Source organism: Physella acuta, unplaced genomic scaffold, assembly GCF_028476545.2.
Source record: "Physella acuta isolate Inbredline_101_S28 unplaced genomic scaffold, ASM2847654v3 ptg002651l, whole genome shotgun sequence".
NCBI classification, from domain to species: domain Eukaryota; kingdom Metazoa; phylum Mollusca; class Gastropoda; family Physidae; genus Physella; species Physella acuta.
The window spans coordinates 1-54470 of record NW_026734098.1 but is presented as its reverse complement, the minus strand read 5'-3'; the positions used below and the strand labels follow the sequence as shown (position 1 = coordinate 54470).

The window sequence follows — 54470 nt, the reverse complement described above, 5'->3', positions numbered from 1 at the left end:
TTTGCTTAAGCACCGCCACTAGTGATCTATTTCTGATGTCTAGACATTTAAATGTTAAGTTTAAACGAACGCTTTGGGTTGTGGTTAAGGATGGGGTTAGGGTTAGGCAGTGGCGTAGCGAGGTCGGGTGTCACCCGGTGCGGCACTTAATGGTGTCCACCCCCCCCCCCCAGAGGCGTAGCGGACCCTCCGGGGACAAACTTTCGATTTGCACCCCCCCCCCTCAAGTTTTCGATTTGCACCCCCCCCCTCAAGTTTTCGATTTGCACCCCCCCCCCCCCTCAAGTTTCGATTTGCACCCCCCCCCCCCCTCAAGTTTTCGATTTGCACCCCCCCCCCCCTCAAGTTTTCGATTTGCAACCCCCCTCCCCTCAAACTTTTGATTTGCAACCCCTCCCTCAAGTTTTTCTCTATATATTTTGCTATTTTTTTGCCTTGGTGTCACCCCCCCCTAAATGGTGTCACCCGGTGCGGTCCGCACCCCCCGCCCCCCCCCCCTCGCTACGCCCTTGGGGTTAAGTTACCAAAATACGGACAGTTTTCATGCAATTATTTAATGATATATCCCAATTTATACTCTTCGCTAAAAGCTACAAGTACAAGTCTTATATCCTCTTTTTTATAATATTTTTTTTTAGTTGCGGGGGTTAACTTTTTTAGCGGGGCTTATCTGGACAAGATCCAGCATTTTAATGGCCCCTCTTTTTGTTTACATCGTAGAACTCGAAAACTAAAGAGGTTGTTGTTTTATGGTGTAATCAAGCGGGAGATAAAAAGGTAAAATAAAGACGGGTAACGTCACGTGACAAGGCAGGCTATTAAATATTTAACTGCTGTGAATGTTACAACCCACTGGTTTTGTTTTTAGACCGAACCATTCAACCAAAGCATAATTTACACCAGGGGCGTAGCGAGGGGGGGGGGCGGGGGGTGCAGACCGCACCGGGTGGACACCATTTAGGGGGGTGACACAAAGGCAAAAAATGGCAAAATATATAGAGAAAAACTTGAGGGGGGGGGGTGCAAATCGAAAACTTGAGGGGGGGGGGGTGCAAATCGAAAGTTTGAGGGGGGGGGGGTGCAAATCGAAAACTTGAAAGTTTGTCCCCGGTAAGGGTCGCAACCGCCTCTGGGGGGGGGTGGTGACACCATTAAGTGCCGCACCGGGTAAAACCCGACCTCGCTACGCCACTGATTTACACCACGATATAGATCAAGCCTAGTAGAGACTAGAACTATGAAATAGCCTCTGCCTGTGAGAATAGCATTGGTATTTGTTTAACTTAGGTTAAGGCGACATGCATGATTTGTACGAAAATAAATTGAGATATTGTGTGTAGTTAGGGACAAGTCGTCTAGAGGGTGGTGGGGGAGGGGATGACTGATGCTCCTTACGTACTGTGCAATGAAAAAGTTACGCCACCATCGCGCACGAGTAGGTCTTATTACGATTTTATTTAATTTTTTTATTAATTTTAATATTTCAATTTACAACTCTGCATCAAATAGAAAGTCACAACCGCAAGGTTCAATTTGGAGTCCACTCAGCTCTAATCAGTACCTAACTTGAGATGGTAATATAATGAGGTGGGGCCAGTGGCGTAGCGAGGTCGGGTGTCACCCGGTGCGGGCACTTAATGGTGTCACCCCCCTAGAGGCATAGAGACCCTTCCCAGGGACAAACTTTCAAATTTTCGATTTGCACCCCCCCCCTCAAACTTTCGATTTGCACCCCCCCCCTCAAGTTTTCGATTTGCAACCCCCCCCCTCAAGTTTTCGATTTGCACCCCCCCCCCTCAAACTTTCGATTTGCACCCCCCCCCTCGAGTTTTTCTCTATATATTTTGCTATTTTTTGCCTTGGTGTCACCCCCCTAAATGGTGTCACCCGGTGCGGTCCGCACCCCCCGCCCCCCCCCTCGCTACGCCCCTGGGTGGGGCAAATTTAATTTTTAAGACATCATCGCATACCAGTATCCGTAGCAGTAGCAGGGGCGGAACTACAGTGCCGCCAGACCCCGCAATGCGGGGGGGGGGGGGGGAGGGCACGCCATTTAGGGCCCTAGAGCCGACCATAAAAAAATTATAGTTTTAAAAAAAAGGAAATTTTTTTTCATTTTTGACTTGATGGTTGTTTTGTAAAAAATTACCGTTGCTGCGGTTGGATTATATTTTATTCTATAGACACCACCCCACGCTCTTGTATATTTTTTTCCCTTTGTTTTTAAACCACTGTGAAAGCCGAGTCTTATATATATATATATATATATATATATATATATATATATATATATATATATATATATAATATATATATATATATATATATATATATATGTATATATACATATATACAGATAAACTCTACTCCATCTGCCCAAATCCTGGTGGTGTTTTGCTTCCCACGCAGTCGCGACTACTGACCCCCTAATTCGTGTTGGAAAGATTTTTCCCAACTACATAAGCTTCTCAACACCAAACCACCAACCGTCACAGCTACATTCCGTCTTTTTACCGACACGGTCCCGCTCTAATAGCCCGGGCTAATTATTCTGGTAATCAAGTGCGATACTTCAAACAAGTGTCTGTTGTCGCGGCCCGGGGTTGAAATATCGATTACGGTTATTTTAACACAAACGACAAATCGATACGGTAACAATGCTGACAGTTTCGTTCGTTTAGAAACATTCGTTTCCTTCGGCTGATTTTGAACCAGGCTTCGATTAGGCAAATGGATCCGGTTACAGGTTTTTTAACAGATCGATATAGCGATCTGGTGGTCACAGTTTGAGACTAGCGAACCCCATCCATCTCACTCCAGCTGAATTCATAGTGTCCCTTTAAATCGTTATTTTATATACACATACACACACACACATATAAATATATATATATATATATATATACCCCGGGGGTAATGTCCTGTAATGTCCTGTAGCTATATATATATATATATATATGAATATATATATATATATATATATATATATATATATATATATATATATATATATATATATATATATATATATATATATATGTTTGACTTAATGGTAAATGAAAGCGATGAATCCATTTTGTCGTGGTACTGTTTTAGTGCATTTAAAAAAAACCAAAACTTAAATTTGTCAATGTCTAGTTGCTCCAAATAGGCCTCTATATAGCCAGGAGGTAGTGTTTCTTTCAGACATTTTTATCCGGGTGGGTGGGGGTCAATTAAAAAAATTTTGGGGGGGGGGGGGGGCGGACACTGATTAAGTATGTGTTTTCTATATAAATTATATATTTCATCCGAGGGTTGGAGCGGTGGACTTTCTTGGGACAGAGTCTGCTCTATCCTCACTCCCTCCTAAAATTAAAACTAATAATTATTTAATTGTTTTACAGCAACATCTTTGTTAATTGATTTGTTTGGATTAGGCTTACAAATAAGTTTCTAGTGAAACCAAGTACCACTACTCCAATAAACTACTGTTTGAGAAATATACCCAGTTGCTTCCCTTTGCATGCAAATATTTTAAATCACTGTCTAATGTGAACTAGTTTTGTTAATGATGTGTGTCTTGGTTAAAATTTAAGAAATATTAAAGATCCACCATAAATCAACGCCTTGGTGGAGAGATAACAATACAACATTCATTATTTTTGTGTGTTTTTGTGAGAAAAATAAACTGAAACATCAATTTTGAAATCACTGACATATGTCCCCGGGCGCCGAGTTTGGGGGCGCCAAAATGGGTTGGAAAAATAAATTGAAAGGTTGAGGGGGTGGAAATTGAAGTTTGAGGGGGGGGGGGGAGGGTGCAAATCAAAATCTCGAGGGGGGGGGTGCAAATAGAAAGTTTGAGGGGGGTGCAAATCGAAATCTCGAGGGGGGGGGGTGCAAATCGAAAGTTTGAGGGGGGTTGCAAATCGAAATCTCGAGGGGGGGGGGGGGGGTGCAAGTCGAAAAGTTTGTCCCCGGGCAGTAGCGTAGCGAGGGGGGGGGGGCGGGGGACATATGTCCCCCGGGCGCCGAGCTTAGGGGGCGCCAAAATGGGTTGGAAAAATAAATTGAAAGGTTGAGGGGGGTGCAAATTGAAAGTTTGAGGGGGGTGCAAATTAAAATCTCGAGGGGGGGGGATGCAAATCGAAAGTTTGAGGGGGGGTGCAAATCAAAATCTCGCGGGGGGGGTGCAAATCGAAAAGTTTGTCCCCGGGCGACGGGAAGGGTCACTACGCCTCTGTCCCCGGGCGCCGGGAAGGGTCGCTAAGCCTCTGTATAATGCTTACGTTTCTTTACTGACAATTGTATGGCTATGATCGCACCTCTCTAATTCACTAGAAACTAAGTTCCTATAACCTTTCTACGATGTAACGTAAGAGGTCATAGCTGAATAATCAGCACTAATACTGCTTTGTTTGCATACACAATATGACGAACTTTGCTCCGCGATGACCGCTGTCGTTTAAATAAGCATTTATCACTTGATCACTAAGGTGTGACCGACGCATAATTATTGACTATTTATATTGTTCACGGAGGACGGATGTCGTTCCTTTAAAGCAGGTCTCTGTAATCAAAGCGTGCGGCCATCTTGATACGAAGGTGTGTCTTCATTGTTATTTCATTCCATTTGATATAGTTTCATCAACCTGACATGGTAGGTGTGTCTCTTGTTTGGCAGGCAAACCATAGAACAATTTCTTTAATCTCAGCATATTATATTAGTAATCTTAATTTTAAAATGTTCAGTGGAATGTGACAAATTTATGCGGCAAACATTTCTTAAAATTATTATATTGGCCTATAAACAATATTACATAAATAAAAAACATAAGAGCGTCAATAAAAAATTTTCAGAACAACTATACACAATATTAAAATTTTGATCTGAGATATTTTGTCTGAGATCATTTGTCCATGATATCATTTGTCCTGATATATTTTGTCCTGGTATCTTTTGTCCGTGAGATCATTTGTCCTTGAGATCATTTGTCCTGAGATCATTTGTCCTGAGATCATTTGTCCTGAGATCATTTGTCCTGAGATCATTTGTCCTGAGATCATTTGTCCTGAGATCATTTGTCCTGAGATCATTTGTCCTGAGATCATTTGTCCTGAGATCATTTGTCCTGAGATCATTTGTCCTGAGATCATTTGTCCTGTCACCGTATAAAGTATCGAAGTGTTAAAGTGTCATAATTTTTATTTGGCTGTTTTGTAGTTGAAGGTCTAGTGGAATTTGATTGGTAATAGAGACATGAGAATGCAGGTGATGAAGTATCGTAGTTCTGGAGTTTGTGAGTATTGATTCTTGTGGTATTAGGGTATCGAACTATATTGACTGTTTAAGTGTAGTGGTAGGTCCAGTGAAATCGTTGTTGATTTGGAGTGCCTTTATAGAGCTTGGTGAAGTTAAGCGAGATGGTGTCGTAGTTCTGGAGCATCGAGTCTAGTTATGTTTAGATATCGACGTTTGATATGTGTTGTGAATGTAGAAGAGTATATCGAGTAGTCGAGTTTATCGTAAGTGGGATGATTTCAATTTAGTACGGAATACACTACAAAGAAAGGTACGCGTTTTCTAGTTGAAAAAGCTTTAGTTTTTAAGGAATCTATATTACCACTCTTTGTGTATTAATATATAATATTACATAGGTTGGAATTTATAACTAACCGTTATTTTTTTTTTCAAATTATAATTTATTTATAGTTAATCAACAATTCTAGCAATGTCTAATACAGTTATCCGTGTTTGATTTTTAGAAAGGCGTCCCTTTAATTAAGGGATCCAAAATTTATTCATGTAATATGAGAAATCACATAATATTAAAAATGAATGTCATCGAATTTGAATGGAGTATGTTGTAATAAAGCTAAAACTTTTAGACTTTCAAGCAAAACCTATAGTTAAGTATTCAAAAATATAATATATATATTTATATATATAATAATATAAAAGATTTGATATAATGATTACGTAGTGAAATTTAGAGCATTTATTGTGAATTTCAAGCACGTCTTAGTTACACTTTATAACATTTTATTTTTTTATTTTTTATTTTTCATAAACCAAATAATCGTTACAAAATCACACAATATAGACATTTTACAATATTATAACTAGACAGTCAAGCTTAAAACAGGTAATTTCCGTTATGGAACTCACCTTGGGAGGACAGCATGGAGCCCAACACTAAAAGAACTTTTTTCAAAATAAAATGTGATTACGCTTGCAAACTGGAATTGAAGGAATTAGTACAAACTTTTGAGACGAAGGAGGCAAGTAAATTTTGATTTTGATGTCTACTTATAACGTGTATGCAATTGATAATAAACTTATATGTCACTTTTAATTAATTGTTTTCTTATACATATGTTTTAGTAATGATATTGTGTGAAAGGGGGCGTTTTAATAAGTTTTGCCTAGGGCGCTAAATAACCTGGCACCGGCACTGGCTGTAGATGAAAACATAAACCGCATATTTTTTTTTATATAAAAGTATTTCATTAGCAGAATCCATAGAATCAAATGGAGGCACTAGATCTAAACGTTGTATATTGCTGGTTTCATACATTTCTATAGGGATTTTAATGAGTTTTTGTTATTGTTTTCAAAAAATTAAGATTAAAAACGCAAAACGCTGATTAAGTTTATACTTTTTCTTGTATTTATTATAGACATGTGTATGTAATATCAAGCATTTCAATTTCAAACAAACGTGTATAAAATAGATGTAAAAATAAATAAAAACAAATACTGCACAACTTAACAACTAGTTTCTTTTAAAATCTGGACACAGTTCGACTCATCTAGTAAGTGTGTCGCTTCAAATTGTTTAAACCCCGGAACTATTTCCGGGGGGTCCGGATATATGGGAGCACCGGCCAGCGTGTTTCTCCTAGAGACAGTCTCCGGCGCGTGGTGCTTGTGGCAGGGATGCTGCATGTTCGTCCACAGCTTCAGGAGCTGGGATCGGAACTCGAGGTTCATGGAGCCGTAGACGAAGATGTTGATGACGTTGTTGGCGAAGTAGGAGCGTAAGAGGATGTTGTAGAAGATGAGCGAGACGTCGCCTAGGTGGTGCTCAAAGTCGATCTTCACTGAACGGAGAATAACAAGAATCAAATGAGGGAGATAACTCAATATAAACCCAAGGGTGATCACCGAAGCTATGACTGTCGTGCGAGTGGCCCGCAGTGCTTTTTTGACTCGTTTAGCTGTAAGTGACTGTGTTGATTTGCTGTGTTTTAGAACACGATGTGTGTTTGAACCCAAGTCTAATGGCAAGGAACCAAGTGTACTTACACTTCCGTTTAAACGCGTTCCGTTCGCGGTTATTTTTTCCTGGGATAAAATCGGCTGGAACACCGCTTCTTCGTCTGCATGTGGTTCTTTTAACTCTGCGTCAGAATCTAGTTCGTCGCCACTTTTGTTGACAAAAGACACGCGATTGGGTTTCATGCCGTCGACCGGACGCGCGTCCTGTTTCTTCAGACCCGCGCAGTCTTCTAAAGTCTCGGAACTCTTGCGTGAGTACTTCTCGCGGCCGTTATCCCCGTGCATGACGTCACAGTCTCCTGACTCACTATTAATTCTGGAAAATTCCGAGTTTTTAGTACCAGGCAACGGATCGTTGGTTCCGTTTTTAAAGCTGCTTCTGTGTTTTGTATCGTTGCGACTCGCCGAAATTCCCGTTTGCTTTACAGGAATGGACTCAGGTTTGATAACAAAGTCGGACGTGTTTTGTTGGTTGTTGGTTAAGGTTAGGTTTAACTGTACCCCTTCTGGAATGACTATCAGTTCCTTATCCCCTCCGTTCGTGTCCCTCTTCTCGTGGTTTTTAACACTTCTCCTCAGCGAAGACCTCATCGTTTCGCAACCCTTACCGTCCGGATGATCATGAAATCCGTTACTCACGCCGTTAGAAATCGCGTGGGCGTCTAAACCTTCATCGCTCATATCAGCGGAGTTCCGCTTCACCGGAGTTTCATTTCCGATAACCCATTTCGATCTGGGTTGATTGGAATCATTGTCTTCATCAGGTTTACTAGGGCATGACGGTCGTTTCTCAGCACGCCCGCGTGAGCAGGCTGAATCTTGGCTTTTGGATCTGTATCTTCTATACTTCGCTCTCTTCAAAAACCCTCTTTTATAATTGGACGAGTTGGAACTTCGTTTCGAGCTGGGTTTAAAATTATCCGGAAGATTGTCTGTGGAAGAATCGTAGTTGGTGGAGGAATTATAAGCGCTGTCTTCCATAAGCACCGTCCCCATGACTGCGTGTGTCTTCATGTACTTCCGGTGTCTTCTAGTCTCCATCCATATACGGATGTACAATGAAGTTAAAATAATTGCCAGGATAACAAACAAGGAAGCGAGCACCGACTCGTACACAAGTGGGTACGACTTGCCAATGAAATAATCGTCAACAGAACAATCCCGACCGTTAACTCCCTCAACCCCGGAAGGAAATGTTCGATGCCCGTAGATATACAGCGCTGGGACGGAGAAGACGAGAGATACGACGAGGATGATGATAATGGACGTCTTGGCCCAGGAGACTTGGATTTGTTGATGGAGGGGCTTGCAGACCTTCCTGTACCTGTCCACTGCGATGACCATGAGCACCAAGATGGAGGCGAATGACGGAAGCGTCGTCAGAAACCTGGAGGGGAAACAAAGTCAAATGGATGAGAAACTGACGCGAGAGTATGCTAAAGATATGTATTTATGCACACGCTGGTCGCGCTTGCTCTCATCTCACGGGAAATTATTGACTGGAACGTCCTGGTCATTAATTAGAGTCTTAATTAAGTGGTCCACGTGTGCATGTTTCCATAATAATCAAGGGCCCTCATTTTGTTTGATATTCACCGTATTAAGAACGAGAAAATAAAACAAGGAAGTATGGTTTTTTTTGGAATTGTTTGTAACAGTTTTTGCCATTCCTGAGCAAATTTTATATATATATATATATATATATATATATATATATATATATATATATATATATATATATATATATATATATATATATATATATATATATATATATATATAAAGAGAGAGACAGAAACTGGATTTCTATTCCAGTCTATAAATAGACTTTTGCGCATTATAAACGAGCAGTGTTAACTTGCCATGTCAATATTTGTTCCCGCGAACATCATGTAAATCGCGACAGAAGTCGACTGCATATTAGGAATCTGCAAAAATTCCATCCAGCGTGAAGTTCGTACAATGTTTTGCCTGCACACCAAAGTCGATGCGCAACTTGAAAGAGTTAAAGTAAATTAATGGATGCCCCCCCCCTAACGTTATTTTTCAAGGGTCCTAATTTAGTTACATATATTGCAGCTAGCTTTATTGCGGTTTCTACTCTAAAAAAATACCTGAACTTAAACTTAAATGGTATCAGAACAACCTTTGATTAATGCAAAAAAATTAAGATAACATCCCTTAAAATTCATCGTATGCATTTTTATAGCGACTTAAAAAAAACTTAAACATCAACTATAGCAGTACAATTATCAATAAATAATAAATAAAGCCCTAAACCAACGTATAGAGTTGATTCTAAATTTAAAACAATCCATAAACTCTACTTCAGACAATCAGACTATCTACGTATAAAGTACTCCAGCTAACCTGACACCAAACGGCATCTTTAAAAACCCAACTCTACGGCCCAGTACACTCAAGTCCAACTGTACCAAGAACAGAGCTATAATTTATGCTGACCAGTCTAGACCAAAGGACGGCAACTCACGACTGTATCTAGGAAAGTATCTGCATGATGAGTAGTGTGAAATTAGGAGTGGCGGATCACAAGTGGACCTGTCCATATGTTCGGATATAAGGTCACCATATGGTTGAAAGGTTATTCATAAATTGTCTAACATAAAAATTATAAGGTCACCATATTGTGGAAAAGTTATTCATAAATTGACTAATATTTTAAAAAAAAAACACTAGGCATTGTATGCAGTTTCTTCCAGGCATCTCTTCGCCCCCCCCCCCCCCGTGAACGAAATGGAATTTATATAGAGAATATGTACACTTAACAATGTCCCCCCCCCCCGAAGAAAGCCAACGGCGCCCCCCCCCCCCCCCTGAAAATTTCAAGTGCCCCCCCCCGAGAAAAAAGCTTGGAAGAAACACTGATTGTGTGCGAATACATTTCAACGGAAGGCATATTTTAAAAACCTTTAATGAAAATATTCGTAGAATTATTTAGTTATTCCTAAATTGACTAACATAAAAATTATAAGGTTACCATATTGTTGAAAGGTTATTCATAAATTGACTAAAAAAAAATAAACTCTAGACATTGTGTGTGAGTACATTTCAACTGAAGGCATATTTTAAAAACGTTCACTGAAAATATTCGTATAATTATTTCCTGCGAAATAAAAATGGTATAACTGATATTGAGAGTTTTGATATTCCTTTATCTTATACACAGTAGCTACACTGAACTAGATGTTAGATCTATAATTGTAGAACTGAACTAGATTTTATCTCTATAATTGTAGAACTACATTGAGCTAGATGTTACATCTATAATTGTAGAACTACACTGAACTAGATGTTACAATGTTAAATCTATAAATAGTTTTATTAAAACGTTGTATACATCAAGCTAAGATGTTGTTTTTTTTTTATCTCAGCGGACCACCTCAGGCTATGGATACATGTGCCGATTACCACCTTACGGGTAATCCATAAATGACGTCACAATCCCCAGGGGGGGGGGGGGGGGGGTTGCTTGTACTTTTGTAATGATGTTTGAAAGATTGAAAGAAAGTGGGACGTGGAATTATTTTCGAATATTTTTAAAGACAAAGATGAACGATGTTTTTTAGAATTAAGTTGATACAGTGAAGACGGTTGCTAGACATCTAACACTATTTTACGTGTGTGTGCGTGTGTGTGTGTGTGTGGAGGTGGGGGGGGGTAATAATGGCATATTAATGGATTGTATGGTCTTCACTATAAGCAGCTGCCTTTACTTTCCTTAACGTGAGTCAGGTACCCATCATAGCTGAGTGTACTCGTCCTAAAAAAAAAATTGAGCCCCGGGTCTGAACTTAAGAATTTCGGGTTAGCAGTCGTGCACGCTATCACTCGACCACACCGTCCCATAACGATAGGGTGTTTGATGGTAAACTTATGCTTTAAAAGTAAGACGTAACATGAATGGTAACCCCCCCCCCCTAGAGGCGTAGCGATCCTTCCCGGCGCCCGGGGACAAGCTTCTTTCGATTTGCACCCTCCCCCCCCCCCTCAAACTTTTGATTTGCACCCCCCCCCCCCCCCTCAAACTTTTAATATGCACACCCCCCCCTGAAACTTTCGATTACTTTTTCCAACCCATTCTGGCACCCCCTAAGGTCGGCGCGGGGACATATGTCCCGTCCCCACCCCTGCCTTCCCCCCCCCTACGCCTCTGTCCATCCCCCTCACTCTCTGTATCTTACGCTGACATGTAATGTTGTACGACTCACCTCATAGCCTTACAAGCCCACGGCGACGAGTCGTACAGGTAGTAGTGCCTCATGTCCCAGATCTCTGACGGGATCCCCACGCACGTGCTCAGCAGGTCAAACACCCCCAGGCACAGCAGCAGAAAGTTCTGGGTCGACCGCCGCAGCTTCTTCAGGAAGATGTAGCACACGAAGACGTTCCCGACCACGCCCACCACCATCAGGGCGATGAAGACGGCGATGGCGGGCGCCAGGCGGCGGAACATGATGTCGTTGAGCTCCACCAGGATGGTGACGTTGAGGGGCGGCTGGGTGCTCGAGTTGAGCGAGAGGGCGTCGGTGGCCGTGTCGTAGAGCGACATGCCGGCTAGTCTCATCGCGGCCGTGAGCCGGTTAAATGACCGGCATTACTAGGGTGAATCGAAGGAAAGGTCTCGAATTTCATAACACGAAACTCCATGTTAATTTTTCCATCTTGGTTAGGACCTGAAAAGAATTTAAAACAAATTAAAATTCTAACTAGACAAATAACTTGTATAGTAATGCTCCCTTTTTGAACTTGATAATTCATTGAGCAAGTGAAGTAGAGTTCACTCAATTCCCTATATGTTTTACAAGAATCTAAAAGACGCATAACGTATATCATTTTTCAAGCAACATCACGAATTCGGTGCCTTGATCGTAAGAAAAATGTCCCACAATACATAAACAAAGAGTATCTATGATATAACATACACAGCATTAATAAGTACCCAGCTAACAAACCAGGTTATTCATCTCTAACGAGTGCTTAACCCATTAACATAACGAGTCCACTCGGCTTTGATGGATACCGGACAAATAACAAAGTTCACCTAGTTTTAATGGGTGCCTAAGCCTTATAACGGAGTCAACCCAGCTCTAATGGGTACCTAAGCTTTATAATTGATTCATCAGTCTCTAATGAGTATCTAAGTATCTAACGGATAAACGAGTCCACTCATTTTAACGAGCACTTAACGCATTTACTGAGTTCATCCAGCACTAACGAGTACCTTGTCTATATTGGAAAAAAGTACTGATGGAACAAGACTGTTCGATGGTCGACAACACAGCAACAGATCAACTCTACTTCATCTGTCACGATGGACCGTTACAACACATCAACGTTTTATTTATTTTTTAAAAATATAATTCAATGTTTACTTTTAATTTTATTCAGCTTCACTTAATCAGATAAACAAACAGTGCCACAAAGTAATAAGCTTGCAATAGGTTTATAGAAGTTTATGTTTCCAAAGGTGAACAAGGTTGCCTAACGTAATATATTATTTGTGTTTAACAAAGTTAATTAGAGAAAGATTTTGATGTTAAACAAAAACTTTTTTTTAAAAGTATTATGGGAAATAAACATAGGTCACTTGAAAAGAATTTCAAAGATATATCCAAACTGAATTCACAAAATAATTTTGATTTTTTTTATATAGAAAAACAAGTTTAAAAACACCCAAGAAATGTGGATCCAGAAATACACAGAAACTCTATTTCACATTGTACACAAAATAAATCCAAAACCTTTATAGTTCTACATAAAATTTACAATACTTCACCAATTCTATACTTCACCGCATACAGAATATTAAAACGCTGAATCAAACATCAATTTTAATTATGCTCACGCAAGTACAAAACATTTGTATTTAAAATCTTCTTAAAAGAAACAGAAACTTCAGAAAAATACGAAACTCACTGATCTAAATTTAGCATATCCGATGTATGACTTTGATTTCACATTCAGGGATGTAGAATATCTGGGACAAAGCTTTTACTATTTCACATTTCACATTTTCATAAAGACGGAAGTCGATATTCATTAACTCATACACTTTCCGTTTAGCGAGAATGATTTTCAAAACCAATGCTATGACTTGAAGAAAGATAGTGTTAATCAATATAACACAAACGTCATGATTGAGAAAAATCAAATTTAGTCGATATGTTGTCCTATAATCATTTCGAGTTAAGTCAAAACCTGTTACAAAAAATAATATAATTGTAAAGTAAAATTTACGTTAAGTCAATATTTTTTTTTAAACATCAAAGGTCTACGGCTAAAAGTTCAGTAAAACATATAATCTAGGCTCAGTTTATCTTTTTAAGCCAACGAAGATATCAGTGTGTAGAAAAAAGATATTGTAATGCAGGCTAGTCAATAAACTACAGCGAGGTATAAGAAGTAATATGTGTGTTTGACACAGTAAAGTGTGTACATCTTGTGGTGAGTTTTAGTGTAAATCTTGTGGTGAGTTGGTGTGTAAATTTTGTAGTGAGTCGGTGTGTAAATCTTGTGGTGAGTTGGTCTGTAAATCTTGTAGTGAGTTTGTGTGTTAATCTTGTGGTGAGTTGGTGTGTAAATCTTGTGGTGGGTTAGTGAGTAAATCTTGTGGTCGGTGTGTAAATCTTGTGGTGAGTAGGTGTGTAAATCTTGTGGTGAGTCGGTGTGTAAATCTTGTGGTAAGTAGGTGTGTAAATTTTGTAGTGAGTCTGTGAGTAAATCTTGTGGTGAGTTGGTGTGTAAATCTTGTGGTGGGTTAGTGAGTAAATCTTGTGGTGAGTTTTAGTGTAAATCTTGTGGTGAGTTGGTGTGTAAATTTTGTAGTGAGTCGGTGTGTAAATCTTGTGGTGAGTTGGTCTGTAAATCTTGTAGTGAGTTTGTGTGTTAATCTTGTGGTGAGTTGGTGTGTAAATCTTGTGGTGGGTTAGTGAGTAAATCTTGTGGTCGGTGTGTAAATCTTGTGGTGAGTTGGTGTGTAAATCTTGTGGTGAGTTGGTGTGTAAATCTTGTTGTGGGTTAGTGAGTAAATCTTGTGGTCGGTGTGTAAATCTTGTGGTGAGTAGGTGTGTAAATCTTGTGGTGAGTTGGTGTGTAAATCTTGTGGTCGATGTGTAAATCTTGTGGTGAGTTGGTGTGTAAATCTTGTGGTGAGTTGGTGTGTAAAGCTTGTGGTGAGTCGGTGTGTAAATCTTGTGGTGAGTCGGTGTGTAAATCTTGTGGTGAGTCGGTGCGTAAATCTCTAGTAACTTGGTGTGTAAATATTGTGGTGAGATGGTGTGTAAATCTCTAGTGAACCTGTGTGTAAAGCTAAGGTGCGAGTGGTGTAAAGAGAAATACAGCGATAGCATTCAAAGAGGTTCCTAAAATGGTCTGGACGCGACAGCTTTTATACCAGATGATCCCCACATCACGTGACTTGTAAACCCGTGCAGTTTAATTCCCGAAACATGACAGGGGCTTTTTAATAAAAATATGAATTTTTTTTTTAATTGATGAAATCTTGAAAGCAGCTTAAATATGTCGACCGCCATGGATAGAAAAATTAAAACAAAAATCTAGGATATAAAAACTATACAGAGACAAAATACAAAACAATTTAAAAAAAAACAGAACGTTTAAGAAAAATCAAACTACAAACTAACACAAAAACAGAACGATTTGATGAAAATTGGATCGAATGTCTGGAAGAAACCAAAACAAAAATACAATCCACCACTTCATAGGTCACATGTCAAAGGTCACGATGTGAATGTCCTGAGGTTTAATCCCAAATTCGTCTTGGACCGGTCATGATGTGGAACTGACACGAACGTCTGAATTCCTGTCGTCTGGTCAGCGAGCACTTTGTAAAATAATTTTTACTTGATCGAGTGAGTTCTTCAGTGAGTGTTACTTAATCTCTAAACCACAATGGTGTTTCTGACTTAGTTCTCTCACGTGATGGCTGATCAAAAAACGGAAAATGCGGTTAATAAGATTATATTTAAAAAATACAAATTTAGTCGCGAAAAGGGGTCGGCGTGGTCGAGTCGGTAAAGCACATGGTGGCTAAACCGAAAAGTCTCGAGTTCGGGCAGATGAGGCTCGTTAGCTGGGGACAGCCACTCTCCAAAGAAGAGGCAACTCCAAAATCAAACAACTGCTGCCTTGTAGTTTGTTCTTGGTTGGACAAAATGTAAGCAAATCCAAAAAGAAAAGCAGGCTGAAATCGGAGTCAATGGCCTCAATGGCGCATAACCAGTTGACACGTATCCTTAAATGTGATGGAGGCGTGGTCGAGTCGGCAAAAATTAAGAACGAAGAGGAAGAAGAAGAGTCGCGTAAAACTTTTATATCGTAGTTTTTGTTCTGTTTTACACTAGCTGCTCGATTATTTATTTCAAGAAATACAAAAAAAGAGAAATAGATCTATCTATTTTAAACGCAGGGTGGATGGGAAATGCCCAAAGAGGCCACAAAATGAGCCCCCAATCCCAGCTTAAAATTTTTATTGTGCATTTTTCTGAATTTTACGCCTTGTTGTGAAGGATGGTAAAATACAAACAGCTTTAAAACATTAAAACACTAATAAGCAAGAGGATTAATACACCCGCGCTCAATGGGGCCCACTAAGATATTTTACCTGGGGGGGGGGGGGGGCACCGGGATTTGCCCCTGTATACCGGCGGGCCAGTCCACCCCTGTTTAAGCGTATGTTTATTTTCTTAACGTTTTTTTTAAAACTCGGGCAACCACTTGTGTGAGCACTTTTTTTTTTTTTTGAGAAGGACAAGGTTTATTTTAAGCATCCATAGGGTTGGGATTCTTTTTTCAATTTATCTTAGGTTGGGGTGTTTATAAACATAATATAATATAATTGACATTATTCATTGTGTCAGAGCTAGCACTAGTCAAATATCCATTTTGATTTTTTGTAACTTTCCTCATCCAGTAAATCTATAGTTTTGTAAAATTGTATAAACTGCAAAAATAATCTAAAAAGACAAAAACAAAAATAGTTAACTTGCAAGAAACAGCGGACGCTTATATTTATTTATTATAAATAGAAAATATCTAAATAAAGGAACGGAAGTAACTTTTTTTTCTTCATGTTTCTTTCGAGAGAGGATCGATAACTCCGTCTAGAAAAGGTCAATTCTATGGGCATTATTCCCCCTGTCTGAAACTTAAACTGTCCCAGTTTTTTCCCACGTTTTCTTTAACTTGCTTTCTCTGTGTGTTTATTTGTTTGTCTTTCCAATCAAATCTTGCGATCGAAATTTCTGGCACTTCCCAGTTAGCTAGCGCGCTGAAATTTTCAGGGAAGCTTTCTTTTGGATGACCATTGAATATTCAATTGTTATTATTACTAAATTGATCAATGGAAACATTTTATTGAGCATTTTAGACCGCTATATAATCTATATATATAATTCTCCTCTGCTAGCCATTAGAAAAAAAACCAGCGACGCGTACCTCGCGCGCAGTGAAGCGAACGATCACATGTCGCCACAGGCTTAGGGGCAGAGAATTTAGCTTGAACCGAGTTTAAACTTACAGGAGGTAGGCCAGTTTGGGGGAGACGATATGGTCGAGTGGTTGGGCACACGATTGCTATCCCACTCGACACGGGTTCAAATCTATGTGTTCTAGTCAGTAACGTATTCACACAACGTGTTTTTTACGAGTTGTCTTTTTACGAGTTGTCTTTTTACGAGTTGTCTTTTTACGAGTTGTCTTCGTTTACCCAAAAAAAAAGTGAAAAGATAAAATCGATAGCAAGATTTACATGCAAACAAACAGACAAACACTAAAAAGTAGAAAATAATAATCATTAAAAAAGTTTTAAAAAACCCACGTTTTCTGATTGAACTAAAAAGTAGAAAATAAATACTATACATCACAATAATGCAAGCGATCACTCTACTATAAGCTATCAAAAACGTGGGTAGCCGAAGTAAAAGTTATATTACTATTGATTAGATAATACTATTGACTTTTATTAGGGAGCTTGTAGAGAGTCAACAGTATTAGAAACTGTAAGAAAATCACGGCGCCCCACGTTTTTGATAGCTTATAGTAGAGTGATCGCTTGCATTATTGTGATGTATAGTATTTATTTTCTACTTTTTAGTTCAATCAGAAAACGTGGGTTTTTTAAAACTTTTTTAATGATTATTATTATTCCATTGATCAAGCATTCCCTCGCCCTGTTTATTTATTGGAAGGACGTTCAACTTCTTGCGTGACTACTCCTATCACGTGACCACTACACAGCGTCTGTTAGTTTTTTTTTAAATCAAAAATCCTAGACCATCCTGAACCTTTGCCTATTATGTTCAAACAATATTTTTTTTTTTTTAAATAAAATAAACCTTTCCAGACCCACAAAAAAATAAATAAAAAGAAAATGAAAAATTGAATTTCTTGAAGCCACAAGAGTACAAAAATATTTACACAACTATAAATAACATGTATTTATAAAATTTATAAATACAATTTATAGTCGTAATTTTTTTATTCTCTCTGAAAAAAATTAGGCCTGTCCAAATTTAATTTATTGAAATATTTTAAATAATATGATATTTCGTTTCGTTTTATTTTTTAAAACATTTTTTAAGTAAGAAAAGCAATGCAAGTATATTGTTCATTGATATTCCATGGAATGTGGGGGGGGGGGGGGGGGGGGAGTTTGGGCAATTTAAGCTTTGGGGGGGGGTGCACTTTAATTTTTGGCGAGTGGGCGGGGGATAGAGGGCACCGACACTGGTTAGAGTAAATATATTATATTTAAGTTATGTATAATTTTTATTTCGTCCTGGGTGGGGGTGGGGGGGGGGGGCGAGTGAATAAGTTAAGGCAACTCCCCCCCCCCTCCCTTTCCAAAGAGAGTCCTGTTGTTGTAATGAATACAGCCACTCGTAAAACCTTTGTACGTAACTAGTGCCATGTTAGTAGCTGTACCAGATAAAGGAGGGGGGGGGGGGGCAGTGGCAGGAGAACGAGCGGGCCATCAGGGGCAATTAACTCAGATATGGCGTGCCGCACGAGTAGTCCCCATCACTCACGACCTAGTTACTAAACGTTGACAACAGCCTCGTTCTGAACAACGGCCGTAGCCTCGTTTACAAAGACTGACAAGAACCTAATTTACAAGTACTGACAACAGCCTCGCTCTGAACTACGGCTGTAGCTTTGTTTACAAAGACTGACAACAACCTAATTTACAAGTACTGACAACAGCCTCGCTCTGAACAACGGCCGTAGCCTCGTTTACAAAGACTGACAAGAACCTAATTTACAAGTACTGACAACAGCCTCGCTCTGAACTACGGCCGTAGCCTCGTTTACAAAGACTAACAACAGCCTAATTTACAAGTACTGACAACAGACTCGTTCTGAACTACGGCTGTAGCTTTGTTTACAAAGACTAACAACAGCCTAATTTACAAGCACTAACAACAGCCTCGCTCTGAATTACGGCTGTATCCTTGTTTACTTTAAAGCACTGACTAAAGCCTCGTTTTCGAAAAGCCTTTAGCTTTAACTTTAAACCTGGGTTATTATAAAGATATTTCTCTACGCATTCTAATGCGGACTTAGTACATTATAAACACTGAAACAGATTAGGTGATGTTGTAGGGATCGAAATCGATCGAAATAGTAAAAATGGGGCTTAAAAACAACACGAGAAAATATATTTTAACTTCGATTTTTGTCACATCGACTAAAAACAAAAGGGTAATAATAATCATTAAAAAAGTTTTTAAAAACCCACGTTTTCTGATTGAACTAAAAAGTAGAAAATAAATGCTATAGGCCCTACATCACAATAATGCAAGCGATCACTCTACTATAAGCGATCAAAAACGTGGGGCGCCGAAGTAAAAGTTATATTACTATTGATTAGATAATACTATTGACTTTTATTAGGGAGCTTGTAGAGAGTCAACAGTATTAGAAACTGTAAGAAAATCACGGCGCCCCACGTTTTTGCTCGCTTATAGTAGAGTGATCGCTTGCATTATTGTGATGTAGGGCCTATAGCATTTATTTTCTACTTTTTAGTTCAATCAGAAAACGTGGGTTTTTAAAAACTTTTTTAATGATTATTATTTTCTACTTTTTAGTCTTTGTCTGTTTGTTTGCATTAAAATCTTGCTATCGATTTTATCTTTTCACTTTTTTTGGGTAAACGAAGACAACTCGTAAAAAGACAACTCGTAAAAAGACAACTCGTAAAAAGACAACTCGTAAAAAACACGTTGTTTGAATACGTTACTGACTAGAACACATAGATTTGAACCCGTGTCGAGTGGGATAGCAATCGTGTGCCCAACCACTCGACCACATCGTCTCCCCCAAACTGGCCTACCTCCTGTAAGTTTAAACTCGGTTCAAGCTAAATTCTCTGCCCCTAAGCCTGTGGCGACATGTGATCGTTCGCTTCACTGCGCGCGAGGTACGCGTCGCTGGTTTTTTTTTGTAATGGCTAGCAGAGGAGAATTATATATATAGATTATATAGCGGTCTAAAATGCTCAATAAAATGTTTCCATTGATCAATTTAGTAATAATAACAATTGAATATTCAATGGTCATCCAAAAGAAAGCTTCCCTGAAAATTTCAGCGCGCTAGCTAACTGGGAAGTGCCAGAAATTTCGATCGCAAGATTGGATTGGAAAGACAAACAAATAAATAAATAAACACACAGAGAAAGCAAGTTAAAGAAAACGTGGTAAAAAATATGAGAACGTTTTTTAACGCTCTTGATACACTGTTTTTACTTTTGTTTTCAATGTTGACGAAGACTCATTTTCAAAAACCACTTGTTTTGTTTTTGTTTTTCATTGGCCTTTTTGTAATATCACGCCTGTTTACAAAAAATAACTGTTCATTAGTAAAAATTGAACAGATCGTAATTAACTTTTTCTATTGTTTGTATAACGAGGTTCTGTGACCCTGATTAATGAGTAAAACCGTTTCTGTCCCCACCCACCAAATAAATGGGACTTTCCATTTAGCAAACTTTTCCGCTCATTTCGAGTTCTTCCACATTTTCTAATTAACGTAAAATGTGTTAAGGTTCTGGAAATTTTCGTAGAATAAAAACATTTTTTTTTCTTTAATTCTTTTTTTTTTTTTTTTTTTTTTTTTTTTGCGAGTGGCCTAGACTAGATTTAGAAAGAACGCAATCTCTAACAAGATTTTCCCACAGTGTTTAATGAACGTCGTGACCAGCGGAGATGAAAGAAAGCGCATCTAATCTCTGATCCCACGCCACTGATAAGCCAAGTTCGAAACGTCGCGCACTGAGGTAGAGATATCGCTCCCTAAAGAGTTTCTCTGCCTCCATTAGTCTGTCGTGATTCAAGTATTTTGTGGCAAAAACAAAACTAAAAAAATAAAAAATAAAACGCAAGAAAACGAAACAAAGACGGAAAAAAAATCCGTCTAACAGTGGCATTGTTTTGGAACGAGCCTAAATCTGATTGGCTGGCGGTCTTGAGAAAACTAGGTCGCACGTGTCGTGGAGCGGCGACTACAAAGTACAGACCGGCAGCCATTAGGCGAAACGAAATAAAATGGGAAAAATTAGCTCAGGCCGCATGAAAGCTAGAGTGAGATTGGAGGAATTTTCAGCCGCTTCCTGAATCCACTCCAGCCTGTTTAGTTCTACTTACTCCTAACCTCTACCCTAACCCATTTAACATGTGCTTTCGAGTCCAGTCTAGACAATAGTAATTCCTTTTAAACAATTTACTTCAAGGGACACAATGCTTACAATCCTTTCTTTCCTTGACGCGTGATCTAAAGCGACTAATATATAGTAATAAAACATATACGTTTATGTGACAACGTTGAAGTCTCCAAGTATTATATTACTTAAAAACTAATACTACGGGTATTATTTTTAAAGATAAATATTCATCAACACACCAACTAAATTGCGTTTGTATCATTATTATCTTTATCATCTGTATATTCAAAAGCAAAGTTTCTTCCAGGCATACACTCCGCCCCCCCCCCCCCCGGAACGTAATGGAATGTAGTTTATATAAAACATACTTTACCAGTGTCCGCCCCCCCCCCGGAACGTAATCGAATGTAGTGTATATAAAACATACTTTACCAGTGTCCGCTGCCACCCCCCCTCCCGAAAATTGTTGTTCCCCCCCCCCCTCCCCCAAAAAAAATATCAATTGCCCCCGGCCCGGAGAAAAAAGTCTCAAGAAACACTGTTCAAAAGTATAAGTTTGAATGTGTATAGGTATGGTATAAGCATATTACGTAAGATTGCTTAGCCTCATACGCATAGCCTCTACGTGTTTGTTAACATACGCCCAGATGAAGATATTCCGTGTAGTTATTTTTATTTACCAACAAATAGACATAGCATTGGTATAAGATACAATATACCAATGTGTCCTGTTTAAAGTTGAAAGGATAAAAAAATATTAAAGGCGATAAAGGAAACAAATCAGCTACTAAGCAAGAGAAGAAGTTCATGATTTCATTCACTGTCGCCATGGTGATTTTCTTTTTCTACAACGGTTGGATGGTGACCTACAGGAGAACGTGGACTAACTGGTACTCTTAGGTACCTTGTGGGCTTGTTGGGGACTGGTAATGGTATTTTGGAGTGACGTGTTCGTTAAGTCTTGTCTGAGTTGGTTGAACGTTTCTTAAGTCATGACTGAATTGGTTGAAAATAGATAGTTCGTGAAGTCATGTCTGCGTCGGTTGTGTCGTGGTTTAAGTCATGTATCTATTAAGTCAAATCTGTGTTGGTTGTGTCCTGTTTAAAGTCATGTTTTTATTAAGTCATATCTGCGTTGGTTGTGTCGTGGTTAAAGTCATGTATCTATTAAGTCATGTCTGTGTTGGTTGTGTCGTGGTTTAAGTCATGTATCTATTAAGTCATGTCTGCGTTGGTTGTGTCGTGGTTTAAGTCATGTATCTATTAAGTCATGCCTGCGTTGGTTGTGTTGTGGTTTAAGTCATGTATCTATTAAGTCAAATCTGCGTTGGTTGTGTCGTGGTTAAAGTCATGTATCTATTAAGTCATGTCTGCGTTGGTTGTGTCGTGGTTAAAGTCATGTATCTATTAAGTCATGTCTGCGTTGGTTGTATCGTGGTTAAAGTCATGTATCTATTAAGTAATGTTTGCGTTGGTTGTGTCGTGGTTAAAGTCATGTATCTATTAAGTCAAATCTGTGTTGGTTGTGGCCTGGCTTAGCCTTGTCAACATGTACAGGTTTCGTCTGAGTCTTGGTCTAAAAATGACGTCATGCTATTTTAACATTTTTTTTTACCACATCCCTCAGTCGTCAAAAATGCCAGGACCCTTCTAAAATGACGTCATAAAGTTTCTACTCTCCTTAATCTCTCTCGACCCCTCTCCCTCCTCACACACATATACACCCTCCACGCATATTCAGAGACAACCATAAATTCTATAAATGGACATGTTTTAGAAAAAAAATTGTATTTTAAAAAAGTACAAAATATACATTATGTCACACTTCTAACCCAACACTTACCCAATTTTTCTTCTAATCTTAGTGAAAAAATGGCAGAGCCCCTTCTTTAAGTATAGGCCTAGCGATGTTTTATAGTAAGTATGGAAAATGTTTATTAGCGACAAATGCTTTACTGCCGAGTACTTATAACTAAATATTATAACCAAAATATTATTAAATATGATTTGTTTGTTTTTCCTTAGTACTTCCCAATTCTATTGAACTTTGTGTATTATTAATGTTTTTTTAAATATTAAAAGTGCTCATCTCTTTGTGTTGATTCTTTTCCCCTATGAATGGTACGGGGCACGCTAATACACACAAAACGAAACTGCACGTATTCCGATCCTAGTTGGGGCTTCAGAGAAGGGAATAATAACTCGGACTGTGGAGAGATAATGTATTCTTTGAACTTGCACCGTCCTGGAATTATGTACGGCTTGGGGGATGTAACGATGGACAAAGTACGCCGTCCCTAATCTAGGGCAGAGTTAATCCGTTTTAATCCGGTTTAATGCGCCAGATACAAATGGGAGATTTGAAAGATTTTTTTTTTTAGAAAGTAATGTTTTTTAGATTTAGAAGTAAAATATAAGGAAATTTAAAGTGCATATTAAGTAGAGATATGTTAATCTGACGTGTGAGTGTTTGAGTGGGAAGGTGTGTGTGTGTGTGTGTGTTGATGTAGATTAGGTTGGTGTAGGTAGGTTGTGGTGTAGGTAGGTTGTGGTGGAGGTAGGTTGTGGTGTAGGTAGTTTGTGGTGTAGGTAGGTTGTGGTGTAGGTAGGTTGTGGTGTAGGCAGGTTGTGGTGTAGGTAGGTTGTAGTGTAGGTAGGTTGTGGTGTAGGTAGGTTGTAGTGTAGGTAGGTTGTGTGGTGTAGGTAGGTTGTGGTGTAGGTAGGTTATAGTGTAGGTAGGCTGTGGTGTAGGTAGGTTGTGGTGTTGGTTGTTTGTGGTGTTGCTAGGTTGTGGTGTAGGAAGGTGGTGGTGTAGGTAGGTTGTAGTGTAGGTAGGTTGTGTGGTGTAGGTAGGTTGTGGTGTAGGTAGGTTGTGGTGCAGGAAGGTGGTGGTGTAGGTAGGTTGTAGTGTAGGTAGGTTGTGGTGTAGGTAGGTTGTAGTGTAGGTAGGTTGTGGTGTAGGTAGGTTGTGGTGTAGGTAGATTATGGTGCCGGCAGATGGTTGTGTAGACAGGTGTAATCTGATGGTGATGTAGGCGTGTGTTGATGTAAGCAGGAAATAACATAAATAGTGAAGTAGACATGTATTAATGACGACAATGGGCGATATAAGCATATAATTAAGTGGGTGATCTATATACAAGGCGACAAGTAAATATAACATCACCATCAGACATTACTAACCCAAACCATCTTCACCCCTTACATATCCCAAACCACTATAATAAATCTCAATCACACCCCATGATGCCCACGACATCTTAAAACATCATGTCATTTCCACAAGATGACATCTCCGTTCCATGACATTTCTCCATTCCGAAAACAAACGCTCGTGACTCACTCACACCAAACTGTGATTAAAAATCTATTTTTTTAATCCTTCGTATCACGCACCGTGCGCACACACATCCGATTATTGCTAATCCTAATCCCCGGATATCCCTCACTCAACCCTTTTTCATCAAATCTTTATATTTAGATCTTCAAATTTATTTGTTTCTTCCAAGCATTTCTCTGAAGTTCTTGTTAATTATTTAATGTCTTTAAGATATACACGTTCACAATAAGAGATTTTAAGGTGGTTTTTTTTAAGTATGTAGAATCTAGTTCTACAAGTAAAACATAAGTGAAGTTTCCGTTTCGAACCTTATGCTCCAAGTGGCAAGAAAGCAGTTTAAGCAGTGTATGGCATACGAAGGGGTAGTGTGGTAAGCAATAAAAAAAATGTCCAACCGCCTTTACTTTCCCTAACGTAAGTTAAGTACTTGTCAGAGCTGGGTGGACTCAGGGGTGTTATACTGACTTGAAACCCGGATTCGAACTCGAGAATTGCGGGTTAGCTCTACCTCTAGGCCACCCCATGCCATAATTATACACGCTATTCTCTATTCATGTTTCGGAACGATTGATATTCGAATACAGATAAAAGAGTTATTCGATACCACTTATTGGGTTAATGAATTCCATTGTCTCGATTTGCATGTGTCACGTAACGTGACCTACGAGGCCACGCTCGTGTGACAAATGTTTCACCGCACATCATGATGTAGTCGTAATGTGGTTTCTAGTCTCTGTGGGCGTAGATGTAAGTTTGTCTAAGTGGGGGAGGGGGGGGTGGGGGCGTGTGGGAAACAATTTTCCTAGATTCTTGATTCATGATATTTTCCACTGACGACACCCACTTGAAAATATTGTTTGATGCCCAATAAACGAATACCCTCAACTACAACAAAAAAATATTTAAAAAATAAATAAATACGGCGCTGTTGTAGCTTCATGGTGAAGTGTTTTGATGATGTGGAATGTTTTCATACGAAATCTTTGAAAATCATTATCACAGCAATTATTAATATAATTTATTTATTTTGCTTTAACTAATAATCTAGTTGCATCATAAAATCACGGCTAAGCAGTGATGTTATGAATGTGAATTCGCTAATGTTTAATCTGGGAAAATCCTGGATTTACAAGTGGAAGACGTCACGGGAAATTAACGAGCCAGCCATCATGGCGGTGCGTCAACGCGATGCGCATCAAAACTTGTGTTTTCACTTTCAAGTGGAGAGCACTCAGGTCCGTCTTGACCTCGGCCGTGTTTACATCTTGCGGTTCTAACTTGGATGGGTCGCACTGTGTACATCGTGGTAAACATTTCTAAAGTTTCTTCCAGGCATTTCTTGGGAGGGGGGGGGGAGAACTAAGCGAAGAACATCTACCGCCGCCCCAGGAAAAGAAATATAATTTATATAGGAAATATATACTTTTAGCAGTAACCGTCACCCCCACCCCTCGGAAAATTTAGTCCGCCTCCCCCCATGAAAATTCTATGTACCCCCACCCCCCCCCCCCCCAGGAAAAAAGACTGAAAAAAAACCACTACTGATTTGTCATACACAGTACAATGTATACACGCTTGTAGTGTATGTTCATATTGGTATATGATTAGTATTACGACCAGGCATGAAACTAATCAAATTATCCCATTATGTGAACCCTATAGGCCTATATATATATATATATATATATATATATAGGCATATATATATATATATATATATATATATATATATATATATATATATATATATATATATATATATATATATATATACACGTTCTTGTGTATGTAAGTGTACCCTATATACAGAGCATTTATTATCTACTTCTTCGAGATAGGAAAAGAAAAACGATAATTAAAAAATCAATACGCTTTTAAGTGGAAAACCTAATTTTATCTTCCCCAATAAACCGAAACCTTAGATTTATGGGAATATTTCCTTCACTAATCCCCCCCAAAAAACAGCATGGGTTTACGACAATCCTAGATCAATACCCAAAAAGGAAATTACTAGTGTCACAAAGAGAACAGGTTCTGCGTGGATTTGATCGTTGCTGTGCAACCATTATATCAAGATATCCGCGAAGCTTCAGAAACTAATATTTTTCTGCCACTTATCACACGGCGTACGATGTAATGACTTCAAGAAGACTATTTCCGGGAAGACCGATAACTCGTTATCGCCAAGGACTTGGCCGTAAAGAAAAAAGCCTGGTAATCGTAACGTTTTATCCCAGGGGCTTGAGTAGTGTGCGAGTAGCTGCCCCTGAAGGTTTATGCCTCTTTTATCGCCCCTTTCTAAAAGTTTACCGGCGGTAACGAAAACATCTTGGCCGCTTAGACTGGCTGTCTGTGTTAAGTTGTGGACGCCCGCGGGATTGGGGGAGGGGGGGGGGGGGAGAGGGGGTCAATTAGTTCTTTACGAAAACAAGACTTTGTTGGAAAATTATCTGACAATTTATGCTAGTAGAAACTTCATTGCCCAACCACATGATCAAGACTAGTGATGTGTGAGATTTATTTAATTATTTATAATAATCTTATCTAATTATGAAAGCTTTTAAGTTCTAATTATGAAAGCTTTTAAATTCTAATTATGAAAGCTTTTTAAAATTCTAATTATGAAAGCTTTTAAATTCTAATTATTAAAGCATTTAAATTCTAATTATGAAAGCTTTTAAATTCTAATTATGAAAGCTTTTAAATTCTAATTATGAAAACTTTTAAATTCTAATTCAGTTACGCTATTCCTAGTAAAGCCAAACACCCCTCACCATTGATGCCTATATTTCGGGGCGCCTAGAAACATTGTACCAACACTAGTAATGAATCAGATTTTAAAAACGTGCGAACTAGCGTGTAGCGATAAGCTCAAGTGGGGCTTATTTTGACTTCTCATTCAAGGTTAAAGTTCAGGAAAATCCTTATGTTTCGTTACTGTATCTAAAAACACATGACAAACCAAACTTTGGTCTTATTGAAGTGAATGGTGTAGAGCATCTTGTAAAACGTATATTTAATCTGTAATTTAATCGTCGTCGTGTAAGAAGTGCGTAAGCTTATCTGTGCAGATTGTGTAGGTTTAATTGAGCACTGCATCTTTAGATGTTGAATCAAAACAACTTAGTTGTAAGCTACACAATATAATCTGTTAACAGAGTAGCGTTATTGTACTTCGAAACTTCTGAAAAACTTTTAAACAATTGTATTTTCAAAAACTTTTTAAAAAAATGTAAATACTTATTCTCGTTAATAATTCTAACGTATAATTCTAAAATATTCATTCCGACTTCGTACTTAAACTGCTTGTAACTCCAAATATAAATTAAACGTTCGTAAATATTTTTAAATATTTGTAAATTAACTTGAAATATTAACTCAAGTTGATTTTTTAGCTTCTTGTATCTTCAGATATAAACAAGAAACTCAGTTTAACAAATATTAGTCTGATTACTTAGTTTATAACTTAACATTCAGAATATCATATAACGTCTAACTTTGAATAATGACATGAGTATATGTCTCAACAATCCGATGACACAAAAAAAAATTATAGTGGACATGACTGGCCTAGATGATGACGCCTATACCAAAAGGGTTAAAGCACTCTCAACAATTGGATCCCATTAGGGTTAAAGCAATCAACCATCCTCTAAACAGTCATCCTCTAATCATAACAGGGAGGTGCGTTACAAGCAGTTACGATTCAATTGTCTGCTCCGTGGCCTATTAATTATCCGACGGGGAAAAAACTAAAAGCAAGTAGGGTCAGGTGAGGGGGGGGGAGGTGAAAGAGTAGGAGGGGGGAAATCTGCAACCGATCTCATTTTATTCCCATACTCCATTTTCTGTGTCCGCCAACCCAGTTACGGACCATGCGAAATCCGGCCTGACAGGGGGGGGGGGGGGGGGGGGGCGCAAGAGCTATGACGTCATATAATTACGCCGGGAAAAGTCGGCGTCCGGGAAACGATCGATGGAGTTTGGTGTGAGAGGGCCATTCATTTCTCCAGGAACCGAGTGGTCGCAGTCAGCGTCGGGGAAATGAAAGCCAGCATTACCCCTGTGTACCCCGGGGAAATGAAAGCCAGGTTTACCCTTGTGTACCCCACGGGCAGGTGGCGATCATCTGTTTCTGTGACCTTGACATATAAAGCGAGAGTGTGGTCAAATTGTATGCCCAATTACCAGTCATTTCCCTAACTTGAGTCAGTTACCCATAAGGGACAATTACTCTCCATTAAGGTAGTTTTTTTTTTTTTTTACTGAAGGTAAAAACTAAATATTTTTATTCTGATTGTTTCACAAAACAACAAATAAAACGTATTTTTCAATTCTTTAATTCTTTTTTATTTCGTCGCCCAAGTAAAAAAGCCGTCGCCCAAGTAAAAATTCCACCGCCCAAGTAAAAATTCCATCGACCAAGTAAAAATTCCATCGCCCAAGTAAAAAAGTCATCGCCCAAGTAAAAATTCCATCGCCCAAGTAAAAAAAGCCATCGACCAAGTAAAAAAGCGATCGCCCAATCGCCCAAGTAAAAAAGCCATCGCCCAAGTAAAAATTCCATCACCCAAGTAAAAATTCCATCGCCCAAGTAAAAAAGCCATCGCCCAAGTAAAAATTCCATCACCCAAGTAAAAATTCCATCGCCCAAGTTAAAAAGCCATCGCCCAAGTAAAAAGCCATCGCCCAAACCTTCTCCCATCTCATTGATTTAAGCAGCTGGGTATTACATCCGGGTAATGATCTAATACCACGCGCCCTACAACCTTGAGCAGAGAGAAGAGAAAAAACCTCACTCAGATGGAATTATCAAATTTAAAACCCTGCCGACCTGAACAATAACGAACATGTACTTTAACACGAAAACAAAACTCATTAGTGAAAATAGTTGCCTAATTGCATTCGTAAGTTAACGTAGTTTACTTAGCTTTATAAAAAGTTTGAAACATCCAATCAGAAAGATCGAGACAAAAGCAACTTTTCTAACCATTTCTTTAATTGGTTGTTAGGAACAACGATGGCTACAACGTCTAACGACACAATAATATAGACATAGATGTTGAAGCTCTGATGGTTGTATACAGAATACAGACAGGACTCAAGGGACGGAATGGCTTTAATTGTTTCTTTTTACTAGCCGGTATCAATGTTTGGGCCAAGGCTAAGTTCAATGTTGAAGATATGGTCAAGATAATAGTAAGGGTTGCGATTAGAGAGAAAATACATCAGGCGGAGTTGGTAACTTTTAGTGAGCAGCCATTTTGCTTTTTTTTTCTGTTATACCAACAAATGATAGCGATGATTTAAATAAACTAAGCCAGATACGAACAAGCTTAAATGCTGATTTAAATAAACGTGTATCATAGCTTTTCGAATAGGATGCATTTGCGGATGGGGGAGGTTGGTCGATATAATTTCGATAGTGCAAATCCTACAGCGGTGCGGAGGATGGGTTTGCGAATTCTCTATAATTTCAGTGATACAAATCCTAACGGGAGGCGGGGGTTAGGGGCGGGGTTTCGATATAATTTCTAAATTCACGGACAGAAATCCTACCGGGTTGCGGAAGATGGGGTGTGGGGTGGGGATTCTCCATAATTCCAGCGACACAAATCCTACCCGGGTGTGTTTGACATTCATTCTGCCGGGAGATGAAAGTGCTGCCAACAGCATCTGCTCTCTGCGTGCAGACGACCGATGCACGTTACATCTGCTCGGCACACAGCCGGTGCAACTTGTGGAGTGAGCACAATAAACACGGGTACCAACTCACACACAACAAACACGGGTATCCACTCACACACAACAAACACGGGTACCAACTCACCCACAACAAACACGGGTACCAACTCACACACAACAAACACGGGTATCCACTCACACACAACAAACACGGGTATCCACTCACACACAACAAACTCGGGTACCAACTCAGCTACACACACAACAAACTCGGGTACCAACTCAGCCACACACACAACAAACACGGGTATCCACTCACACACAACAAACTCGGGTACCAACTCAGCTACACACACAACAAACACGGGTACCAACTCACACACAAAAAACACGGGTATCCACTCACACACAACAGACATGGGTACCCACTCACACACAACAGACATGGGTACCAACTCACACACAACAAACACGGGTATCCACTCACACACAACAGACATGGGTACCCACTCACACACAACAGACATGGGTACCCACTCACACACAACAAACTCGGGTACCCACTCACACACAACAGACATGGGTACCCACTCACACACAACAAACTCGGGTACCCACTCACACACAACAAACACGGGTACCAACTCACACACAACAAACACGGGTATCCACTCACACACAACAAACACGGGTACCAACACAACTACACACAACAAACACGGGTACCCACACACAACAGACATGGGTACCCACTCACACACAACAGACATGGGTACCCACTCACACACAACAGACATGGGTACCCACTCACACACAACAGACATGGGTACCCACTCACACACAACAAACACGGGTACCCACTCACACACAACAAACACGGGTACTAACTCAGCTACACAGAGGCCTAGACGCACATTTGAGAGGTCATATCATACACATAAAAAAAGTAAAAGTTCCCTTTCAAACATGAATGTGGTTAGCACTATGCCCAGCCGCCTTTACTTTTCCTAACGTGAGTTAGGTACCCACCAGAGCTGGATGGACTCAGGGACATTTTACAGACGAACCCGGATTCGAACTCCAACCTTTTGGGTTCGCAGTAGCACGAATAGTATGAGTTATACTTATAGAGACTTCCTTAACTTGGTCTAGTGTACCTGCTACTATGTCCACATACTCTACCCCACCCTCACTTGATCTAGTCTACCAGCCACTAAATCCAGGTACTCTATTACACCCTGACTTTATTATTCTCTTAAAGTGCAGGCTTACGTCATTAATATGTCTCGTGAACTCTCAAATGACCCGGCCCACCATCCCCAACCGCCATAACTGACCTAACTTGACCTGTATTTTAACAATCTGCTTTTGAGATTATTAATTTCATTTAGAGTTTTAGAGTGCAAGTTTTGTAAAAAAAAAAAAAAAAAAAAGCAAGATGGATTAATGTTACATGCCATCTTTATTCACCCCCCACCCCCAAAATAATTAAAAAATATATATAATCCCATTGATACCCCCCCCTCCAAAACATTTTTTAAAACAACATAATCTCATTGATAACCCCCCCCCCCCCCCTCCATCATGCTCTCTTTAACTAATCAACAAAGTGCACCTGAATTAATTCTGTCTTGTCACGTGATGTTTAAATAGAGGCCTTAGATGCACAACTGTGTGGTCATGCTTTGATAATTTCAATTATGTGTAATTTGAATTACGTGTAATGATTCATTTTGTAATCGTAAACTTTGCAAACAACACATCAGGCACAATCAGTGCCCACTTCTTTAAATCTTTCGAGGGTATAAACATGCGACCCTACCTCGCACAAAACAACTGCGTTTAATAACTTTGATTTAACAACTGTGATTTTGTTTCAGCAATATATTTATTTTCAACATGTACAAAAGAAAAGGAAGCACATCATTCCTTTTAGAAATTACTTTAAAACAAACGCTACTCCTATATGTGTAACTAATCTTCCCCTTAGATATGAGTGTGTAATTCTTAAATTGATACTATGATATGATGCAAGAATGTATTTTCCTGAACAGTTTCACAATATGACACAATAACTGTTTCCTGTTAAAGCTTGTAGCATGCCGCTTAATTCTAACATCCCCTCTCCGCCCACCATTACTCGCGTCACTTGTTGAATGGTCATTCAACATAAGTGGACAAGTAGTAAACGACTAAGTCCGGGCCAGATACAGATAGATTATAGTATAGTTACAGCAAAAACATTGTAATATTTTAACACGATTAGACGCCAGCGGCTTAGAGATGGGGGGGGGGAGGCGACCGAGCTGTGGACAGTGGGGGCGGAGGGCCATAGGTGGGAAAAATATTGATACAATTTAACTTATACCATTTAATTTCCTCAATGGCTTTCCCTAGGTAGGCCTATTTCAATATGGACAGTTTGCACCAAATATGACTATTGATTAATATACTATGGAAATCAAAATCGGCGGACGATACTTTATAAAAATTCGTTGATTAGAAATAGCCTTGTGATGCATGTTCATTATTAATTTGATGGAGTTTCGATTTCAATATCTGGATAACAACATAGTTTCTTTCAGGCATATCCTCGCACCCGTATCTCCCCACCCCTCCCCCACACACACACAAGTAGAAAGTTCCAGCCCCCCCCCCCCCCCCCCACGGAGAAACAAGTCTGAAAGAAACACTGGTCAATAATCATCATTGGCTACTCCTATCTATGAGGCTATTTACGAAGCTTCTATACTTATTAGCCTTCGGTTTTCACCTATTTCCATAACACGAATGTGGGTACGGCCAATCGATAAAAACACTCATTTCTTGGGAGATGTCTAGGAATACATTATGTCCATTTTAAAGTAGAATCCTTTACTTAACTAACGAAAACAAAACTAGGATTTTAACTATGAGTCATACTTAAAGTTATGTACCGTTGTTTTAAATCCGCTTCGCTGACCACAAACCTAACCTATTCTTATTGCAGCTAATGAGCTATCATCCTAATTATATTATTATAAGCATAACTTTCAAGTTTTAACTAAGCATACCCAATACTAATACCCATCTATTATTCTCGAACTTATCTGTAAAATAAAACCTAAAATTGTTTTGTTTTTCTTATGTTTTGAAAAGATATTGAACTAGATTTTTAGATGAAGAAATTAAATCAAATATGTTAGTAATGTAGATCTATGCATTCAAGACCTAAGTGAAATTAATTATAATATTAATTTAGTAGGTCTATAAAATAATACTAGGTCTGTAAATTATAGTATAATTATAATAATTTATTAATATAGGCCTAATTAAATTAATAAACGGATTGCAGAGTCTCCTACCTGAACTACACAGCCTTTAATGGCCTTTATCCTAACTATCCAATACACAATCTCGTTTGTTCTGCTGTAATCCACGGTCTAAAAAACACATAGCCACTGCTTCACAGTTGTGACACAAACTTTGGTTTCACAAAAGTCTCACTCGGAAGTCGGTTATTGTTGTGGTGGTGTCCGTGTCAGTACACACACCTTCCCGCCGTGTGTTGTCGTCTGGTCTTCTCCACGAGGGAGTTCCTGTGTGTCGCTGACCTAGATAAGGGGAGCGTCCTACAAACTACGTCACACTTGTTTTGGGTGACAGGTGGGGTTGAAGCTTAAGCAGTCTCGTATTTCTTTATTTACACGACTAGGTTGTCTCCCCTAAAACAACTACACACTCATACATTAAAAACCGAAAAGTTTTTTAAAAAAAATTATTTCGCAATGTTTTTTTTAAAAGTCTAAGTGTAACTGGAATTAGTTTTTTTTTTATTTTTATTCTGTTGTCACGTGATTGTATAACTGCTCTATTTTTAGTAACAGGATATAATTAGCCGTTCATTGTTGCTCCTCAGGGGATATCCCCAACAAACACGGCATGGAAAAGTAAATATTGGCCGAATAGGAAAACGTCAACCGGTTTTAACGAAGCATGGATTTTAAGTTGGCGTTATTGAAAGAAGCTTTTTAAAATGCTAGGCAGGAGTGTGCTGTTATTGCCTCACCTGTAATGAATCATATGAGATGTAATCGGTATTTGATGTGATTTATTACAGGTAAAAGATTTTTTTTGTGTCGTGTAGGTTAGTGTTAAGGCTAAGTTAACAGTTGGAGTTAAGGGATATAACATATTTGATGCTTACAGTGTTTCTTTCAGGCATCTCTTCGGGGTGGCACCGCCCCCCTCCCACTAAGCACGTCTACCGCCCCCCACCCCAAATGAAATAGAATTTATACAGAAAATATCTAACTTTACCAGTGTGTGCCCCCACCCCCACCCCCCCCCCCCCCCCCCCGGGAAATTTAGTCCGTCCGCCCCCCCTCCCAGAAAGTTTAAGTGCCAACCCTGAAGACAAAAGTGTGAAAGAAACACTGCTTAAAAATGTTACGGTTAAGGGTTAATATCTGTGTAAAAGGTTGTAGCATATTTGACTTGCGAATGGCATGTATTGTGTTACAGGTCGATTTTCAGATTGCAGCAGGGTGTAAGGATTACGAGTTTAAGCTAAGGTTCGCTTGTACTAAAATTTAGGGGACGGAGAAAGATTTAAACGACAAGCAACAACCACCTGAAAACCAGAATTTGATTTGAATGTATTGTTTTAGGAAATAAAGGTAATAAAACAACTACTGTAACACGCATAGTCAAGGAAGTTGCTATATGATATAGTGGTCACATAAAAGAGGTAGATTAAAAGCTAGAGGTGTCCTAACCTACTGTAGCTGCTAGAACACCAAGTCCTGACCCCTCGGAGACTATTTTTGATATCACTATGCCCCCCCCCCTCCCTGAGTACGTCCACCGCCTCCAGCAACCCCTTACAAAATAGAAAAAAAAAATTAATTTGTATAGAAAATCTATACTTTAAATATATACGTTAACCAGTATCCGTCCCCCATACCCCCTACACAGAAATGTAATTGCACCCTCTTCCCAAAAAGAGCACCTCTCATCCTCCCCCCCCCCCCCCCCCGGAGAAAGATGAAAAAAATCCTACTGACGCCTCCCCCACCCCACCCTCAGTCATTCATCCCACATAGATAAAACCAGACAATAGAATATACCATGAACGTTACAGAAGGCTAGTGTATTGAGTACTGAACGGGAAAAAATAGTGATAGAACAAAAATACTTCGACACCGCCAGTCACCCCCTACATCAACAAAGTAGTTTTTCATCTGTTGGGTTGCGGTAACCTTGTTAATTTTTCTCCTTTAAATATAAACATACCTTAGCTTATATAAGATAACTACATGACTTTGACGCTCGTATTTTGTTACAAGTATGCTTTTACAAATGTCATTTTACATACAAGCTTTTACAAATGTCATTTTACAAGTATGTTTTTACAATGTTATTTTAAATGTAATTTATTTATACAAAGTTGTTAAACCCTATGGTAAAAGCTCTAATTTTTTAAAATTGCAGATTATTTATGAATAAACTTCAGTTTATACTTCAACCCTAACTTGTTGCTTTAATTAATTATTATAACCCAGTAGTTTAATTAACGAGCACTATACGGCAACAGCTGGTGTATCATCGAATAAAGCAAAGTTTTATATGTGGGATGTGATGAGACAAGGGACATAACCGAATGAAGTCAAATCAATAAACTTGTCATAAACATTGACATAATCAATAGATTGACATAAACATTGACATAATCGATAGACTCTACATGTACGTTGACCCACGACATGACTCAGTGAACTGTTTCTATTAACTTAAAAGAATCTTCGACTTTTTACGATCAGATTATGTTTGAAACCGGGATAGTTGCACGTTTTAAAATCCGCGATTTAATTTTTATTGCAGGTGAAGTAGAGTTTTTTTTTTCAGCTTCTCTGTCGGCATTTGAAAGGATTGTGTTGTCGGCGCGTTGAACAGCCGTCTTTAAGTGTACTTAGGTACCCACTAGAACTGGGTTGTCTCCAGTTCGTCGCGGAGACAGGATACGAACCCCACACTTGCAGATTGACAATTAAGTGATCTGCTACCCGACCAGCTGAGTTGATTCAATAGATGTACAGACGGTGGTATTGTCGTCTACCATCATCATCTTTTTCCGTTCCTGCCCAGGAAGATGAAGTAGAGTTCATCTGCTTTAGAGACCATGGCATATTTTCCGCCTTTATTTTCCCTAACCCGAGTTAGGTACCCATCAAAGATGGGTGGACTCGGTAACGATTCGAACTCGAGACTTTCGGGTTAGCAGTCTAGCTCTCTACCACTAGGCCACGCTGTCCCATTCTCGTCGTCTATACATACCACTATCGCTGTTTATTATCAGCAAAATAAGCACAGCATGATTCTCGACACACCCTCCCCCCCCCCTCCACACACACGTGTTACACTAACGTGTGCTTTAAGCCTCGCATTATACCCATCCGTACAGTATTACCTTAACTGTGTCAAACCCTTCCTAATCCGAGGTCGAGTTCGTGTATAACTTAAGTCGGGACCTGGGATTTTGTTTCGAAATTCTTTCACCTCAAGTTTTGTTTTTAAAGGCTAATTTATAATGTTGTTTTTAAAGACTAATGCAGAGGCGTAGCGGGGGGGGGGGGGCGGGGGGTGCGGACCGCACAGGGTGACACCATTTAGGGGGTGACACCAAGGCAAAAAATAGCAAAATATAAAGAGAAAATGATAATTCCACTTAATTAAGTGATTAATTCGAGTTTTTTTTAAGAGATGCAAATCAAAAGTTTGAGGGGGGTGGGGTGCAAATTGAAAGTTTGACGGGGGGGGGGGGCTGCAAATTGAAAGTTGAAAGTTTGTCCCCGGGAAGGGTCACTACGCCTCTAGGAGGTGACACCATTAAGTGCCGCACCGGGTGACACCCGACCTCACTACGCCACTGCTAATGTATAAAGAGTTATAACAGAAAACGTTCCCAAAATATACTAGTAAATTTCAAGTGCCCCTTCGGAGAAAAAAGTCCTAAAGAAACACTGGCTAAAACGGTTATGCTCTATGTATGTTGAGCTAAAACTCAGTTTTATGTTTTACAAGTTTGTCTAGATTTTTATGCTGGACAGTCAGTAAACATTTCCGGTGTTTGGAAACATGCGCAGTCAGAATGCGCGGCAAACCTGCTATGGCAGTTGGGATTTATCGCTGTAATCTTTGACTCAGAACCGCTTGTCCGGCACGCTGCCACTCTTGATAAATGACCCTGCTAAAATATTGATGCACGGTTATCGTGGTGATACCGCCATAAAAATAGTGCTGAAGTAGAGTGGGGCTGAAGTAATCCGATAGGTAAACTGGCAGTATCACACGTACACCTCTTTATTTGGAACGGTTAGGGTCAGGGTTAGGGTCAGGTTTAGAATATCAGCAGTGTTTAAGGTTATTTAACCTATTGTTTTTTTTAGCATGTAGTTCGTATTTTAAACTACTTTTTACTCCTTTTTTTTCATTTTTGGTGTATAACAATACGACAATATTCTAGAAACATTTATGAGATTATGACAAAAAAAAAGTCTAGTGACAATTTAAGCGCAATTTCCTTATGTTATCTAAAAATAGCTCTGTCGTAACGTAAAGCACACACGGGGACAAAACACAAGACGTATAATGCTGGGGTGCGTTCAAGCTAGGAGAACGATCGGTTTGTAGGTGTTTATGTAATTTAAAAAAAAAAGATTTGTGACCGAACGAAAGGATATTTTTGAAAACTTTCTTCGGCAATATTGTTCTAAATTATGGCAGGAATCGATTGGTAAATGTTTCAAGTCGCTAAGTGGTCTGGTTGCCGAGATATGGGCCAAAAACTGCATGTTTTCGAGGTTTTTTTTTTTTTGGCTTTTCCGGGAAATCCAGGAAGAAATTCCGGGAATTTTTTTTGGCCCACAATCATCCTCGGAACTTGCTTAACATATTTGCTTTTGGAACTATTCCTCGATATTGCTTCGTTGAGGAGGAGATACGACTTAAAGCTGCGGACACACATCCATTCATTCATTCATCCATCCAGAAATGACGAGTTAATAATCGCAATTGTCCGTATGGAAATTGCGCTAAAAATGAGTTTAATGTATTATTTAAATCAAAACCATAAAATAATTACAACCTACAGAAAATGTTGCACCAGAATGACCTAATACAATCTCGATTCTATATAAAGGTCAAGGCATTGTTGTTGTTCCGATTGGGGGGGGGGGGGGACGTGAGACTTCCGGAGTGAACGAACAGTGATCTTAGTAAATAGGCTACTTAAATTTAATTTAGTTTCAATTCACCTATTCCTGATGGGTACCTAACTTAGGTTATGGAAAACTAATGCGGCTAGGCATTGTACTGACCACAATCCCTTTATGTACCAAGGTAAGTGAAACAGGTGAACTCTTCTTCTTTCTTGGGCAATAAAGAGAAAAATAACAAAGGAAGACAGGGCGACAAGGTTTTGAAAATCCTATCATCAAAGTAATTTTTTTACACTAAAAAAAATTAGGGTAAAACGTATAACGTTTTTAATAGTTTCAACCCGAACTATCACAAAGACAACTTTTTTTGCATTCATAGATTAAATAATATAAATATAGTCTGAAGTATAATATACAAAAAGCTAATAATATTATTATGTATTAGGATTGGGTATTTTAAAAAAAAAACGTAATGAAAACTGGTTGACACAAGATCTAACATTCTTGAAACTTTTTCCCCCTCTATTTGCTATCGTCATGTCGCATTACATGTGATTAGCCTCGTTTAGCTGTTTACCAAAAAACAGCAAATAATTCTTCGGTAAGATGGCTTTAGGCGGACCACAACAAAAGGATAATTTTAAAATTAAGATTACGTTTAGGATTAAGGTTTGGTTTGGTTTAGGATCTCTGGCAGAGAGGCGTGGGGGAGATTTGATGTTGTCTTGTGGAGGAATCATGAAAACTAATTAAGTATTAGGATTAATTGTTGCCTTTGAGCGATTTTATTATTTAAGAAGATAATGATTTGACAGCACAGATATGACGTTATATGGCGAAGGTAAGATTAAGTAATCAACCTATAATAATTAGCTTACTCATTTATTTCATCTAATTATGTTAATGGTCTACACCAAATTAATTAGTTTACAAATGTCTTGTGTCAACTTATGTAACATGCCTATATAGAATTAATTAGGTTAGGCATGTCTTGCATCAAATTATGTCACTGGCCTACACTAATTAATTACTTTACATTTATTTGCATCAAATTAATGAGACTTGATTGAACATAAGACTTCAAGAGATCCTGCCGATTGAAGATTATGACTTACTCTAGCCCAGTTGTGTTTTTACGCAAAGTAAAACCTAAAAGCTTTGTGACTCACACTAAGCTAATTATGTGAGCTTTTACTCCGACTTATACCAATAAATAAGTGGGTTAAAATTGAGAAGATAAAATATACCAAGAAAGAAAGGGGTTAAAATCGAGAAGATAAAATATATAAAAAAAGAAAGGGGTTAAAATTGAGAAGATAAAATATACCAAGAAAGAAAGGGGTTAAAATTGAGAAGATAAAATATACCAAGAAAGAAGTGGGTTAAAATTGAGAAGATAAAATATACCAAGAAAGAAAGGGGTTAAAATTGAGAAGATAAAATATAAAAAGAAAGAAAGGGGTTAAAATTGAGAAGATAAAATATACCAAGAAAGAAAGGAGTTAAAATTTAGAAGATAAAATATACCAAGAAAGAAGTGGGTTAAAATTGAGAAGATAAAATATACCAAGAAAGAAAGGGGTTAAAATTGAGAAGATAAAATATACCAAGAAAGAAAGGAGTTAAAATTTAGAAGATAAAATATACCAAGAAAGAAGTGGGTTAAAATTGAGAAGATAAAATATAAAAACAAAGAAAGGGGTTAAAATTGAGAAGATAAAATATATCAAGAAAGAATGGAGTTAAAATTTAGAAGATAAAATATACCAAGAAAGAAGTGGGTTAAAAATTGAGAAGATAAAATATACCAAGAAAGAAGTGGGTTAAAATTTGGACGACATCGGCCAAAGAAAAAGTGGGTCAAAAATGCGGACGACACATAACAAGCAAGAGGTGGGTTACATTGCAGGTGTCACGTTAGGTTTAGTTCTAGGGTTACTTCATGTATGCGCGTTTTTATTTGTGGTAAAAAATATATTTAGATCTAGAATATAGATGGACAAATAGCAAATTAGTTGATGTTTTTTTTTTTTTAAATATGTTTCTTTTTTTTTAAAACGAAAGGCGGGAGATGGGGGGGGGGGGGTGGTTGAGAGATTTTTTTATACCAGTGTCCGATAATAGATCATAGATAAAAGGGGATGTTAGGTTACTGATAGTTAACTAAATACACACTAGGCTTGCTAATGTCAATGATAACCTACCCCTAACCCTAACCCTTAATCCTAGTCCTAGCATACGCTTAACCCTAATTTCTTATCATAAAACTAGTCGAGATTAAAATACTACTATAACAACCTAACACACCCATTTTCGGAGGAGTCTATTATCGGACATCAGTATCCCCAGGGGTAGGTTTGAAACAACTTACCTTGAGATAAAGCCGCAATATTTTGATGTGAAGTTTTTGTTTACAATAATATTAAACAATACAACCATCATTACGTCACTAGTCCATCTTTTGGCTGAAATGGTGGGCGGTATCGACACCAATTAAGAAAACTTCTTTGCGATTATCCAGGTTCAGATATACAGTAATAAGTCAAACCTCTATGAAAGAAATTGGTTGATATTGTTTTTAATTCAAAAATTAAAACGATACCCAGGTTAAAAATGTAAACATCGCGGTGGATTATGGGTAGTTGTAACATTTTTTCCCCCCACTCACACGATTCCGTCCACCCTGCGCCCCGCACTGCGCATGTTTTGTTTCAGTCGCGTGCAGACGGGGTCGACTAGACTGGCGGGCGGCCTCAGTCACGAGTCGTCCCTCTTGTGGTGTTGTCTAGTTACCAGGAGATAGGGTTACATCGCGTTGGACGGAGTTCGGCGCGGTTATTTGTGTCGAGTTTCAGAATGGGGGACTAGACTCCCGAGGCCTGATCAAGCTAATTTGGACATTTTGTTGAAACTGTTGACAAAAACTAAGGCCTTCATCTAGGACTTAATAGATTTTCCCCTTATATGTGAAGATACTTTCCCGTAGGCTATTTGCGCAGTGTGGCTAAATTAGCAAATGATTCTGGTCTGTTTGCTATTATTTAGCACGAGCCGACCAGCGGCGTGTCATACGCCGCTATTAAGTTGTTTTATTTTCTACTTTTCAGTAATTCATAATTTGTGAATTCGACAGTACCAATGCTGCAACTGAATATATTTGCTTTAAAACACTATCAGTAGCTCGTTAAGGACGATAACCCCCCCCCCCCCTCCTTTCCCCAACCCCCCCCCCCCCCCCCCCGTGATAGCAGCCTCCTCTTAGTTACCTCCCCTAACTTTAAAATCGTTTCAAACTAAATTATCTGTCCCTAATAGCCGTCACTAAACCCGGCTCTTCGATTGTAAACAATTAGCGTGAACCACAGCTCACCAGACCATGTGGGGGTGGGGGTGGTAGGGAGCGCGCTTACAGCTTGGTGTTTTCTAGGGTCTCCAAGAAGAGAATTATATATATATATATATAGATAGCTCTTTCCCCTTATGTTCATCAAAAGGTTTTTGCAAGGGGGGAAGTGTGTGTTATTGTTTGTGTGTGTGTGAGTGTATGTATGTGTGTGCGTGTGTGTGTGTGTATGAAAGGGGTTGTAATTTCTAAACCCGAAAATTACACCAGAATGTGTTGAATCTAAAAAAAAAAAAAAAACGCGAGATGTCGGTTTTAGAAAACACTATCTGCAGACGACTTAGCTTTAGAGAAGACCTTGGCTTTGCCCTCATTTAAATTTGCTGTCCAAAAAACCATATTCTTAATGCATTTAAATCGCCAGTGACATTTATTCTCTAACCAAATTTAATTTACCCTTTTTTACTCTTTTGATTATAATTAACTGTGTCGTGTTTTAATGAAACTTCTTTAGGAAAGAAATAATTGAATCATTTGCAAATTAAAATAAAAGCTTTAATGTTTAGCGGCGCATTAAAATTTCGCGTTGGTTGCGTTTTAAATAAAAATCATTAATCTGTTTGTTTTACTTGTTTGTAAACATCCGATTTGTGATTATAATTAAATGTAAACACTTGTAATGGGTTTGTGCTATTTTATGCGTTTTGATTAAAAATATTTTTTTTTTAAAATCAAAACGCCATCTTTAATTTATGGTTTTAAAATAATTGTTTTTTTTTTTTAATTCACATTTTCGAACATCGAGTTTGTGGCAACAGCATAACCTTACGTTAAACAATCAGTGTTTCTTTGAGGCATCTCTACCCACAACCCAGCCACCCCCCCCCCCCCACACACACACACATCTAAGCATCTCGACCCCCACTCCCACCTGTTTACCGCCCCCCTCCCTCCCGAACGAAATATAATTTATATTGAAAATATTTACTTTTACCAGTGTCCGCTCCCTCCCCCCCCCCCCCCCCCCGGAAAATTTAGTCCACCCTCAAAGTTTCAAGTGCCCAAGTGCCCCTCCGGAGAAACAAGTCTGAAAGAAACGCCGCTGCAATCTATCAAACATCACACCTATCCCGCTAACACGATGCCCAATGTTCGCTGAATACAATGACTCAAACCTCAACCTATCTCTTTATAACACCTTCACACATAAACCACACATAAATCACACATAAACCACACATTAACCACACATTAACCACACATTAACCACACATTAACCACACATTAACCACACATTAACCACACATTAACCACACATTAACCACACATTAACCACACAGTAACCACACATTAACCACACATTAACCACACATTAACCACACATTAACCACACATTAACCACACATTAACCACACATTAACCACACATTAACCACACATTAACCACACATTAACCACACATTAACCACACATTAACACTACCCAACATCACAAATTATGAGATTTCTTTTATTCAACTTGAAAAATCACGTTTTGTTGTATAAAATGTTAATTAGAATGACGTTGTTGATTTACGAGTGGGGTTGGAGGAACGTTGAATGTATTTACAAATCTTATAAAATGTGAGGTAGTGATTTTAAAAAAAAGTTACATTACGTTATATAGCGTCGGGTTAGGTTGGAACGGACTTATTTTTTTTTCTAGAAAGTGTCCACTATCGCTATATCTTCTACATCCTCTTTCTTAGATCCAATGCTGAACTCACTTACATAGAAACGCCATTAAGTTTTATTACCCCAATTGCTGGACTTCGAGTGAGTGGTGGATACTGCGAAACATGTTGCACTTTACCCAGTCTGACATAAATGTTGGTACTGCGAGAAGGGTTGCACTTTACCCAGTCTGACATATATGTTGGTACTGCGAGACAGGTTGCACTTTACCCAGTCTGGTATAAATGTTGGTACTGCGAGACAGGTTGCACTTTACCCAGTCTGGTATAAATGTTGGTACTGCGAGACAGGTTGCACTTTACCCAGTCTGGTATAAATGTTGGTACTGCGAGAAGGGTTGCACTTTACCAAGTCTGACATAAATGTTGGTACTGCGAGACAGGTTGCACTTTACCCAGTCGGATATAAATGTTGGTACTGCGAAACGGGTTGCACTTTACCCAGTCTTGCCTTCAATGTTGATAGTGCGAGATGGGTTGCACCAGAGGCGTAGCGACCCTTTCCGGCGCCCGGGGACAAACTTCCAATTTGGTGCCCCGCTCGGGAACAACCTTGCAATTTTCAGTTTGCAACCCACCCCCACCCCTCTGAAACTTTCCATCTGCATTCCCCCCCCCCTCAAACTTTCATATTTTTATATGTATAATGCAAAACTGCACCTAAAATGATATTTTAATTTGTATTTCCAACCCATTTTGGCGCCCGGGGACATATGTACCCCCCCCCCCTCGCTGCGCTTCTGGGTTGCAATTTACACAATTTGATCATCAGCATTGCGAAATGGGTTGCACTTTATCCAGTCTAGCCTTCAATGTAGATACTACTTGATGGGTTGCAGTTTACCCAATCTGGTCATCAACACTGCGAGATGGTCTGCACTTTACCCAATATAGTCATCAATATGGGTACTACTCGACGGGTTGCACTTTACCCAATCTGGTCATCAACACTGCGAGATGGTCTGCACTTTACCCAGTCTGGCTAACAATGAGTTTCCTTAGCCGCAGAATTTTATGGCGTCTTTTCATTCAGAGAAGCCGTTTTTGTTTAAGTTAATTAGATCTAATCATGGTTAGTTAATGAATGTGGGCTAGTCTGGAAGTGAACCGTTTGTTGGACGCATGTGGGGTATTATGTAGACTTTATCTAAGGTGTCAGAAGGGTGAAGGTAGGCTGTATGTAGGGTGTATGTAGGTTGTATGTAGGCTGTATGTAGGCTGTATGTGTATGTAGGTTGTATGTAGGCTGTATGTAGGCTGTATGTGTATGTAGGTTGTATGTAGGCTGTATGTAGGATGTATGTGTATGTAGGTTGTATGTAGGCTGTATGTAGGTTGTATGTAGGTTCTATGTAGGCTGTATGTAGGCTGTATGTGTATGTAGGTTGTATGTAGGCTGTATGTAAGTTGTATGTAGGCTGTATGTAGGTTCTATGTAGGCTGTATGTAGGCTGTATGTGTATGTAGGTTGTATGTAGGCTGTATGTAGGTTGTATGTAGGTTCTATGTAGGCTGTATGTAGGCTGTATGTGTATGTAGGTTGTATGTAGGCTGTATGTAGGTTGTATGTAGGCTGTATGTAGGTTCTATGTAGGCTGTATGTAGGCTGTATGTGTATGTAGGTTGTATGTAGGCTGTATGTAGGTTGTATGTAGGTTCTATGTAGGCTGTATGTAGGCTGTATGTGTATGTAGGTTGTATGTAGGCTGTATGTAGGTTGTATGTAGGCTGTATGTAGGTTCTATGTAGGCTGTATGTAGGTTCTATGTAGGCTGTATGTAGGTTCTATGTAGGCTGTATGTAGGCTGTATGTGTATGTAGGTTGTATGTAGGCTGTATGTAGGTTCTATGTAGGCTGTATGTAGGCTGTATGTGTATGTAGGTTGTATGTAGGCTGTATGTAGGTTCTATGTAGGCTGTATGTAGGTTCTATGTAGGCTGTATGTAGGTTCTATGTAGACTGTATGTAGGCTGTATGTGTATGTAGGTTGTATGTAGGCTGTATGTAGGTTCTATGTAGGCTGTATGTAGGTTCTATGTAGGCTGTATGTAGGCTGTATGTGTATGTAGGTTGTATGTAGGCTGTATGTAGGTTCTATGTAGGCTGTATGTAGGTTCTATGTAGGCTGTATGTAGGCTGTATGTGTATGTAGGTTGTATGTAGGCTGTATGTAGGTTCTATGTAGGCTGTATGTAGGTTCTATGTAGGCTGTATGTAGGTCCTATGTAGGCTGTATGTAGGTTCTATGTAGGCTGTATGTAGGCTGTATGTGTATGTAGGTTGTATGTAGGCTGTATGTAGGTTCTATGTAGGCTGTATGTAGGTTCTATGTAGGCTGTATGTAGGTTCTATGTAGGCTGTATGTAGGTTCTATGTAGGCTGTATGTAGGTTCTATGTAGGCTGTATGTAGGTTGTATGTAGGCTGTATGTGTATGTAGGTTGTATGTAGGCTGTATGTAGGTTCTATGTAGGCTGTATGTAGGTTCTATGTAGGCTGTATGTAGGTTCTATGTAGGCTGTATGTAGGTTCTATGTAGGCTGTATGTAGGTTGTATGTAGGCTGTATGTAGGCTGTATGTGTATGTAGGTTGTATGTAGGCTGTATGTAGGTTGTATGTAGGGTGTATGTGGGCTATATGTGGGATGTATGTAGGCTATAGGTATGCTGTATGTAGGGTGTATGTGTGCTGTATGTAGGCTGTGTGTAGGCTGTATGTAGGCTGTATGTAGGTTCTATGTAGGCTGTATGTAGGCTGTATGTGTATGTAGGTTGTATGTAGGCTGTATGTAGGTTCTATGTAGGCTGTATGTAGGTTCTATGTAGGCTGTATGTAGGTTCTATGTAGGCTGTATGTAGGTTCTATGTAGGCTGTATGTAGGCTGTATGTGTATGTAGGTTGTATGTAGGCTGTATGTAGGTTGTATGTAGGCTGTATGTAGGTTCTATGTAGGCTGTATGTAGGTTCTATGTAGGCTGTATGTAGGTTCTATGTAGGCTGTATGTAGGTTCTATGTAGGCTGTATGTAGGTTGTATGTAGGCTGTATGTAGGCTGTATGTGTATGTAGGTTCTATGTAGGCTGTATGTAGGTTGTATGTAGGCTGTATGTAGGCTGTATGTGTATGTAGGGTGTATGTAGGCTGTATGTAGGTTGTATGTAGGGTGTATGTGGGCTATATGTGGGATGTATGTAGGCTATAGGTATGCTGTATGTAGGGTGTATGTGTGCTGTATGTAGGCTGTGTGTAGGCTGTATGTAGGCTGTATTTAGGCTGTATGTAGGGTTATGTATGCTGTATGTAGGGTTATGTAGGCTGTATGTAGGGTTATGTATGCTGTGTGTAGGCTGTATGTAGGCTGTATTTAGGCTGTATGTAGGTTGTAGGTAGGCTGTATGTAGGCTGTATGTGTATGTAGGCTGTATGTATGCTGTATGTATGCTGTATGTAGGCTGTATGTGGGCTGTATGTAAGCTGTAGGTAGGTTGTATGTGGGCATTATGTAGGCTGTAAATAGGCTATATTAAGGCAATTTGTAGGCTGTATGAAGACAATATGTAGGGTTTATGTAGGCTATATGTAGGGTGTATGTAGGGTGGGAATAGATTTCCATAATTATTGTACTATCAGCTTTCATCGTTTTGCAGTTTAACACTTATAATGATATCTAGCAGTCATTGAAGGCTCGATGGCCACAGTCTAGTGGTGGCCACATTCTAGTGGCCATAGAGTAGTTCCCACAGTCTTGTGGCGGCCATAGAGTAGTGCCTCCCACAGTGCCCACAAAGTAGTAGCGGCGGTAGTAGTTAGGAAGAGAATAGATGGACCAAACAAAAAAAAAGGGGGGGGGGGGGTCTACGCTGTGTTTATTTTAAATACTTTTTGTATATTCAAAATTTATTTGCGTGGAGGAACCTAGTATTAGGTATCCTAGTTTGCATATGCCAGAAAATTTACGGCATTTCTTAAGGACTTAAAACCAGGTCAATTAAATGTCCAAGCGAGAGTAATGTGACATGTCTTCTAGAAGTCTAGAAGTGGTCAGATGAAACTGACCTAGAAACTGACCTCCAGACGCAGTAATTACTGTAAGACTTCCCCACCTCAAGGTGTCTTTGTTTTTGCAAGTATCCCGCTAGCGAGACTAAAATAATTACTGAAATAAAAACAGCCTTGGCCCGACCAAAATTTTCATTTACATGATTCATACTGACGTATTTATTGTTTATTTTAAAATTAATTTTTAAAATTGTCCTTCTATTACAAGTATACGTGACACATTTTATTTGAATAAGTGTTCGTATTTTAGATTAGAAAAACAAAAGCCCATCTCTGTCTACAGTACGACGGAAAACTTGTAACTTTTAAGAAGATATCTGAAAATTGTTTTCAAAGCTACGTTTTTAAAAAAAAAAACATAGTTTAATTTAATTAGGTTTATATTTTTTTTTCTAAGAAATATATTCAAAAAGTGCTATGCTTTAAAATATAAAATTCAACTAAATAATCAGGTATAAAACAAATTGTAATCATTAACAAGTAGAAACCCGACAGTAATTAAAATATTTAGAAAATATATTGAATTATCGGCAGATAAACTAAAGTGTAATTAATGCAAATGAGGCCACAATGCAAAGCTCGAACAGAAAAATTGAGGGATGGTCAGTGTTTTTTTTTAATGGCCGGTTTTGTAAACATGTTTTGGCACTAAAAATTAAATGCTTACTTAATTATCTAAAATTATATAACAGTTGATTAATTATCAAACTATCTTTCCGTTTGGTCAGAAGCTAGTGCACGCAGCTGCTATCCTAAAAGTCTCGAGTTCGGATCCAAGTTTGTCCATAGGACGTCCCTGAGTCCACCCAGCTCTGATGGGTACCTGACTCAAGCTAGGGCAAACTAAGGTATCCGAGGTCACAGAAACAGATGAACTCTACTTCATATAACCCCTGGAACACCAGGATAGGAATGGTCACTTTTTCAATTTACAATGCGACGATTTTCAAACATAACAAAATGTATACTTAAAAATATTATTTCAACAGGAGTGGGGGCGGGAGAGTGGGGGGGGGGGAGTGGGGGGGGGGGGAGAGTCACGCCATCCCCATGATCCCCCACAGTGAGCCACACAAACCTGAAATAAATGTTTACCTTTTTGACTTAGATTCCCCGGCAGCTTCTTCTTACTACGCGCTGAAATATCCGATGGCTAAAAATAGCAGGCCAGTCTGTCACATACAAGGGAGATCACCATTAGGTTGAAGGGAAATGAACATTAGGATGAACGCCCTTAGTAAGTGGGGAAAGCTGCGAGATTATCAGTCGGTCAAATAGGTTTTGTCTCTTTTTTTTTGGTTGGCCGAATTGTTTTCTTGGTGAGTTATGCGTATACGGGTATGGTAGAAGTTTAATGAGGTCAAATTAGTTAAATTAATGAGTGACACGTAAGTGAACAGATACACGTACAGGCAGAAAAATAAATATATACAGACACACTTACATACATAGACACACATGCCATATACAAAAAAAATCTACAAACATACATGCACACACAAAAATATGCACATTGGCATACACAGACATGAATATATATATATATATATATATATATATATATATATATATATATATATATATATATATATATATGTATGTATATATATATATATATATATATATATATATATATATATATATATATATATATATAAATATATATACAGTGGCGTAGCGAGGTCGGGTGTCACCCGGTGCGGCACTTAATGGTGTCACCCCCTCAGAGGCGTAGTGACTCTTCCCGGGGACAAACTTTCAGATTGCGATTTGCACCCCCCCCCTTAAACTTTCGATTTCCACCCCCCCCCCCCCCCTCGTACTTTCGATTTGCACTGCACCCGCTATTTTTTGCCTTGGTGTCACCCCCCTAAATGGTGTCACCCGGTGCGATCCGCACCCCCCCCCCCCCCCCCCCCCCCCCCCTCGCTACGCCTCTGTATATATATATATATATATATACACGAATATGCATACACACTGACACATACTTTCACAAAGACATTTACAGATATAGAAACACAACACACAGACAAGTAGCTCTCTGCACTGTTTATAAACCCGCTTTAAAATGTTTCCTTGCATAGTCCGTGATATTTCGTAATTTAGTCAACAGATACTAACGACACATTATGAACTAAATATAGCCCAGAAATGATTCTCAGTCTAATCTGTGATGAATTATTTCCTAATTTACAATTTATAGCGCAGTACTGACCCTGGACGTCAACGATTGGCTAAAGATAGCCCAAGTTTCTTCCTGATTGGCTGATGAACGACCCAGCTGTTCGCTGATTGGCTCAAGGACTTTCACGTTTTTCACGTGAATAAATAATTCATGAACTAAATGTCCTCACGGGTCACGAACCGTCATAAATCGTTAGTAGTAGTACTATAGTGGAACGCAATTCTACTATTGATTGCAGTAACCCAGAGGCGTAGCGAAGGGGGGGGTACATATTTAGGGGGCGCCATAACGGGTTGTAAAAACAAATTAAAATCTTATTTAAGCTGCATTTTTGCATTATAAATATAAAAAAATTTAAAAATATATGGGGGGGGGGGGGGGTGGGGTGCAAATTAAAAGTTTGAGGGGGGGTGGGGGTGGAAATCGAAAGTTTGAAGGGGGGGGGGTGGAAATCGAAAGTTTGGGGGGGGGGGGTAGTGTTTGAAGAAGGGTCGCTACGCCTCTGCAGTACCCCCCCCCCCCTTTTATTTTTCTTACGGTACTTTTCTGTATGCCCAACACTTTATTAAAATATGTCATTGGCATATAACTGTTCGTTATTCATTATTTAAATACTCCACTGTGTATGTCTCATTTACTATGCCAAATGTAAATTTGTGCTAATATTTTGGAATTCTAGTTTTAAAATACACACCCATGATTAAGAATAATTAAATATACGGGTGTAATTTAACCCTGGTTTAGTAAAAACATATTTCCGTATTTATAAAAACCTTAATTAATCTAGCTATACTGTATTAAGAGGGTTATATTATAAAAATTACTAGAGGTGCTATTAACTTAATCTTGAATTACCTAAATTATGAGTGCAGTCTTCTTCTTCGTTATTAATGTTTCGTGTTGGAAGGGATCGAGCTTTATCTGCAAGAGGGTTTGAACTTTTTTCGAATTTTAACAACCATGATCTTTAGCCGACTCGACCATACTCGGCCATTGACTCCGATTTCAGCCTGCTTTTCCGTTTGGATTTGCTTCCATAACCTTTGTCCAACCAATAACAAACAACTACATTGTTTGATTTTGGAGTTTTCTCTCCTAGAAGAGTGGCTGTCCCCAGCTAACGAGCCTCATCTGCCCGAGGGTTCGAACTCGAGACTTTTCGGTTTAACAACCATGAGCTTTACCGACTCGACCACACCGACCCCAGGTCATACTAACTCAATCTTGACTTAGCTAATCCGAAATATGACTGCAGTCATCTGACGGTGTTTTCTATCCTCTGAAAAATTTACAAAGTTGATAGATATACTCAAAGAACGGTGTGGTAGTTAAGTACAGCGCGATTATGTTTTATTGACGGCCTTAAACAGGATCCGAACATTTGTGTTCATTCTTATAAAGACAAGATGTTCAAAACGTTGTTCAATTGTTTTTGTCTACCGGGAAAAATCCGGGTAGATTATTCTGATGGGCCCCCAGATAAATTATTCTGGTGAGTCCCCAGGTAAATTATTCTGGTGGGCCCCCAGGTAAATTATTCCGGTGGGCCCCCAGGTAAATTATTCTGTTGGGCCCCCAGGTAAATTATTCTGTTGGGCCCCCGGGTAAATTATTCTGGTGGGCCCACGGGTAAATTATTCTGGTGGGCCCCCAGAAAAATTATTATCGTGGGCCCCAAGAAAAATAATGGTGGGCTCTCAGGTAACTTATTCTGGTGGGCCCCCAGGTAAATTATTCTGGTGGACCCCCGGGTAAATTATTCTGGTGGGCCCACGGGTAAATTATTCTGGTGGGCCCCCAGAAAAATTATTATCGTGGGCCCCAAGAAAAATTATGGTGGGCTCTCAGGTAAATTATTTTGGTGGGCCCCCAGGTAAATTATTCTGGTGTGTCAGGTAAATTATTCTGGTGTGCCAGGTAAATTATTCTGGTGGGCCCCCAGGTAAATTATTCTAGTGGGCCCCCAGGTAAAATATTCTGGTGGGCCCCCAGGTAAATTATTCTGGTGTGCCAGGTAAATTATTCTGGTGTGCCAGGTAAATTATTCTGGTGTGCAAGGTAAATTATTCTGGTGTGCCAGGTAAATTATTCTGGTGGGCCCCCAGGTAAATTATTCTGGTGTGCCAGGTAAATTATTCTGGTGTGCCAGGTAAATTATTCTGGTGTGCCAGGTAAATTATTCTGGTTGGCCAGGTAAATTATTCTGGTTGGCCAGGTACATTATTCTGGTGTGCCAGGTAAATTATTCTGGTGGGCCCCCAGGTAAATTATTCTGGTGTGCCAGGTAAATTATTCTGGTGTGCCAGGTACATTATTCTGGTGGGCCAGGTAAATTATTCTGGTGGGCCCCCAGGTAAATTATTCTGGTGGGCCCCCAGGTAAGAAATCTCGGTGGGCCCAGTCCACCCCTGGCTGGGTGCATTGTTTCCTATTGCAGATGAATCATTATATACGGTTCACAGATTGTACGTGAAGTTTTCCTTTGTTTTTACTCTAGCCCATGACCGTCTCTTCTCTTTTGGTTAATCTTTTAATACACCACACGCATGCGATAATCCGTGCGATAATCCTTGTTATAATCTGTACTGGGCTCCATGCAATACAACGTTCAAAAGAAAAGAAAAAACTATGTTTTTTTTCCTCATCAAATTTTAATAAACATTATAAAAAAATCATGTTTATAAATACAAGTATACATAAAGTAATCATAACATACACTCGGCGTTACAGTATCAGGTTAAAGAGTTATTATTCATGTGAAACGGATATCTGTATGTCGGTAAAAACATTGCGTGTTTTGGTGTTTTGTACTGCTTGGTGCAGGTCATTGCTCTCTTCACTGTCTGTTCACCTTTTTTATTTAACAGGCAGTGGCGGATAAGAAAATGGGGCTGACCAAGCCGCAGTTAAGGGCCAGAGTTTCTTACAGGCAATTCTACCCCCCCCCCCCGAACGAAATAGAATTTATATAGAAAACATATACTTGTACCAGTGTCAACAGCCCCTTCCCCCCCCCCCCCCCGCCCGGAGAAAAAAGTCTGGAAGAAACACTGCTCTCCCCACCAGATTGTAACACGACGTTTTAAATAATGAATATAAAAGTCAGATTGGCTTCGTAATTTTTACCTAGAGGGCCCTCCTATGTCTAAACCTTTACTTGGTCAACTGGATAAATGTCTGCGTATTAGTCAGGGGCGGATTTAGTAGTATATTTTGGTTTTAATTTTAAAATTGTGTTTTCTTCTTTGTAACCCTAAACTTCTCTCTCTCTCTCTCTCTTTCTGTTTTCTTTTCTCTATCACTCTGTATATCACCCTCTCACACTCCCTCTCCTCTCTTTTTCCCTATCTCTACCTCTAACACTTCTATACCCCTCTCTCTCTCTCTCTCCCTCTCTCTCTCTCTCTCTCTCTCTCTCTATGAACCCCCCTCCCCCCCCCCCCATTGTCTGACATGAAGTTACGACTCTATAGTTCGCGCGTTCTGTCCAAGCCATGCCCCAGTGCAGATGAAATCAAATAACAAACAGACCGAACCTGCTTAGCATTTAGACAACCTATTTATATACACTTGTAAGAAAAGCGTCATACAAACAATCTTTTTCACTCAGATATTCAGGCTCCCCGCGGAAGGAGAATTACAAATTGTCTCCCTTATTAACATGGGAGGTAACTGTAATTTAAACTTTAAAAAATATTTATATAAGGAAACATTTATTCTATTTGACGTGACTAGGCAGCAGAAGTACTGACGTCATGACCATTAGTTTCCCCTTTTATTCCGCGATCAGTTGCCGCCCCTAATTTCCGCTTACTTCCGGTCAAATATTAGAATTTGTATTCACACTCCACAGATGGGAGTCGTGTTTTCAGCAAAAAAAATAGCACCTACAATTTTCTTTACAAATTCTGCTACATATTTAGCAGTCGTTTCTCAATATATATATATATATATATATATATATATATATATATATATATATATATATATATATATATATATATATATATATATATACATTGTTTAAATTATTTAAAATATACCACTGGTGAATAGATTTCAGTTTTCTTATAAAATAACAAATCTATTTCGGTAAATAAGTCAAGACCTACATTCAAACACAAAGATTGCTAATTAAACTAATGGTAAAGCTACGTGTAAAAAAATTACACAATGATCCAGAGGCTCCAATTGCAATGGTAAACTAAAAAAAATACAAAAAATACAACAGACAGAAATATAGCTAGCTCACTGCTATCTCTGTTACTCTAAATAGGTTTCACGTGGAATGTGGGGGAAAACATCAATATTAAAGGCTTATAACAATTCCGTTAACACTAATCCTATATGTATAACCAGGGGCGTAGCTACTTATTTCGATGCCAGGGCGAACTATCATTTAAAAGCGATTCCCTCCTATATAATTATATATATATAGTTTTTCAAGTTGACAAAAAAAACGCCTCCCTCCCCCCTCCCACTTTGGTAAAGTCGGTGGCGATTTTACTAGCCACCTTTTCTTAAGTTTTTATTCTTGTTTCACACAGTTACTATAGAAAAAAAGTCAAATCTGCCTGTAAAGCCAAGTAGCAGTCTACTCTAGGAATTTTACTGTGTATAATTCAGAAATGTAGTTACAAAAATGAGTTTTTTTTAATTATTTTTTTTCTACGGCGTTTGGCGCCTCTCTAGAGTCGGCGCCATGGGCACCCCCCCCCCCCCTAAAAAAATACATCCCTTTAGCTACGCCTCTAGGTAAAAAAATTACACAAAAGCCTTTGTTTCAGCCGATGCTTTGAAGCAAGGTGTTAGCATAACACTTGTATACAATATACATACAAGCGGTTCTATCCAATCAACAGAATATTCAATTATTTTACACAGAAAACAACGTTAACCATGTTAAAAATAGTTTAAGGCAAAAATATTTTTTAAACGGTTAAAATAAATCAAGGCACA

General features: G+C 39.0%; 1 protein-coding gene across 1 annotated transcript; it reads right to left on the bottom strand.

The window, feature by feature from the left end:
* Nucleotides 1-6087: 6087 nt before the first annotated feature.
* On the bottom strand, nt 6088-33553 carry LOC131933856 (uncharacterized). Its single transcript, XM_059290385.1, has 3 exons — nt 33336-33553; nt 11494-11958; nt 6088-8651 (listed from the first exon to the last, which is right to left on the bottom strand). Exons 2-3 carry the CDS (start codon nt 11847-11849, stop codon nt 6752-6754), a joined length of 2256 nt encoding a protein of 751 aa, XP_059146368.1. The 5' UTR covers nt 11850-11958; nt 33336-33553; the 3' UTR covers nt 6088-6751.
* Nucleotides 33554-54470: the final 20917 nt, after the last annotated feature.

Bases quoted from the DNA above. Each gene is read 5' to 3' on its own strand.
- LOC131933856 (XM_059290385.1), bottom strand. From the start codon at position 11,849: ATGAGACTAGCCGGCATGTCGCTCTACGACACGGCCACCGACGCCCTC. The intron at 8,652-11,493 runs GTGAGTCGTACA...TTTCCCCTCCAG, and splicing joins TGGGCTTGTAAGGCTATGAG to GTTTCTGACGACGCTTCCGT.